General features: G+C 38.7%; 3 protein-coding genes across 3 annotated transcripts in view; 2 read left to right on the top strand and 1 right to left on the bottom strand.

The window, feature by feature from the left end:
* Positions 1 to 1647: 1647 nt before the first annotated feature.
* Positions 1648 to 6477, top strand: LOC121381064. Its single transcript, XM_041510154.1, has 3 exons — positions 1648 to 1744; positions 2980 to 3111; positions 4041 to 6477. Exons 1-3 carry the CDS (start codon positions 1687 to 1689, stop codon positions 4310 to 4312), a joined length of 462 nt encoding a protein of 153 aa, XP_041366088.1. The 5' UTR covers positions 1648 to 1686; the 3' UTR covers positions 4313 to 6477.
* Positions 6478 to 17302: 10825 nt separating this feature from the next.
* Positions 17303 to 25566, top strand: LOC121382131. The gene is made up of 3 exons (XM_041511638.1): positions 17303 to 17477; positions 22883 to 23026; positions 24790 to 25566. Exons 1-3 carry the CDS (start codon positions 17414 to 17416, stop codon positions 25002 to 25004), a joined length of 423 nt encoding a protein of 140 aa, XP_041367572.1. The 5' UTR covers positions 17303 to 17413; the 3' UTR covers positions 25005 to 25566.
* A 22453-nt stretch (positions 25567 to 48019) lies between these two features.
* Positions 48020 to 60948, bottom strand: part of LOC121382071 (L-proline trans-4-hydroxylase-like) — a 20154-nt gene continuing 7225 nt past the window's right edge. Inside the window, exons 4-10 of the mRNA XM_041511550.1 lie at positions 60301 to 60382; positions 57845 to 57955; positions 55459 to 55550; positions 54590 to 54680; positions 52771 to 52900; positions 49426 to 49577; positions 48020 to 48708 (exon numbers count right to left, since the gene is read on the bottom strand). Of these exons, the coding sequence (XP_041367484.1) occupies positions 48604 to 48708; positions 49426 to 49577; positions 52771 to 52900; positions 54590 to 54680; positions 55459 to 55550; positions 57845 to 57955; positions 60301 to 60382 (763 nt within the window). The 3' untranslated portion in view covers positions 48020 to 48603. The remainder of the gene's footprint in view (positions 48709 to 49425; positions 49578 to 52770; positions 52901 to 54589; positions 54681 to 55458; positions 55551 to 57844; positions 57956 to 60300; positions 60383 to 60948) is intronic.

Genomic DNA, 60948 nt, shown 5'->3' with positions numbered 1-60948 from the left:
AAATGCAGGTGTATCCATCTTTTTAAAAAGTTGCCTTTTGGGGGGGGGGGGGGGGGGGGGGGTGGTGGTGGTGGTGGTGGTGGTGGTGGTGTGTGTGTATGGGTGGTGTGTGTGTGGGGAGGTGGGGGTGGTGGAGGGAGCTGTCGCCAAGCTGAGTACAGCCGCATACTGTATTTGGCTTATTTTTCTTTGGTTTACACATGGGAGTAAATTTTGTGCAAGCGTTTGCGGCTTAAGGAGTTTTTTCTAATTTTTTAAAACCGATTCATATGTATTTTACTCAATTTCTTTTTTTATTGTTTCAAAATACACAGAACATTCACAATTGGCGTCACTACGACTGAAACAAATTTACAAAATCTGCAATAGACTAGTCGAAAGACGCAATCGACCGACGGTCAACTAGTCAAATTATAAATTACTTTACATTTAACTGTGTAATTTAAATAATGCAGATCACAAGAACTTAAACAAAAAAAATCAGTCACGGCGGAGCAGGGGGAGGGGGGCAGCTGGGCGGATCTAACCCCCAATAATTCTGAATCGAAAATATTACTTGTAGTAAATCTTGAAGAATGCAAGAAATTGCATTTCCGGTCATCTAGTTTTCTACATTTTACGGGAGTAATCGACGGCCCAAAGGGTCGCGCCCCCGGACCCCCCCCCCCGAATTTTTAAAAAATCTAGAATGCAGGCCGGAGATGCATTTTCCCGCATTCTGGGAAGTAAATTTGAAATGTATCTTTGCCTCAAAATGTCAATTTTGTTTTTTTTACACATCCACGGACGGACCTCGACAGACTATTGGGGGTGCGTACGCACCCCTCGCACCCCCCTTGCGTACGGGCCTGTAGACAGTTTGAAGTATACGTGAAAATAAGTGTCACGGGATGTTTCTAAAGAATTATCAAATATTCAACATCCAACAGACGATTATTACTAAATCAATGTGCCCCAACAGGCGCGTGTGCTGGGGTGGGGGCGGACGTGAGTTTCTGAGATCGAATCCACCACTACTCAAACGATTAAATTATATTATATATATTTTCTGAGTAGCATGACTCGAACCCCCTAAGAAATATCGCTCGCCACAGTCTAGTACCCTCTCCTGCATAATTCCCTGCAGTCATCTAAATAATGGAAGGAAGGATATGTTTTATTTAACGACGCACTCAACACATTTTATTTACGGTTATATGGCGTCAGAGATATATGGTTGAGGACCAAACAGATATAGAGAGAGAAAGCCCGCTGTCGCCACTTCATGGGCTATTCTTTTTTGATTAGCAGCAAGGGATTTCTGTCCCGGACCAAATCACTGACTATCCAGAGACCGGGCCCGGGACAGACATGCTTGAAACCCTAGTGGTATATAAGCATGTAAATAAAAATTGGTAATGGTGGCAGCAAGGGATCTTTTATAGGTATCATCCCACAGACAGTCCCGATAGTACATACCACGGCCTTTGTTACATCAGTTGTGGAGCACTGGCTGGAACGAGAAATAGCCCAGTGGGGCCACCGACAGGGATCGATCCCAAACCGACCGCGCATCAAGTGAGCAATTTACCACTGGGCTACGTCCCGCACCCTTCTAAATAATGGTGTCATTCACAAACTTTCAAAGTACCGTGATTATCTCCCCTTAGATTGTTTACAGGTGAGGTCACCTACCTGTTCAAAAATATGGGGACTCGATGGACGATCGCCGTTTTAGCCTTCATTATGGCCCTGATCAAACACAGTAAGTATTACGTAGTCGTGCGAGCATCCCTAACACCCGATAGACGTGATTTACAAAACACATAATTATTTTTTACTGTGCGTGAGACATTTACTGGTTTTACCTGTCGTAATTGGGACAAAATGGCGGACAGTCAAAGCAAAGGTATACGCTGACAGGTGGGAAAAACTGAATGGACCCATCGCGTTATCTCACGAATTGCTATTGCGCTAATGGCTTTCAGTTAATTAAATAACGTATTTAAATCGACATAATTGTTTTTGAATGCTTTTTTTTTTATTCCTTTCCAATTACTCTAAATAAAATGTGTTCGGAAACAAATGTCAATGAACAAAACCTCATCCCAAACACATACTTTTTTGTTTGAAATATATTAGGTAAGGTGCACTATGAATTTTACAAAGGTAGTTCATCTGGCAGATGTACAGCTTGTGTATACATGTATTAAGTCATTAAAGAGACATACCATAGTTTTTAAACACTAATGCATATTTTTGACTATTAGAGCCCTTTTTGATAATTGAAATCATACTTTAGTTAGTTTATTGTTTAGATTATCCATTTCTGTACATTCGAAGTGTTTTTGGTCATCCTGGTGTTTTTAATATCACAAAATGCATTTCTCATATTTAAAAAAAATGAACGTGCGTCTGAGAAGTAACAGTTATGGAGTAGAGTTTTAGTCTATTTTTAGAGGGTATTTCCCTGTTTCAAAGTCACAGACTCAGGTTTCACTCAGTTGTAACTTTATCCAAACATGTTACAGGTTTGTAGATGAACTAAACTTAGTGTGCATTTTCATGGGCTAAAACTAGGGTGTGTGTCTTTAAGACGTGATTTGTGTGCTAATTATTTAAAACAGGCCAATAAAAGCTTATTTTTAAGTTTAAACCATGAAATGGATTGCTTCCACTAATGTCAGGGCTTGAAATAGTGGCCTACGAAAAGCAGTCCATTGTTTTCCCCTAGCAGGAGAATTTCTGTTTTACCTGCTAAAACTACTAAAAAATCGCAGGTAATTTTTCGTGAGAAATGTACATGAATATATGATTATCTCATCTGCTATTTAGTTAAAGGGACAGACCCTAGTTTCAACCCGTGAAAATTAACAATACGTTTAGTTAATCTACAAACCTGTAACACATTTAGATAACATATTTTGAGCCTGTAACTGGCACGTTCCTGCGTTCATTTAAATACCAGTATGCTGACAATAAGGTATTTTCTGTTTGTAGCGGAGAGTATCATGTGTCATCGTTGCTACAGTGCTATGGGAGGTTGTGGAGATGAGGTAGTTTGGCGGATGTTTCCTTGGAGAGACTGTGGGCCGTCAAATTTCTGTGTCAAGGTCGTTGAAGAGATTCCAGGTTTGTACAGTATTTGTAATATTTCCTTGGAGCAGTTCCACAATTTTTGTTGAGGAACTAAAAAAAAGGGCACTTGTTAGGTTGATGGTTTTTAGTGAATTCATCATGAACTCATTATATGTTAGTATGATAAGTAGGACACTTAATGTGCACATTTCATTTCAACTTATTTTCGTGCTTATATCCAATTAAGGTTCAAGCATGCTGTCCTGGGCACACAGCTCAGCTATCTGGGCTGTCTGTCCAGGACAGTGAGTGAGTTGGTTAATAGTTAGTGAGAAAGAAGAGGCCATTTACACCTACCCATTGATCCCGTAAGAACTCGGTCTGGGTTGAAGCCGGTACCAGGCTGCGAACCCTGTACCTGCCAGCCTGTTGTCCAATGGCTTAACCACGACGCCACCGAAGCCGGTGTAATGTGCACATAGGTGATAGTGTATACAACCAGAATTCCCCTCTGGATCTGCCCCTGCATGATGATCAGTAGATAGAATTGTCACCCCATAGTTCATTCATCATAGGATAATTTAACTACAATGATACTTTGTAATGAAAATGTCCTACATACAAAGCTTGGAATTTTGGATGTTGAATGAGATATAGAATGTCATTTGATAATCAGGTGTAGGGGGCTGTAGAAAGCTCATAGGATCGAACCCCCTCATTGGACCAATTTTCTGATTTGCTTTTTCCTCTTCCCCAGCCAGTGTGCCACAACTTGTATATCAAAAACCATGGTAAGTGCTGTCCTGTCTGTGGGAAAGTGCATATACAAATTCCCATGCTGCTAATAGAAAAATATAGCATGTTTTCTTTTAAGACTTTTTATGTCACAATTACCAAGTATTTAACATTCAATAACCAAAGATAAATAATTTAATGTGCTCTAGTGGTATTTTTAAACAAGACAAAACTTTTAACTCTTTCAGGTGAACAACCTAAATACATCCGAGAGTGTGAACACATACTGCTGCAATCCACGCGCCATCGCTTACAGATGCCCAACCTTCGTCGCCATGGTTACTGTACACCGGCTCGTAAGAATGACCCCTCGAACCCTCTTCAGCTGACGAATTCTAACATAAAGTACTGTTTCTGTAACGAGTACAACGGCTGTAACACCGCACCGTCCCAAACAGTGATCACGATGCCGCTGATGATGTTCTCTGCAGTGCTGACTTTGGTGACAAAATTATTGTGATTGGAAAACAAAAAAAACAAAGGAAAAAGTACTTTTAAAATTAAGAACTTTGGTTGTAAAACCCCAAAAAAAAAAAATGAAGAGTACTTTTAAAAAAATAAAATGTTGGATTATAAAATTAAAAAGAAAAACATTAAAAGTACTTTTTAAAACTAAGGATTTTGATTTTAAAGAAATCCCAAAACAAATGAAGTTCTTTTTGAAAATTATTTATCTTAAACAAAGAAATAAGATGAAAAGTACTTTTAAAAAAATTACGGACTTTGATGATTATTTTTTAGCAAAAACCCAAAACAAAATGTAAAGTACTTTTTAAAGTTAAGAATTTTAATGACAAAACCAAAAACAAATTGAAAAGTACTTTTAAAATTAAGAACTTTGGTTTATAAAAATCCCCCAAAAATAATGGAAAATAAATTTTTAGAATTAAAAACTTTGATCCAAGAGAACTTGATTTGTAATGCCTCATTTCTGTTTGGTCATCATGAGGTAATCATTTAAGTAAGACTTCTCTTGGTGATAAACGTTCTATAAGAACTGGACAAGTAGTTTCCTGATATACTTTAAAGAAGTAATGACTTGTTTATTCCTTGTAAAGAACATTCCATTTGTTGACCCTCAAATGCTTAACTATGCTTTTAACGGGATAACTGTATGACATTTTTAGTGTATTTATTGTTTTAAAATTGTCATCTTAAAATTATATTCCCATTAAAAAATCTATTTTAAAAAAGAGGCATATAATATTTGATTATAATGGTACAGGTAACTATAAAAATACATTCCTGAAGTTTTAAAGTTTTATATGGTATATTTTAATGTTATCATCTACAGTTGCCTTAAAATGACAGACCCTAGTTTTTAAACACTAACACAAATGTTTCACTATTAGAGCCATTGGTTTTCACTAAAATCAAACATTACTTATATGTTATTGTTTAGATTATCCATTTCCATACAGCTGAAGCGTACAGCTGGTCATCCTCGTGTTTCTAATACCACAAAATGTATTTTTCATATTTTTAAAAACGCATGTGCATTATAGAGATAATAGACATGGAGTCAAGTTGTAGGATATTTCACTGTTTTAACACCACAGACTTGTCTTACTCGGTTGTAAGTTTATCTAAATGTGATACAGGTTTGTAGATCTATTAACTAAACCTAGTGTCCATTTTTATGGGTTGAAACTAGGGTCAGGGACTTTTAAGTATCATTAATAAAGAAATAGATTGAAAAAAACCCAGTGGCAGATCCAGAAAATCCATTCGGGAAGGGGTTGGGGGCTCCAATGCCATGTGGCCACATACATTCCTGAAGGGTTATATATATATATATAACTCACAAAATGTGGGGAGGGCCGTGTCCCTGGGCCCCCCCTTAGATCTGCCACTGAAAACCAACCTAAAACCCCAGTTATTATAGTTATTTGATACACACTTGATGTTTTAAAAAATACTAAAATTTAGAATGAATTTATTTTTGGTATACGTTCTTTTTATTTTTCTTTGTACAAAGAGCGAAATGTTTTAAGTCTTTGGTGAATACAGTTTTTGTAAATAGCACAGTTAGTAAACCTATTAGTTTAATTAATTTGTTTTAATATTTGTATGTAAATCCCTTTTTAAAAGTAATTTTGTATGTGATTTGAACCTGAGTATGCTTTACCATAGTTTGCAATTGACATAATTTAAAGTTATAATTAGATACACTGAGTTGAACACTTTTAAGCAGTCTGTTATTTTTTCTTCCTTTTTTAACACAATTCTTACTTTAAAAATATTTGTTGTATATTGAATTTGTTTTTATCAAGATATTTTTATAAATACAAGTGTACATCATATTTTACATTGTATATATATTATTATTATGCTGAATACATACTATATTAGTGTTAATAATAATTGTAGCTTGTAATTCCTATAAGGATAAATGATGTATAAAAAATCATTAAAAGTGTTTACATTACATGTATCCATTTACATAAAATCAGTTATGACAGATTGAGTAATTTCATCATTTGTTAACACGCTTTACCATTTAAATCAATCTTCACTAACACATATTCATTAATTCTTGTTCATCATATATGCAGTCATTTTATATACTAGTACAGTGTAGTAGTCTTGTACATTTTCTAGATTTAATAAACATTTTTTTAATTATTATGTGTTAACTTTGTCTTGTTATTAACATGGGATGGAGATGTAGCCAAGTGGTAAAGCACTCGCTTGGTGCATGGTCAGTTTAGAATCGATCCCCATTGGTGGGCTCATTGGGCTATTTTTTGTTCCAGCCAGTCCACCACTACTGGTATATCAAAAGCCATGGTATGTCCTATCCTGTGTGCATATAACATATCCATTGCTACTAGTGGAAAAATTTAGTGGGTTTCCACTCTAAGATTATATGTTAAAATGACCAAATGTTTGACATCCAATAGCCGATGATTAATAAATCAATGTGCTTTAGTGGTGTCATTAAACAAAACAATTTTTTTTTGTCATTAACATTTATATTTGATCTCAGAAACAACTGTTCACTTATGTATACACATGATGAGGGATTTTATATTTTACTGTATTTTATTATTCAGCATTTGAATGCCTTTGGTATATTATTATGTGAAGTTAGATGAAGAAACCACGAGAACTGAAGTTTGTCTTAAAGCGTCGCATGTTCTATAGTTAATTCGGTGCTAAGGGAAATAACTCTTTGATTGTGTTCGGATATAGCCACAAACCACAGTTATCTTCCCATAACGTCCGCGAAAGAAGTTTGCTGTTTGACTGATTATTTCATGGCAGACAGCTTTGAAATGTTAATTATTAGACTGAAGTTTGCAGGGGAGAGCATGTAATTAGCAAACTTGTAACTTGTTAACATTGAAGACTTTTTTTTAATGGTAATTCCAGCCCATTACGTTTTGTGTAAAACGGGTGTACTCAGGCCAGGTTTAGTAGGTGTGTTTGTTTAAACCAGTACAGTGCTGTCCGGTGTATCGGCGCACCTAAGCATTCAAGGACCATTTTCTATGTGAACACTGTGAAATACTTAATAAAATGTGCCTCTCACCAATGAAGCAGTGCATAATCTGAAATACACTACAAATTGGTTTGTGTCTATAGTAAATAAACATTTTAAAATGTTATCTTCCCATTTGGTTGTCGAAAATCCGGAAATTTGACCGCGCAAGTAGTCTGCTGTTTGACTGTGATTATTTCATGGCAGACAGCTATGAAGTGGCAACTGTTTGACTGAAGTGACAGGGGATAGCATGTAGTTTGTAAACATGTGTAACTTGTTGACATTGAAGACTTGTTTGTGGTAATTCCGGCCCATGCAAAAGTAGTGCTTTTTGTGTAAAATGGGTGTACTCCGGCCTGGTTTAGAGGGTGTGTCTGTTTAAACCAATATGCTGGGAGAAAGAGCTGGACAACAGGGGTTGTCCTTTTCAGGGTATGTGTCCCCCCCCCCATGCAGGCAAAGGTACATACAAAACTTCACGGGCCTGCTGATATTAATAAAAATGTTATAGCCACTAAGGCTATATAGAAACATATAGCGAAATTAATTGTGGTCTGAGGCCTGATATCTCTTGTATCTGAAACGATTTGCATGTCCGGTGATTCGGCGCAGTAGATGTGGATTGTTGACCCTACTATTTATAGACCGCCGATGACCTCACTTTTAGCCCTAAACGCTACACTATTGTCCCAGAATTATTTTAGTACTTATTTGTTTTGTCTTGTTAAAAATATTACTATGAAAATGAACGATCACACATGACCCATCTCATGATCAGTTTCGGAATCGTTTTCTTGAGTGGCACAGTACTGCAGATGCATACATGTTCATTGTCATGCATGGCTAAGATGCCTACATGGATTTTATTTTTCTTGGGTAGATTGTGCACACACGTGGATCTTATTTCGCTATTATTTTTTTTATAACAATGTGACAATTGTGAACTGAAATGACTGTCAATTAAGGTGTAAAACTTTCGTTTTGTTTGCATTTATCTGTGTTTTCCTTTTCAGTTTAAATAAAAATAACCGAACAAAAATAATTACATTTATACTTTAAAAATGCGGGAAAGGTGTTTTAGACTGGTTTTATCATTCTTAATATCAATAAGGCTGACCTACTTCGCGTTTATATACACGAAAACAGGTGAATGATTTATTTTGAAATTATGATATAATTATTGATAATTCTAAAAAAAATAAAAAATTAATTGCACCCTTAACAAATATGTTGATACTTGATTAACCATTGAAAAAAGGAATTGAACTTTAATTCGTTAAAAACATCGAGAACATGACAACTTCCTAAACGTACTTAAGCAAAATACCAAGTGCGCCGATACACCGGACACGGATGTATACTGGGAGAAATATCTGGTCAACTGGGTTATCCTTTTTAGGGTATGTTGCCCCCAGGCAGGTAAAGCTGCATAAAACAAAATCTATCGGCCTTCTAATAATAAAAGTGCTATAGCCACTAACGCTATAAACAAACAGGGTAAATAATTGTGATCTGTGGCCATATATCGAGAATACTACATGAGTGGCCGTTAGATACCATTTATCTTACAACGACTTGTTTTATAGGGTATCTAACGAGCGAAAGCGAGTTGAATATGTTTTTAAACAACAAGTTTTAAGATAAATGGAATGTAGTATTCTATTTCTTACATATTCTCAAGAACCATCTTTTCAGCAAATTTTTACATTTTTGGGGGACAATAAGTTATCAACAGACCTTGCGTTTGTAGCTATCTTACGCATCACAGACAAATGATTGTCAGGTTAACTATACGTCACAGTGTAATCAATTTCGATCGTGCTGTTTTTGCATCGGATCTATGGCATTGGTGACCTGGTCACCACCTAGGAGCAGCCAGTCGTATGTCTTGAAATTGTTAACACACGTACATGTGTTAACATGTATGTGCTATCAAAAATAACGAATGATGTTCTCAGCAACGGGTGTGTAAGAACATGTAAATAGTATTGTCTCCCTTCACAAACTAGGGTTGGTGAAATCACCTTGATTTAATAATGGACACGTTGACGTATAATAATGGACAAGTCTACTGGAATTTGGAGGGGGTAATAGTATAATGCACATTTTCAGTCGGTCTAAATGACCATCAAACAACTTTTAAATGCTTTATATATATATAACACACCCATTTAACTATATATATATATATATATATATATATATATATATATATATAAATAGAGGATTCGTCACGAGTATTTTTAATATGGAAAATATCAACAGTTTATATTAATCGGTATTTGTCGAGGCTCTGCCGAGAAAAATACCGATTACAGTAACTAGACGAGGTTGATATTTTATATATTAAAAAACACAAGTAGCGAATTCTGTTTATCCTATAACATTTTTAAAATAACATTCTAATTTTTTTTATATAGTAAATCACAGTACTAAAGTCGCCGCCATCGATAATAAATAAATAAAGTTTGTTTTATTTAACGACGCCACTAGAGCACATTGATTTTTTACCTTATCAGCGGCTATTGGACGTCAAACATATGGTCATTTTAGAGGAAACCCGCTGTCGCCACATAGGCTACTCTTTTACGACAGGCAGTAAGGGATCTTTTATTTGCGCTTCCCACAGGCAGAATAGCACAAACCATGGCCTTTGTTGAACCAGTTATGGACCACTGGTCGGTGCAAGTGGTTTTACACCTACCCACTGAACCTTGCGGAGCACTCACTCAGGCTTTGAAGTCAGTATCTGGATTAAAAATCCCATGCCTCGACTGGGATCCGAACCCAGTACCTACCAGCCTGTAGACCGATGGCCTAACCACAACGCCACCGAGGCCGGTCCCCATCGATAATATGACGTCACCACGATTAACACATATTAGTTTGACGTCACGCATTTTAAACAAATCTTTGAAAACGTTATGCTCAGGTACACGGGTCTTGTTGACTTGTAAGCAAATGACCCAACCACAGCAACACATTACCTAGAGACCTTGCAAATTTGCATATCATTATTAACCGGGTTAATAATATAAGTTGTAGAAGCATCACGAGGGGTATATGGCTTTTTATGTACCCTCTGTGTGTTGTTTTACCCCGAGCCGAAGGCGAGGGGGTAAAAGAGCACACAGAGGGTACATAAAAAGCCATATACCCCGAGAGATGCTTCTACAACGAATTTATCTTGCCGACATGTTAAACCATATAGCCAAATAATCAAAATAACGCCAGAAAATAATTGTTAACACTTTATTAACGGAGCCGTACCACGCGGACGCGAACGAAACCACTTGCCAGTGACGAAAAATAGTTCCGTCGATAAAGGAGTTTTTAACTTCAAATGTTTGTAATACGAAATTGTCTGAAACAGATATTAATAACAAAAATAAAAAACAGTTTTTTTTTTATTAGAAATGTATGTAGTAAAAAACAACAACAACTGTTGCTAATCGCGCATTAATACAATAACACCACGACCGTAATTAGGTGGCCGAGTTTTTAAAAGTATTGAAATAGTGTATTTTATAGTAAAAATAAAATTAATTATGTATACTTGGTTGATTATCAATGTTATTTATAATCTAATTATTGCTTTAGCATTAACTGGGGCGGCTGGATACTGTTGGAAATTACAGACGGGGTATAAGAGAATTTGGCTCCGCCCACAGGGGGATAAGGGATTTGTCCAACGGCAAACAACCAATGGGATTAAAGAATTTTACATGAAGGCGAGATAAAGTAAATTATCACATGGGTTTATGATATGGATATCATGGGTAAGTTATAGGATAAATATAAATATATACACATTGTATATATATATTGCTGTTAACAGTGGGTGTTTTCGAAATGGCTATATACGTATAATTAATTTCATAATGGTGCCAGATTCTGTGTTTTTGTAAAACCACACATACTTTTTAAAATACCGGCCTCGGTGGTGTAGTGGTTAAGCCATCGGACTTAAGGCTGGTAGGTACTGGGTTCGCATCCCAGTACCGGCTGTTACCCAGAGCGAGTTTTACAAACAAAAGGGTAGGCGTAAAGCCACTACACCGACTGTTCACTCATTAGCCACTAAACCTCTAAACAGACAGTCCATATAACTGAGGTCCCAATGTTTTTTTGCAAATGTTACGTTTATGTCCTATTCGATATTTGTTTTCTTTGCATTTACATGAAAACAAACCCAAACCCCGACAGATTTTATATACAAATCATCATATAAAATGCACGAAGTTGACTTAATTCCACTTTTTAAAAATCTCTGTGTCTTTTGAATGCACGTTATTTCTCCTATAAATAACTAAGGTCATTTGCATATCAAAACATTGGGATCTGAGGCTACGTGAAGGCCATTATAGCTTGTTTCACTAAATCAAGGTTATTATTGTTTTGCAGTGTGTAACAGCATTGTGTAATCTTTCCGTTAAACATAGATGTAAACAAACAGAACATGTAACCCTTTCTTGTAGGTGCATTATATTTAATAAATTTAGCTAATGTATTATGTATTTTTATTTTATTATATCAATTATATATTAGCATACCATACCTAACCTAACACAACTGAGGTGTAGCACAGTAATAAACACAGGTGGGCACTTTGTTACGTAATACCTCTGCGCGACGGTGGTCGAGCTGTACCCTTTAATACACACCCGGACCAGATGCGCAGGCCATGTGGCCAGTAGTTACGTAATACCTCCGCTAGTTCGGTACGATCGGGGTATATTTGGCGAACTAGGCGACAGTAAGTCTAGGCTTCTAAGAAAGATATGCCGTCTTGGTCGCTGTGGAAAATTCACATGATACGTGAGGTGCCGCGATGTACCCCCAGGCGATATTTGGTTTTATGATAAATAGCTAGGGTTTTAGAGATATCGGGGAGAAACATAGGAAGGCTGCAGGGGAAACGGACGTCGTCCACTGAACGAAATATATAAGTTCAGTCCGGACGTGGTAATTATATATTATTTCTGCTCTGTTGTATAACCTTGATGTGATTGATGTGACTTTAAATATTTTAATACTGTATTATACCAATATTATTTAGACGGTGCTGCCGGTCATCTGACGCAGTAAACTGTAGGCTCACTGTCTAAATAATTATTAAAGCTTAGCCAGTCATCCTAGAGGACCTAGGTAAACTGTAGGTTATTGTCTTTATTGTGATTAAGTCTGTATTACAAGGTTACTGAACGAGTAGTAAGGGTTAATTAAAAATTAACCAGTTAGGAATAGAGTTGTAATTCCTTTATTAATTAAGTTCCCCTGGCAGCGTTTCTCAATTATCACACGTTACTGAATGAGTAGTTAAGGGTTAATTAAAAAATAACCAGTTAGGAATAGAGTTGTAATTCCTTTATTAATTAAGTTCTCCTGCAAGCGTTTCTCAATTATCACACGTTACTGAATGAGTATTTAAGGGTTAATTAAAAATTAACCAGTTAGGAATAGAGTTGTAATTCCTTTATTAATTAAGTTCTCCTGGAAGCGTTTCTCAATTATCACACGTGTGGGTGTTGTGTCACGGTGAAGTGATTAGAATATTGTGTAAACTAGACACCTCGAGATTAACTAATTAAGTGATCAGTTCTGGGTTGTTATTATTTGTTGTTGTTAATTAACTACTGCGGCAGTACATTTGTCAGCGTAGGTTAATACAGATTCCAAAGTGTATTGTGTTTTTGTTGTGTTTTCTAGTGAACTAAACATGCTATAATAATATATACTTTATATAAGATCTTATCTCTGATCATACCTAGACGAGCCACGCGGTTATAACTTCCTGTTACAGAGAGATCTAATAGATATACAGTTAGGAGAGATATTTGGACAATCGTGTTTCATTCAGTTACGGGTATTATAGGATCCCCGTGACAATGAACTTGTGAAAAGTAACAAATGTGCAAAGCAATTTGTTACTGATGATATTGCTGAACGCCATGGGCACTTGTGTCTAAGACTGCCGCCAAGACATTCTGAACTCAATCCGATAGAACTGATCTGGAGTCAAGTCAAAGGGCACATAGCTCGTCATAATGATGGTAAAATGACCACGGTGCGGAGAGTACTTGCACATGCATTGAACTCTGTCACACCTACACACTTCTCTGACGCAGTTAAACATGTAATAAAGATCGAAGAAGATTTTAGAAAACAAAATAGTTTTATAAGAAATAAAATACCCCCTATGATAGTCCCCCTTAACGAAGATAGTGATGAAGAAATGAGTTCGTCGACTGATTAAGTTATTTCTCCATACCCATCAGGAGTATTACTTTAATGTATGCATGAACTCTTTAACACCAAAAACAATTTATTTCCATATCATTCACTATCAAACAACCTAACAACCTATAAACTAATCGACTAGAAATGCATATAGACTACACATACATACGAGAGAAATGTTTATTTAACGACACACTCAACGCATTTGATATACGTTTATGTGGCGTCAGACAAAACGGTTAAGGAGCATTATGACAGTGAGAAAGAAACTCGCTACCGCCCCATGGGCCACTGTTTCCGATAAGCAATTTTGATAAGCAATAAGGGACGTTTTATATGCACCATCTCATAGACAGGATAGCACATACCACAGCCTTTATACATCAGTTGTGGTGCACAGGCTGGAACTAGACACAACTGTGGGATCGATCAGTCGACCTACCATGAGCGAACGCTTTACCTCTGAGCTACGTCCCGCTCCATATACAAAAGAAGCCTTAAGTGGGGTTGGGGTTGTGCAGAGGGTTACACCTCCACCAATCGCATGCATACCATATTCTTCTCTCTCTCTCCCTATAACCATAGATTAAAATATGTTGAGTGCATACATAAATGACGTCTCTCTCTCTCTCTCTCTCTCTCTCTCTCTCTCTCTCTGTCTCTCTCTCCTCTCTCTCTCTCTCCATAGATCTAAAATATGTTGAGTGCGTCGTTCTCTAAATGTCTCTCTCTCTCTCTCTCTCTCTCTCTCTCTCTCTCTCTCTCTCTCTCTCTCTCTCTCTCTCTCTCTCTCTCTCTCTCTCTCCTTCAGCGCGCGCGCTTGTGTATTCCACAATATAATTATAATATTTGATACATATTTTTTTTTCAAACTGAGGTTTTGTCACTTGAACTCCCCACCTGAATCCGCGCCTGCTTCATGTTTACAGATATTTTTTTAAATATAGGTCATACTACGATTTGTGCGGATAGGACGATAGAACCGAACATTAGTTTGAAACGCACTATAGAATGATGCTTTTGATATGCAAATGACCTTAGTTATTTATAGGAGAAATAACGTGCATTCAAAAGACACAGAGATTTTTAAAAAGTGGAATTAAGTCAAATTTTATATGATGATTTGTATATAAAACCTGTCGGGGTTTGGGTTTGTTTTCATGTAAATGCAAAGAAAACAAATATCGAATAGGACATAAACTAACATTTTGCAAAAAACTTTGGGTCTAAATAATTGAACAGGATAATAATATATAAATACATGTATAAATATATTTAAAAAAACACATATCGCTGCTGCTACAATGAGGGGGTGGGGGAGATATGTCCACCCACTTTGTAGCAGCAGCGATGATTTTTATATATTTATACATCCCCTTTCAGGACAACGCCCGTGCTCACCGGAGTCAGAACATACCACAGTACCGTGGCCAGCCCTAAGACCAGACCTTTCACCCATTGAGCACATGTGGGACATCATCAGACAACCAACTTGCCTGAATTAAGTGCCGCTCTCCAAGAGGAATGGGACAGGATCTCCCAAAATGTTATTGAACGTTTAATCAGGAGCATGCCACGACGGATTCGTGCGTGCTTGGCGAACCGTGGAGTTTTTACCCGTTACTAGTGCAAATATTGAAAATGTCAAATTGACAAGCACCACCCCTGTTGCATATCTGTGTCTCCTCCGGACCTACAACATTATCCTGGCTAGAATCTTTAATGCCAATGAGTGCTTGTGTTTTACCATTAATTAATATTGCAATCAAAATTAATGCATCTCTGTTATGTTGTGTTATATTTGAATATCCCCTACTTACTTTGAACATTATATTACTATCACTAGTATCAGGTTTATAAGGCTTAAATTACATATTTATTTGATGATGCATTATGTTTGGCCTCGTGGGCTAAAGCGTTGTACTTGTTCACAATGAATGCGTTCTGTCAGTAGTGGGTTTGAATCCCTGACCTGAATGCATAAAAAGTTCAAATTGCATTGTTTCGCAGGTGTTGATTCTTGAAACATAATCTACACCTAGAACAATAGTGTGACGTCACATGTATGATTAAGTACACTGAATTAAATGTGGCAAAACATACCGCATCTGTGGTGCGAACTATGGATCTGACAACAGACGCACACAAGTTGACATGCATTGTTATTTTACATTGGCAGCTACACAATGTTTGAGCCATACGTTTTTCAATTTTGTTAATAAACACCATAATTATTGCTGCTCTTTAAAGAAGAAAATATATCTAAAGATATGGACGCAGCTAATATAATTTTGATGGCACGAAACAGTTACATATATTATACAGACATCACTGAGCCAACTTTACGTAACGGTTACATATATTATACAGACATCACTGAGCCAACTTTACGTAACAGTTACAGATATTATACAGACATCACTGAGCCAACTTTACGTAACGGTTACATATATTATACAGACATCACTGAGCCAACTTTACGTAACAGTTACATATATTATACAGACATCACTGAGCCAACTTTACGAAGCCAGTTTTTTAAGCATTGTAAGGGCCGGGACGTAGCCCAGTGGTAAAGCGCTCGCACGATGCGCGATCGATCCCTGTCGGTAGGTCCATTGGGCTATTTCTCGTTCCAGCCAGTGCTCCACAACTGGTGTAACAAAGACCGTGGTATGCACTATCCTGTCTGTGGGATGGTGCATATAAAATATCCCTTGTTCTAATCGAAAAGAGTAGCCCATGAAGTGGCGACAGCCGGTTTCCTCCCTCAATATCTGTGTGGTCCTTAACCATATAACCGTAAATGAAATGCGTTGAGTGTGTCGTTAAATAAAACATTTCCTTTTTTTTTTTTTAAAGCATTGTAAATACATGTAGACACACGTGTGCAAGTTTAAAACAGGTTTTGTATATTGGGTCCACGTCTTCGCCACACTCGTCCGATCCACACCCAGCTAACGTGTGTTTTTGGCCTTAGTTAGCAAGAGGCTGTTATAAATTAATTCCATAACTTCCAAGATGCTGTTCAATGGCCATATCTAGTAACTAAATTTTTACTTGTTTTGAGATAAACGAGAAATAATCAAGATTTGATTAAGGACTGGTTGATTAATTATTGTTTAATCTTGTATGTACGGTGGGCGGGACGACGTAGCCCAGTGGTAAAGCGCTCGCTTAATGCGCGGTCGATTTGGGATCGATCCCCTGTCTGTGGGATGGTGCATATAAAAGATCCTTTGCTACTAAAGGAAAATGTAGCGGTTTTCCTCTCAAAGACTAAGTCACAATTACGAAATGTTTCACATCCAATAGCCGATGATTAATAAATCAGTGTGCTCTAGTGGTGTCGTTAAACAAAACAAACTAATTAGTATGGATGATAATAATTTAATGCTCACACGTTACGTTCTGCTAATGACTCCTGTATTTTTTAAAATTACGAATATATGTTACTGTTTGGTGATAGGTGAATTTTGGAATGCATTCATCAGCGAACTGTTAAAGCACGCCTGTCATGGGCACAACCTTTGACTTGGCCAGAGTCCTGTCCAAGACATGTTTGTTGGTAAGGCCGCTTGTAACGGAATTTATATTACCAAGCCACACCTTTCCGGACAACGGGAAGAGCGCAACCTACTAAGTTAAGAAGTACCCCTATTAATAATCGACCAATAGGATTTAAGAAAGTGATTATCGCGTTGTGGGTCTTATGTTTCACCTGCAATGTATGAACAGCAACAAGGTGTGTAATTACGATGATGTCCACAACAGTTACTGTTAGAAGCAGCTAGAACGGTTTTTAAATGAGTTACCGGCGCAACGTCTGGTGAAATGGGTTTTATATCAGCTTTTGTCCTCGCTGTGGGATTAGCAACATGCCTACCCATTTTTACAGGTGATTTAATTATTTGTTTGTGTACTTTTTAAATATGTAAATTGTTTATGTAACCAAACAAACCATAGAAGATGACACATTTTATTTAATAATAACTTTGTTAGGTATTTCGATTTAATTAATAACATACTTACCCGGGTTTGTTTTTTTTTTTGTTTTTGTGGGGGGGGGGGGGGGGGGGGGGGTTCTTTTACAGGTGATTTAATTATTTGTTTGTGTACTTTTTAAATGTGTAAATTGTTTATAAGTAGACTGAACAAAATAAACAACAAATCATCGAAGGTAACACGCATTTTGTCTAATAGCAACTTTGTTAGGTAATTCAATTTACTTAGCAACAAGCTTACACGTTGTTTTTTACAGGTGATTTAATGATTTGTTTATGTACTTTTTCTGTCATTTTTTTTAGGACAGACTGCAAAAAACTACAAACACCTAGAAGATTAAGCATTTTTTGTCTTTTAATAAAAAAAATTAGGAAATTCGATTTAATAATGGCGCCCTCTCCTCCACTCCATGTTTCTCATTAGCTACATGAAGTACAATATATTTGTTTTTATTGACAATTTAAATAATTTATACTTCCAACACATTTATAAAATCAAATAGTCAAATAGTAGCTAGAACATAATAATCAGTTTGGTAAGTAAGTGCTTTTTCTGTTCATGTTTTACATACAATGTACCGGCCTCGGTGGCGTCGTGGCAGGCCATCGGTCTACAGGCTGGTAGGTACTGGGTTCGGATCCCAGTCGAGGCATGGGATTTTTAATCGAGATACCGACTCCAAACCCTGAGTGAGTGCTCCGCAAGGCTCAATGGGTAGGTGTAAACCACTTGCACCGACCAGTGATCCATAACTGGTTCAACAAAGGCCATGGTTTGTGCTATCCTGCCTGTGGGAAGCGCAAATAAAAGATCCCTTGCTGCCTGTCGTAAAAAGAGTAGCCTATGTGGCGACAGCGGGTTTCCTCTAAAAACAGTGTCAGAATGACCATATGTTTGACGTCCAATAGCCGATGATAAGATAAAAAATCAATGTGCTCTAGCGGCGTCGTTAAATAAAACAAACTTTACTTTACATACAATGTAAATTACGATTTGTATGAATGTGGATGGAAACCATAATAATTATTATTATAATTAATAACTTAATATATAAATCTATAACAAATCCACTATCCATCTCACTTGAACCCACCCCTCCAGTTTTCCTGCTTTTGGTGACTGACTATTGTGATACCAATAATAGGACTTGGACATTCCAAACATGGATTAGGTCTTACTCACAGGTGTAGTCATTTCTAATAGGATTTGCGAAAGTCCCCAGTTCAGGGACGGATCCAGGATTTGTCTTGGGACAGGGGCGTGTTCGAAACTAGTTACCTACCTGGGACAGGGTGAAACTTTAACAAAATGTTTTGGATTTGTTTTTCTGTTGGAAATGTATTTCCGAGTGAAATTATGTGAGAAGTGTGCTATCTTCTTCCAACACTCATAAAGCATGAAGCATAAACGGCCTTTTTTAAATTTGATTTTTCATTTTGTTTTTAAATATCCCACTTCCCCCTTTCCTTTCTATCCATTGATTTCCATTTCATTTCTTCCCGATTTTTCAGCTCCTCTTTATATTTCAACTTCTTTTGCTGTTCACCTCCTCATCCCAGTCCTTGACAGGTGCTATTTTATACGGTGGAATTTAACATCCGTTTTTAGTCGAGACACGCTTGATTAACCAAAGGTTAAGAATAGCTATGTCTATTTACAATAATTATCTTGTTTTTAGATAAATTGGTTATCAATTAGAAGTTAGCGCTTAATATAGCGGGTTATACACCCCCAGAAGCCCCTCCCACATTTGTTATTATTCATTATTATTATTTTCTCCGTGCCACCCAGTGCTCCACCATTGGTATATTAAATGCCGTCGTATGTGCTGTTCTGTCTGTGTGAAAATGTATATAAAAGATCCCTTGCTGCTAATGAAACAATGTAGCGGGTTTCCTCTGAAGACTACGTGTCAGAATTACCAAATGTCTGACATCCAATAGTCGATGATTCATGGAAGAATGTGCTCTTAAGTAGCGTATATACTTGTGCATATGCGGTGCGGATACGGACGCGAATGCGTGCACGTTTTGTGAGTGTGTTTATTTATGAAGTTATTAGTACAGTAAACATACAGCGCACATGGAAAGCCAACCCAATGAGCCGATCGCTACGGACATATTTCTAATTGATGAACATTATTAAGGGGCCGGGACGAAATCCAGTGGTAAAGCGCTCGCGTGATACGCGGTCGGTCTAGGATCGATCCCCGTCTGTGGGCCCATTTGGTTACGTCTCGTTCCAACCAAAACCGCACAACTGGTGTAATAAAGGCCATGGTATGTACTATCCTATCTGTGAAGTACTTTAAAATATTCCTTATTGTTAATCGGAAAGAGTAGAAGCGGGTTTCCTTTCTCATTATAAAAGTGGGCCCCGTTTTACGAAGCGATCTTAGCGCTAAGATCACTTTAAGTGCATAACTACTTTATGTACTTAAGGTACTCTTAGCGCTAAGATCGATTTGTGTGGTCCTTAACCATATGTCCGACGCCATATAACCATAATTAAAATGCTTTGAGTGTGTCGTTAAATAAAATCATATCTTCCTGAATAGTGCATGGCATATATCACTGGTTAGTGACATAATATAATAGTACATTTGAAATGACCACACTTCATTAATTATCCTTTTACTTACAAAATGCTAGGAAGTCACATTTTAGGCCACACAAAGATATAATTTTTGTGTGCCACATGACTTTACATATTTTGCCCCCACCCCTTCCCCTCCTCCTTTCAGATACCCTTCCTACGAGCGTGAGTAAAGCTTAAACCGTTTGTGACCTCACGTATCAAGTTACTGTGTTATATCGGGTCTGGTTTCAATCATCTACCTGTGACTAATACCAAACACGTATGCAGATGGTGGCTACACCTTTGTACTGTAACCGATCTCAAAGCCAAACCTGTAAATACTAGCACATGTTAGATAAGTCACTCGACTTTCTTGTTTTAAACAGGAAACGAAAACAAGTTAATACAATACACATTAATACAAGAGCATTTTTGTGTTAAGGAAAAAGTAAAAGGAAAGAAAGTTTAACTGAACCCAAAACATTTAAAAAAAACAAAAACAAACTACACATGTATGTCTATTATGTTGTAGGAAACAAAATAACAGGAAACATATAAACTGAAAAACAAGTATCTAAAACAACACAATAATAATGATAATAAAAAAAAGAAAAAAAAAACAAGAAAAAAAAACAAGAAGAAAAAACAATAAAGAAAAAACCCCAACAACACCCAAGCAAAAACAGTAACTGGAACAAACTAAAGAGGAACAAGTTAAATTTACACCCAGAACCCAAGCCAGCTGTGTACCACTGAGCTAGATGTTAAAATGAAACAAAATATTAAAATATAATTTATAATTTATACTACTATTCATTAATATATAAATACATATGACATAATGGCTTACTCCCATTTGGTCGAACTGTTAAAACAACAATAGATATGGTTCAATGGTCTTACTGACATGCATATGTTGTTACCTCAGTCATTATAATGAACTGATCCAGATTATTTGGAAACCCGATTATTTTTGTTTTCATGGTATAGATATCGCTTAACGCATAAAGTATGAAAATATGACAAATATCGAAATAATCCATATAATGAATGTAGTGAATGTCTGTAAATAATTTAAAAAGAAGGTCTCCATCTAAAAATGTTTATTTCATAAAAAGCTAAACATTTTTCAACATTTTAAAATATTCATTCTTTCAAGTACACATACAAGTACAAATGTCCACTTAAGCAGCAGTTTCTTTCAGAATGTTACACTCACATCGTGCATCGTGCAATCACTGCAGCGTCATGAGGTGGTCATGTTCATTACATACACAGGTAATCAGGTAGTGGTTATATAACAGACGAGTACTTATTTTTCGACCAAGTAGCATTTCGACCAATTGGGAATTCGACCAAATGGCGAGTGCGAATAATTTTTACATGCTGCTCATATACCACTAGAGTTTCGAGCATGTCCGTCCCTGGGCCTGGGGCCTGTCAGAATTCTGAAAATAGCCATTAGTAAAAAAGTTGGTGAAAAAAAAAGTTCGGAGAAATAAAAAGAATTGACTGCTCGGAGAGAGAGCGAGAGCGACAGACAGATATACAGAGACAGACAGACAGACAGACAGGGAGGAAGGATTAAAAACAAGTTGTTCAATCTGAAAAATCTGATATCAGACAATGAATGAACAATAAACCATTTTATCACCAGCGAATATGTCCCAGCTAGGTTAAGTGTTTGTGAGTGGACAGCGTAATAAATCAAAACACCAAACTGGAAGAAAGCCGGGGAAAAGAAAAGAAGAAACAATTAATATTTAACTTCGCCCTAGCATGAAAAAAAAGGAGTTTGTTTTGTTTAACGACACCACTAGAACACATTGATTTATTAATCATCGGCTATTGGATGTCAAACATTTGGTAATTTTGAAATATAGTCTTAAAAAGGAAACCCACCACATTAGTAGCAAAGGATATTTTATATGCACCATCCCACAGACAGGATAGCACATACCACGGCATTTGAAATACGAATCACGATGCACTGGCTGGAACGAGAAATAGCCCAATTTGTCCACCGACGGGAATCGATCCCAGACCGACCGCGCATCAAGCGAGTGCTTTACCACTGGGCTACGGCACGCCCTAGCATGAAAAACACATCAGGTATTAGGTGTCACACAAAGTAAAACACATCGGGTATTAGGTGTCACACAAAGGAAAGAAAAACACATCGGGTATTAGGTGTCACACAAAGGAAAGAAAAACACATCGGGTATTAGGTGTCACACAAAGGAAAGAAAAACACATCGGGTATTAGGTGTCACACAAATGAAAGTAAAACAAAAGGATGATTAATAAAAATTCAATAGTTGAGTATGTAAAGATATGTGAAAGGTACTGAACATTATTGTATATTTTATAAAATTTCGGATACAAATCCGTAACTCTTATAAACTTTAAAATCAGTTCTGCCTGACCACCATTGAATTCTATTAATGTAAATTTTAAAATTTACGGAAAAACAACATCATCATCATCATCATCATCATCATTATCAACAATATCATTAACATCATCATCAACATCATCATCAACATAATCATCAACAACAACATCATCATCAAAATTATCATCATCATTGTGAAGAACATGCGTTCCAAAACCTAATATAGCCGAAAACGAATGCTAAAAATAGTTCCAGGTTCCAGCAACTAATCTATTTAAAATGCTGTGACTATACAGAATGTCACACAATATCATTGTTTATTTCAGCTGGAATCAAGTGCCTCCAGTGTAACGTCTTTGTCCGAGGAAGCACCAACACGTGCGACAATCCCAGCACGCAAACTGGATGTTACAGCTGTCTGAAGACACTCACGAAAATCAAAATGCATGACCGCTGGGGAGTGCAGAAAAGTAAGTAACATACGTTGAAACACGAAATTTGGACTCCATGACCGCTGGGGAGAGCAGAAAAGTAAGTAACGTACGCTGAAACACGAAATTTGGACTCCATGACCGCTGGGGAGTGCAGAGTAGTAAATAACATACGTTGAAACACGAAATTCAGACTCCATGACCGCTGGGGAGAGCAGAAAAGTAAGTAACATACGTTGAAACACGAAATTCAGAATCCAATACCGCTGGGGAGAGCAGAGTAGTAAGTATCATACGTTGAAACATGAAATTCGGACTCTATGACCGCTGGGGAGAGCAGAGTAGTAAGTAACATACGTTGAAACATGAAATTCGGACTCTATGACCGCTGGGGAGAGCAGAGTAGTAAGTAACATACGTTGAAACATGAAATTCGGACTCTATGACCGCTGGGGAGAGCAGAGTAGTAAGTAACATACGTTGAAACATGAAATTCGGACTCCATGACCGCTGGGAAGAGTGTAGAGAAGTTCGTAGCATACGTTGAAACACGAAAATCAGACTCCATGACCGCCGAGGAGAGCAGAGAAGTATACAAGACAAGACAAGAAAGACAAGACAAGACAACAATGTATTACACTCGGGCCGTATTCTACGGTATATGAGGACATGTGTTCAATGGTAGGACATGGTTTACAGGAGCAAAAATAGTATAATTATAATATTGGTAGTAGTACAGATATAATACAATTGCGAAAATTAGTACCGGTAAATATGATATTTTATCAAAAGTATATAAATATAGCTTATGATGTAGTAAAAAATACGTTACTGGGAAGAGTGTATGTTTTCTACATAAACACGAAAATTTGGGGTGGGCGTGTACGACAAGACATAACATCCATGATGAACCATTTTGAGATATTATTGGTATTATACACGGCAATGGAAAAGTAACCGGTAACATACGCTTGATAGCTTAGTAGTTGTTAAAGACAAAACTCAGAATCCATGACTGCTGGGGAGAGCAGAGAAATAACCTGTGGGGAGAGTTAAAACACGAAAGTCAGAGTTCTTGAACACTGGGGAGAACAGCGGAGTAAATAACATACGTTAAAACAGACTTCACTACAGCTGGTGAGTAAGCAACAGTAGACGTTGAAACAGACTTCATTACAGCCGAGAAGAGAAGAGAAGTAACATATTGAAGTAGATTTCAATATAGCCGTGGAGAGTTAAGAAGTAAGTAACATAGCAGAGAAGTAACATTAAACGTTGAAACAGCTGTGGCGAGTAGAGAAGTAACATGTTGAAATAGACTTAGGGGGGAAAGCAGAGACGTACATGTAAGTAACATTAGACGTTGAAACAGCTGTGGCGAGTAGAGACGTAACATGTTGAAATAGACTTCACATGTTGAAATTAGACTTCACTAGTAGCTAACAGTTGAAAGACTTCACTATAGCTGGGGAAAGCAGAGACGTACATGTAAGTAACATTAAACGTTGAAACAAGACTTCATTACAATCGAATAGAGCACAGTAAACAGTGTAGATGATACATGTAATATCCAGTTATTTTTATACGTGTTAGTGTTGTTTCCTAAACATTGAGCCGTGATTTTACAGTTTCTTTTGACATTTTCTTTCTTTTACATTTTGTTTTGTGTCTTTGCATTCTATTTTGTTTTCTCCCGTTTACATGTGCTTTTGTATGTTTACAGTTCCTGATGTTTATAAAAATATGTATGTCTTTTGAAGGCTTATTTACAGTGCTTTTTTGTGGGGTTTTTGTATTTTCAGTTTCCGCCGTGATTTCTAGATACTGTATCAGAGAGGTATCGTCTGCTCTTTACAGGGATGAAGGGTGTTACAAACACCCCAACAACGGCGGCTACACGGAGCGATGCTACTGCTACAGCAACAACTGCAACTCGGGGATGACGCTGAGGCCGCAGTGGATGTCACTGTGTATCGTACTGTCGACCGCAATGTTCTTTGGAGGAGTGTTTCGTTAAAACTGGTGCTATACGACTTGTTGGGGAACAGGCTACAAGGAACAGCCACGAAGCTAATGGGGTGGGGATAATTAGGGATCTCCAGACCCCTTTAAGCCTCCAGAAGTGTTTGGGTCAAACACTGCCTTGCCAGTGTCAAGTTTGACGAAATATGGAATATGGCGGGTCTCTGTAATATGACAACAAACTATTGCTAAGTCAGTCTATAAATGTAAGAAGACGCTGTTAATAGGGACTACTACATATACGGTTTGTGATATAATTATGATATAATATGTCACAACATTCTACATAACATTTTAAAACTAAATCTGTTGATTAACACTGCCTCCCCATCCCGGGATTCTCGATTGAGGAATACAAATTAAGTGTTCAAAGTGTGCAGTTTTGAGATAATCAAAATGATCAAACCAAAACCAAATAGTCAGTCGTTTGATTGGCTGGAATGGGAGTGACGTGTATCGGGGCTGAGTCAGTCCAGCCAAACAGAACAATCCAACGTTTGCTATAAGTATAAATATTTATGTTATTCGCGTTAAACTGAATAACCATATCGCCTGCGTTCGCATATATATATATATATATATATATATATATATATATATATATATATATATATATATTTTACAGTACATTATTAGACTAATCATATAAGTATCCAGAGAAAATGTAGAGAACAGGGTCCGCTAGGTTCATATTCGACCCCTCTCCCCCAAAGGTCCACATCACGCTAAGGTCCTGATAAACCAGTCTAGGAAACATGTTTCTGCTTGGTCTGGCTGAACGCAACTCTAGAATCGATCAAATCGTTCGCGAACGTTAGTGTGGATTACTGTCACTTAACGCAGCGACCACTCGTCTGACTTGTGTGCAAACCGATGATCCCACACAGTCAGCTCAGGTCAGGTCATAGGATTTTACGTGCACATTCAGAACCAGCTGTTGTAGCGCATGCCTGTCGTGGGCACAAGAGCCGGCCTTGGCCGGCTCCTCCGTCCATGACAGGAAAGGTGGGGGGAGGGGATAGGAGGGACCGCCTACACTGGCAGGTGCAAGGGAGCACCAGCAGCCCGATCAAATCGGTAGCAGGCGGGTGGGGGTGGTGGTGGTGCTATGGAATTTGAATGGAGCAGTTAAATGCCAAAGAGAAAAGGGTGCGCAATTTTGATTGAGGAAATTTGGCGCAATTTTGAACGGTCGGTCGAAAGGTAAATGGCCGAGCTAATATAGGTTTTGATATTAGTGAATAAAGAGTAGCTCGTTAATTTTAGACCTCTACGATGCTGTGGTGTCTCACTAGGTTGCCCATAGGGCCCTTATAAAGAGCCTGACCGCTTCTGGTTGTGGCATTACCAAGTTATTACCAGCAGCAAGTATTGGGGGTTTGGGTGGGAGAGGCCGATAATTTTGTTCAGCTCCCCCCGGGTGCATTGCAATTGTGTACTCGGAACCGGTATTCTTTTGTCCGGTTTCTTATTAGAGTACGTGCTGGGCCATTAAATGGGGGCGGGTGCATTGTTATCATTAGTCAATGCACCCTGTGTACTGATGCAGTGAGCGTGTAGTCTGTGTGTGAATCCTAGTTTTGTGTTAAGGTTGTACCTATTGTCTAAGTCCCTATTCTAGTGAGTTCAGCGGTCATCCCCCCCCCCCCCCCGGTCCTTGTATAGCATTGAATACGGAGGAGGAGTTAAACTAGCCTAGCTATCTAATTTGAAGGGTTAAACCCTTATAGTGTAGGTATTGGTTTAAAAAGCCTAGTGCTTGGCATACTTAACTTTATTACCAATGCAATGAAACGAAACTAACGGTGGCAAGTAGCAATTGTATACATATATGCACCAATCTAGGTACTTAGGTTGAAGAATTTTGATTCCCGCCCCCTAAATATAGGATTTTAGTAGGCTTACTTGATTTGTCTTCAGTCTATCTGGATAGTTGGGTATCGGTTTTCCTGCATGTCTTTGCTTCTGGAACCCTAGTTGACTTACCTTAGTTAGCTAGATGGAATGCATCAGTAATAAAAAAAACATGGTGCGGGTGCAAAGACAAATTCGTGCAGTTTATTTACAGTTATGTGTAGTGGGGTTCTTGATCCGTGATTGGCTGGATTGGACCAATGAGAGTGCTGCAAAAAATAGGCGATAATTAGTGGTGTCCTATCTTGGTTGATTATCTACCAAGTTTGATTGGCTGGTTAATTAGCCAATTGGGTTACTACGACTTCGATCCTGTCTTAGTGAGAAAGAAAGAAAAAAAGCGCTACTGTTTCGCTAATGGAAGTGATATATACCAATTGCCAATCACGAGTTTCAGAACATGAATATTATATTTACAGTAAAATAATATGGTTATCGTGGTTAGGTCTGCTGGTACCCCCACTGTCGTCCCCCCCCCCCCCCCCCCGGCGTGGAATGTCTATTGGGTCGCGATGCTTAGGGTCGCTATTCCATTTGGGGGTCCGTCCATATGGGGGATTGTTCCAGCTATTTTGTTAGGTATAAGCCCACTTTAGTCATATCACCGTTCTCTCCCCGGGTTGGAATACGTGGTCTGTTCGAGTGCGTAAGGTCGATGTTCCACCAAGGGAGTCACAGGTGTAACGATTTAAGTAGCATATTGATTACTTATCTTAGTTATAGATCGCCACCTTCCCTCCGTTGGTCCCCCGGATTGGAGTGCATGTCGGTCGAGTGCATACGGTCGCTCTTCCCTCCAGGATACGTACAGGCGGGTGGTTTGTGATCGTTTTCTAGTTTTTGTTTTTAAATTTATGTCTATCAGGAGCCCAGTGAGTGTGCTACGGTTTCCCATCCTGCCTGCGAATAGTCGGGTTGGGGGTCCACGTCGATTGAACGCTGGCATGGCGGTCAGTACGTGGCACTTATAGTTTTGATTTGGTGGACTGGACGAATTGATATACTGCTTTGAAGGTTTTATGTTTTAGATATTTATCAGGATTAAGTAGAAGGTTAGGCGTAATTGGTTTGTTATGGTTGTCTTCGGCTATTGATTCTATCATTAGTTTTTCTCTGACTGTTGTGTAACGTGCAATCCAGGAGATAGTATTTCATGTCTTCCCGGGTGCCACACTCACAGTGAGAGTTTTTACTGGTGAAAGAGCAGCTGTTGAGCTGCGATGATTTACCTATGCGCAATTTAGTTGACTAGTGGTTTGATGTTATAGTGCCATGTATTAGTTGTTAGGTCCCAGTTGGCCTGCCATTGATTAATGTAGTGTTTTCTTGCTTTTGACATTAGTTCTGATATTCCTAAAGGTAGTGCTGTAATTTTACTAGTGATTGAAAGTGCAGCTTTGGCTCCATAGTCAGCTATTTCATTGCCAATTATACCTACGTGAGCTGGGACCCATTCGAATACTACTGTTAAATTAAGATGGTTTAGTTCATGAAGTTTATTGTGGATGGCTGCGAGGATATCTGGCCTGGTAGATTTATTAGTTTGAAGTGATTGGATAGAGCTAAGACTATCTGAAAAAATAACGCTTTTAGAGTATTGTTTAGTTTTAATCCAGATTAGGGCTTCATAGATGGCTGTCAGTTCTGCTGTATAGACTGATAGGTTATCTGACAGCCTGGTGTATTTAACTAATTTAGAGTGTTTAGATATTGTTTCTTCAACTACTGCGAAGCCAATCCTGGATTTTTTTTTTAGCCATCCGTGTAGATATGGATGTGCTCAGGTTAATTTTCGTTGGCTACGGCTTCGAACAGGATTTTCTTAAATGGTGGAAATGGGGTTGAATCCGTAGCTTGTTTAATTAGATATGGTGTGTGGCACTCGACTGGCTGATTGATATGGTATAGTGCCACTGGCGTGTTATCTATACCTACTTCTATTTCTATTTTACTAGCTTTAGTGGCGAAAGAATGATTAAGATTTTGATTGGTTTTGAATACTAGTCCTGGTTTAGCTATGATAGGAGTGAGTTCCTGAACTGGGTGATCTAGTTTAAGAGAGTGGATTTTTAGATGATAATTAAGATGTTGAAGATTGCGACGATATTTCAGTGGCATAATGTTAAACTCAACTTCTAAGCTCTGTCCGCTGGTATTTGATGGAACTTTAGCTATGATTCTAAGAGCTTGGTTTTGAATAACATCTAATTTATGTAACAGTTTGGGGGCGGCACAACTGTAGGCTTGGGCTCCATAATCTATTCTGGAGAGTATGCATGCTTTGTAAACCATAAGCATTTCCTCTGTTTGCGCTCCCCAGCTGGTACCTGAGATGGATCTTAACAAGTTTAGAGTATTTTTTGAGTTCCTGACTTTGTCATTGATATGGCCACTAAAGGTTAGTTTTGAGTCAAACGATACACCTAGAAATTAAAAAAATTTGACTCTTGGAATTATTTTATCACCTGATTTAAGTTGGTGATTATCTGATTTATTGGCTTTATTAAAAAGCATATAGACAGTTTTAGTTTCTGATAGTTTAATGCCCCAGTCCAGGGCCCATTTGTTAAGTCTATTCATATCAGCTTGCATTAGGTGAAATAAATTAGTGGTTGTGTTGCCTGTGCTCCAGATGGCGCAATCATCGGCAAATAGTGCTGTGTTTAATGGCGTGGTCGTTTTTGTTTTTCCTTTATCATTAAGTGCTTTAGTTATGTCATTAATAAAAATGTTGAATAAGGTTGGTGAAAGGACCGAACCTTGTGGTATGCCATTGATTATTTCGGTTCTGTCTGAATAGTGACCGTTCACTCTAACTGACATTGATCTATTATGGATGAAATTGTTGATAAATTAAACATATTACCTTTAATACCGTTACTCTGTAGTTTATTTAGTAGGCCTTGACGCCATACCATATAAAAAGCTTTTTCAATATCTATGAATATTGTTAAAACCTTTTTCGAAATGCATCATTAATACTATTTTGTAATCTAACTATTTGATCTATTGTTGAATGTTTAGTTCTAAATCCGCTCTGTACATTAGTTATTAGGTTATTTTCGAGTAGGTAATTGATAATAGTTTCTAAGGTTTTGCACATGTGGGACATGAGTGTTATCGGTCTATAACTCCCTGGGAGGGAATGGTCTTTTCCCGCTTTAGGGAGACTAAAGCATTCTGCATGTTTCCACGCAGTGGGCATTTGACCCTCCCTCCAGATTCGGCTAAAGAGCGATAACACTACCTTTAGGGCTACGTCCGGCATGTGCTTGAGTAATGTGTAACGTATTTGATCAGGCCCGGTGGCAGTACTGTTTTTTTTTAGCTTTAAGAGCTGTTTTTAATTCTAACATTGTTATAGGTTTATTAAATTCAAAATTATCAGTATTTGGGTGATTTGCTGTTTTAGTATCATTGGTTGGTAGAGAGTTATCTTTCTTAAGTTTCTCAATAAATTGTTTAGGAAAATTTTCGTTGCTACTGTTTTTACTGAAAGTTTTACTGAGAAGGTCGGCCTTTTGTTTATTAGTAGTTGCTGTTTTATGTTTCTGAAGGACTGTGGAATTAGCGCGTTGTCCTTGAATAGCCTTAATTTTTTTCCACATTTCTCTAATAGATGTTCTATTGTTAATTTGGCTTGTTTAGCATTGATGATAAACTTACCTACTTCGTTTTTGGTTATTTTATATTTAATGTGATAGTTTTGTTTCCCTGTTTTGTTTATAAAGTTTACACATCCTGTTCCTAAAGCCGCATTTGGATTTAATTTCTTTCGTCCACCAGTTAACTGGTCTATTTTTATTGAAGGGTTTAGTTTTGGGAATATTCTTTTCAGCTATTTCTATTATTTTGTTAGTTACGTTTATTAGTGGCGTCGTCAATGTTTAGGCTATTTTCTAACTTAATTTTGCTACAGTCGCTTGTAAAGCCAGCCCAGTTAGCTTTATTAAATTTATATTTAGGTATAAATTTTTCTTCTTCTGTATAAGTAGTATTACATTTATAGCTGGTTAGAATGGGGAGGTGGTCGCTATTGAGAGCTTCTAACACCTCCCATTGGGCGTTTGCACCTTTATTGTTAGAGGTGATAGTTAGGTCGATGGCAGATGTGCCCAGATAGTCATGTATAAAAGTAGTACTGCCATCGTTGAGACATACTAGATTGTGTGTATTGATGAATTCCTCTAGTATGTCTCCCTGTGCGTCGGAGTGCAGACCTCCCCACAGAGTGCTATGACAATTAAAATCTACAGTTTAAAGTTATTGTTTGAGTTTATGAGTTTATTGTAATCTCTTAACGTTAGTTGATTATGGGCTGTTCCCGGTGGGCTATAAACATTGATGATATCAATGGGCATTTTATTGTTTTGCATAGTAAGTCCTAGGACTTCTAAGTTTTTATTAATAGAATCATATTTAATTTCAGTATGCGGTATGGTATTTTTAATTAGAGTGGCTATTCCACCTCTTGTACTATTTTCTCTATTTTTATAATAACTTGTATATCCTGGAATTTTAAATACTTTTTTTTTTTTTTTTTTTATCTTTAGTGCCGATTCCTAGACAAGTTTCTTGCAGGCAAATTATATCTGGCTTGATGTTGCTAGTGCTAATGAGTTGAATGAGTTCGGCACCATGTCCCATCGAATGGAGGCCTTTAGCGTTCCATTGGAGAACGCTAAGGCCCTTATTTCCTATGTTTGAATTATTAGCGGGGGCGTATGGAGACTTGACATGGGATGACGCTGGCCCGATGTGTTTTACGTTTTTAGTAATTTTTAGATTTAATTAGGTTAATTGTTTTTGTTAATTAGGCTAGCTTTAAATGTTGATATCTCTTGTACTAGAGTTTGAATGATGGATTTGAGTTCACTAACTTCTGACGGTGAGTTGGTTTTTAGTTTTTCTGCATAGCAGTAGTTTTGATTAACTGTAAGAACTGACTTAACGCTAAAAGTGTTTTGGTTGGCTGGTTTATTTGTTTGTTCGCTAGTTGGGCCCACCGAAGGGGATCAATCCCAAACCGACTGTGCATCAAGCGAGCGCTTTATCACTGAGCTACTTCCCGCCCTTTTTTGTATTACTATGCAATCCACACAAAGCCATGCATCAACGAATTCTTGGGTTTTATAGCGTTATCACGAACCACCAGAACAATGGGAATTAGCATATGTGTTACAAACATATAATCTTCACGAGGACAGAAAATGGAGAAATAAAACCGAAAACGGTTTGAAAGACATCACAAAAAATAAATCTCCATTCCAGATGAAACGAATCACTTTGGGGATCTGTCTCTTCAGATTTCCTCTCTAAGACAATGTTAAAATTACCAAATGTTCGACATTCAACAACCGATGATTAATACATCAATGTGCTCCAGTGGTGTCGTTAAACAAAAACAAACTTTAACTGTCCCTTCTGATTATAATAGAATTTATACATGTATAGCGGTCAAGAGGATGCTATTTGAAAAAAATCTGTCCAACCAGTCCCCCGCGATGGGTACATCAAAGACATTGGTATGTGCTGTTCTGTCTGTTTCAAAGTGCCCCGCGATTGGTACATCAAAGAATTTGGTATGTGCTGTTCTGTCTGTTTCAAAGTGCCTCGCGATTGGTACATCAAAAACTTTGGTATGTGCTGTTCTGTCCGTTTCACAGTTCCCCGCGATTGGTACTGTTCTTTCTGTTTCAAAATTATTTTCTCTCATTTGATACACGTTGGTAAAAGTAGTGGTATCAAGGCTTCAAGTAAACTACAACGACTCTGAACAGAATTAGCATATGTAGAAGTCATATGATGCAGTGACCAAAATATTTGGTTTTTGTTTGTTCATTATTTTATTAGTTTATTTGTATTGTTTAACATTACTACCATTGTACATACAAACTGGTTATATATCCTTCACTGATCATTCCATAATAGATCTTATTGATATTTAATCACAATTTTGTCCTATCAAAAAAATCCCCCAAATCAACAAACCGATCCCTCTAAACAACACCACCCTATGACCCCCACCCCCCAAAATAACCCACGAATAATCCCCCCATAATACGCTCCCCAAAAAACCCAAACAAACCAAAAAAAAAAAAAAACAGCAACAAAAAACCCTGCAATAAAACAATAACTATACACAGTCAAACATTGTCATTCAAAACCATGCTGCTTTGTTGTCCGGATGCCAGGGAATCGCGTCTGATGCTATCCCAAATGACAACTTGGCAGAAGTGCACATCATCTCTCCACACTTTCAGATAGCTCGTGCCCTCTACTTCAGATTTCTGCACCACATGTCTTTAAACAAACAAACAAACAAACAAACAAATGAAATTAAATGAATGAATGAATTAATGAATGAATGAATGCATGAATAAATTTAAAAAAAAGAAATATAATAAAGATTCCACATGTTAAAGGCCAAGCTAAAGATTGTAGACCAAGATGTTGAACGGTTTAATCCACACCCAACGCTTTTTGGAAAATCATTGTTCCGCCTATATTTTATCGAGAAATATTAGACATTTCTAGTGTTTTAACTGCAAGAATATAAACTACAAAAGTCAGTTAGATTTATCGCTTTATAAGCACTTAACACACTAACCCAACTAAAGCAGCAATCAAGCCATAAACTGGCATAACTAATAATGCTTGACTTCTGTTAGGTCTCTACTTAACCGTACACCCACACTACACCAGCGGAACTCTATCTCCGCACATCATAAATAACATAAAATATGATTTTGGTCCGCCCAACGGTACTTCACCAATAAGCGTTATATATTTGTTTTATTTGTCCCAGAAGATCAAATTTAATATACCAGTAGCCTATAAACATTATGGAATCAATGATTGCCTGGTACTGTTGGTGACGGCAATCTCAGTTGCTAAAAGCACTGGAATGTGACAGGTGCGAGACGTAGCCCAGTGGTACGTAGCTCGATGCGCGGTCGGTCTGGGATCTATCCCCGTCGGTGGGCCCATTGGGCTATTTCTCTTTCCAGCCAGTGCACTACGACTGGTATACCAAAGGCCGTGGTATGTGATATCCTGTCTGTTGGATGGTGAATATAAAAGATCCCTTGCTATTAATGGAAAAATGTAGCGGGTTTTCTCTCTACGACTACAGGTTCACATTACCAAATGTTTGACATCCAACAACCGATAGGTAATAAATCAATGTGCTCTAGAGACGTCGTGAAACAAAACAAACTGTTTAACTTTTGGAATGTGACACTGGAACTGTTCACAGATTTTACGACATCGCAATGGATCAATTGTCCACATATGCATACAACCAATTCGGGTCTTACGTGCTTTACAGCACACTACACATGCGTACGGGCTCCTCCAAGTTTTGTAGTGGGGGTGGGGGGTGGTGGGGGTGGGGGTGGGGGGGGGGGGGGGGGGGGGGGGGGGGTGGATTACAGGTTGATATTTTGGTTCTAATTAAACGAAAATGCCCGAATCTGGATAACAACAGTTATTCATATTTGAATTAGTACCAAATAGCTATATAGATTACAACTTAGATTGTGAGTAGACTGATGGAAATTCATGGTGAAAATGTTTCAGGCCAGTTATTTTCCCGAATGGCTCCATCTTTATTGCCCAAATGCGTAGATTTGCTACAGAATTGGGGGGTGGGAGGGGGAGAGTGACAGTTGACCACCTGACCCCCCCCCCTCCCCCCGCTGTGTATGCTTATACTTTGCATCTGTGTCGTCAGCACATTTATGTATTACTGAACATTTTTTATATAAAAGTACTACTATCACACGTGTCTGTTACAAAGTATCAAAGAGATTTTAAAGCTGCAATCTCGCCTTTTTATCACATGATATTGTTTACTAACGGAAAACACAAACACAACTACAGTACTGGTATTTGACTCTTGTGTTTTTGCTCTCAACAAATCTCATGAGTTGTTTTCATGCAACATAAGACGTCGTGCCTCCATTTGTACCGAATTATATTGATCAAAAAGCTGTGAAGTGTTGTAAACGCCCGCATCATAAGCGTCATAGCGGGCCAATACTGGATTTTGTAGCATGATTGATGGGCGATATATTTTTTCTATTGGGTCACTTTAGACAGACTGCAATAGCTTCGTTACGAAACACAAAATTCACTTGCTTCTGTGGCCTCGGGTCAATACAGCCAGCCATGGGCCAATATAATTGTCCTCGAACCTCTAACAAGGTCAATATGAAAACACCCATTTATTAACATAATATTTAGGATGCAGGAGTTCAGTGTTGCCTCGTGCCAATACAACCAACCATGGACCAATACAATTGACCTCGGATCTGTATCAAGGTCAATATGAAAGCACCATTTATTGACATAATAATAGTATTTAAGAAACGTCCCGCCTTTTCAGTGAATACTGCTTCTCAACGTGACCTAGTTTTTAAATAATTATCAGTTCAAACGTAGACATCATAACCATTGTGACTATACTCGGCAAGATCGGCCCTAAAATGTTTGTTAATTTTACCTTTAACATCTATTCAATATGTTTTTTTGTACGCACACATACAAACCCAAAGACATGACACAGTTTCAAACCTGGCACTGGCTAGTATGCATTAATGTATAAATATCTATATATTGTATGTATGTCGTATTTGACTACTACATACATAGGAATTAACCCACTGGCGCAGGGGATAATTAACTCCTTTCTGGCCTCACAAATTGTCTCATGCCGTTGCTGGGACATAAACCTGTGGCACTGAATCGCCTGCAACTAGCAGACTTGCCACGATACGTTATGGCAAAGCTAAACCTTATCAAATTTGATATAATGTTTATTTCCTAAAATGCCCGATGTATTTTAACGCAAGGACGTTTTTAAAAATAATTTTCACTTCAGAGTTTTTTTTAGCCGTAAACGTAAAAAAAAATATTTTCAAAAATGAGACAGCACTATGTTTTGGCGTGTTTGTTTCGCGAAAATATTCTATTAATCTTATAATGAATATCATAAATCGTATTAAAGGTCCCTGTCATGTGGTTTAATTAAAACAAGCTATGACGTTAGCCTTGAACTAGATAAACACGTAATTGTTTTTGCTATAAATAAATTACAGCATACACTTAACTGAAGGCAAACTATAAAGGCTTTCTAGTCTAAGGAAGTACATCTCATTCTTGTTACTTGATTTCAGGTGTACAAACACACTGAAACTAAAAACTGTTTTAAAACAAAAAACGATAACGTAAGCAATTTAAATATTTGTGACATAATACTTGAAGTGTCAGACTGAAGTGTTTTATTAAATGACCTACTCGTGATGGTGACACGATACACTTATAGCTGTAAACATGCCAAACATTTATTATCGTTGTAAATATAGCAAAGTATCAAGGAAACAACTTTGTACCGTGACATATAATAAATTACCTTAACTGTATTAGGTCGTGGAATGAATTAGATTTCTAATATTTATATTTCTTAAATTAAAAGTTTGTTTTGCTCCAACATTTACACATGAAAATTAATGGTAAAAGTTAAAATTTGTTTTGTTTAACGACACCACTAGAGTATTTTGATTTATGAGTCATCAGCTATAGGATGTTAAACATAATTTTAGACAGGAAACCCATTACATTTTCCCATTAATATATAGCAAAGGATACTTTATATGCACCATCCCACAAACAGGATAGCACATACCACGGCCTTTGATATACCAGTCGTGGTGCCCTGGCTGCAACGAGAAATAGCCCAAAGGGCCACCAACGACCGACCGCGCATCAGGCGAATGCTTTACCACTGGGCTATGTCCCACCACGGAAATTAATCAAGCATCACCAGAACTGTATTGCAGTCAAAAAGTCATCTAGATGCAATCGTCCGTGTCGACGTAGTTTGACCATTACATGGAAAGTTTTAGGTAGTACTAAACCAAATAACTTCCGGCTGGGTCAAAATTCGAGGTGCAACCAACTTTTGATAGAGAAGTTAACACCACACGTCCTGTGACTGGTGATAAATGTAAGTGTGTTGGTTGCAAAAAAATACTAGTTTCACAGTGGAACATTATTTCTGTCAATTGTTTATTCTGTTGATCATACAGTTGTTATTGTTTTGTTTTCAGTCTTTTTTTTTGGTTTGAATTTGCGATTTACTGATAAAAAACCCGTCAACTTTCAAATTTCACTTCTGACCCCAATCGTCCTTCAAGATCTTTGGTGGTCATAAAACCTACTGCAATACTGAACTACCGGTTGTAATGTTTGCCCAATTAATTCACTATTATCATATAACCATTCTCCACAGCTAATATACTTTACAATTTTGGCAATTATAAATTCTTATTAGAGTTCCCCTACTGTTTTGAAGAGTATATATTATGAAGGAGAGTGATGCTAGTATTGAGACTTGTGGCACACCATGAATAATGGGCTCATGTTTTCAGGATGCTAGTTGCATTATGTTACGTAATATGCTTGAAGCAATAATATATTGTATAATGTTTTAGCCCAAACTGAATGGTCCTCAGCTAATAAGGTTTCATCTAGATTTCATTAGTTAATTTCATGTAACTGTACACTGAGACATTGTTAAACAGCCATTCATTTCATTTCATTTCATTTCAACTTCGTGCTTATATCCAATTAAGGTTCAACAACGTTTTCCTGGGCACACACCTCAGCTATTTGGGCTGTCTGTCCAGGACAGTGTGTTAGTGGTTAATTGGTTAGTGGTTAGTGAGAGAGAGAGAAGAGGTTGTAGTGGCCATATACCTATTAGAATTGCGAACCCTGTACCTACCAGCCTTTTGGCCGATGGCTTAACCACGAAACCACCGAGGCCGGTAACAACCCTTTCCTTCCTATGCTGATAACCGCTGATTATATTGTTAAAGTTTGTTTTGTTTTACGACACCACTAGCGCACATTGATGTATTAATCATTGGCTATTGTATGTCACACATTTGATAATTCTGACATATAGTCTCAGACAAAAAACCCGCTTCATTTTTTTTCCATTAGTAGCAAGGGATCTTTTATATGCACAATCCCATAGACAGGATGACACATACCACGGCATTTGATATACCAGTCACGGTGCACTGGCTGGAACGAGAAATAGCCCCATGGGCCCACCGACGGGGATCGATCTAGACCGATCGCGCATCAAGCGAGCTTTTTACCACTGGGCTACATCCCATTGTATGAATATATTGTTCAAATCAAGTTCTCGTTTAATAGTAACAGGATAAAGTATTTGAAGAAAAAGGAATTACATGTCACAGCGTAACACACACAACTCATATTATATACACACAACTCATATTATATACATGTCACAGCGTAACACACACAACTCATGGATATGCATGTCAACAACAATAACAACAAGAACAAAAACAACACCACCACCACCACCACCACCACCACCACCAACAACAACCAACAATAACCAACAATAATAATAATAATAATCTACACAAATTCACAAAATTTCAAAACGAATGAATACTTATCTAAAGAGGATGAAGGAAAATATGAAACCACATGTCAAAGTCGAAATGCATGATCATTTCATTATTTACAATGATTATTCTACGAAGAAATAACGAACTCTCTGAATCGCGTCCAAGTAATGAAGTAGAAGAGCTTTTATCAATGAAATAACACCTCATTGAATGTAAAACATAATCGACTTTACATAGCTTAATTACTCTTTCCAATTATTACCATTATATTTAATAACAGTTATTCTACACTTAAACACACCCTTCAAAACAAAATAATAAAACAATTGGCGAACTTAACTAAACATGCCGAATGAATACATACGACAAGACGTCAAAGTCAAAATGAATGGACAATTAATTATTTACAATATTTATTCTATACTTAAAAAATAGTGAACTCTGTGAATCGCGTTCCACTTATAAACATGGCAAATATACCACACAAAAAATGCTTATTAATAATAAAAAATACCTCTGAATGTTTTATAATGTATTTACAGACAATGTATCATTCTTACCAATTATTTGTCTGAATGTTTACACATTAATTCATATATCTGAATAGAAGCAAACACTGATAATTAAATCGTCAGTACAAATCGTTACAGCATTTGGTATGTGTGTGTGTGGGGGGGGGGGGGGGGGGGGGTGAGACAGTAAACTATGTATAAATGCCAATAGCTAAATTAGAGTTTACGATTCAACAGAATGACGTAGACACCTCTGAAAGAAACTGTGGACGAAAACCATTTCTGAAGTGTCTAAGCAAGTTTCGTGCATATTGCTCAAGATGAACGGAGACAGAAAACATTTAAATTTGTTTGCTCTGTGCATTCTTTCTCTGTTGCCTGGTGTCGAAACGGGGATTCAGATTGCCAATAAGCCACTTGTGCAGGGCTACGATTGCGTCCGCGCTCCGATAGCGAAAGCCAGTTTCGATTCCTTTTTTGAGCGAACTGTCAAAGTGCCGACCGGCGTGGTTACTCGACCAAACCCGAAGCAGACTTCGGTAACTCCCGGAGAGACTTCGGAGGGCAATACTTCGTGTGCTGCAACTCCGGATATCGACGGGAGTAAGTCCCAGTACTTTACAAAAGCGTACGGCTTCTGGGATGGTTGTGTCGCCTAGATACAAGCCCGGGACCCCCACGGTGGCGGGTTCAAGGAAGTTATCCACAATAAGAGAAAGCGCCGGTATGCAAATTCTTTCGACTCTAATATTGCTGAATCTCCCACCGTGGGGGATTTTCTAAAACTAAAACCGTCACTCCACCCCCCGCCGCTAAACGTGTTAGAGCCAAACGGAGGGTGGAATTAGCTTCCACTAAAGGCAACACGAGTTTGCCTACAAAATTAGATTCTGTAGAGATGGAGGTGGACTCGTCCTCCCCCCCCCTCCCCCCTTGGGTCGAGTGCCCCGGGACCCCGGGGAAAGGTGGGGGAGGTGTCTGATTTTTACAGAAAAGTCAAGCCGACGAGAGAGGGTGGGGAAGCGAGCCAGGTGCGGCCACCTTCCACACCCACTACAAATGATGTCCCCTATCAAACTGTAACTAGAGGAGGGTTGACTCAACAGGGTAGAGCCAAGCCTCCCCCCTCTTCTCTTAGGAGGATAGTAAAAACTGATATGAGGGGAGTTCAGGGCATTGCACTGCTCCAATCTATCAGAACGGCCAACCCCAACATGTCCATCACCAATGCCACGGTATGGAACAATGGCTACTTGGACATCCTCTTCGCCCGCCCCCCCCCCCACCCACTCCCGGGACCGGGGTTATTCAGGTAAAGGGGGTGGAACATGTACTCCACCTCTATCAGGCAAAACCTGTTAAGTGCGCCAAATGCCACAGGTGGGGCCATACCCAGAAAAAATGTAGGTCCACACGGGAGCACCCCATTTGCTTTAGGGTGTGGGGCCGCCCACCCTAAAAGAACCCCCGATAGTCCGTGCACTAGACCAGTCTCTTGCGCTAACTGTAGGGGAGATCACTGCACTCACTTTAGGAGTGCCCTGATTACAGGAGAGCGGTCCGCCTTATGGCAAGAGTGGTTGCTCCGGTGTCTACTATGGGCAGTCAGGCCGGTGTCCCTCACCGTCCTGCCTTGGTAACTGGCGCATGGCAGACTACAACGACTGAGCCGCTGAATGTGGCTAATGCCACCCAGTCTACCAAATCTAAAACTTACGCCGGCGCTGCCTGTGGGGCAACAAAATCAAATTTCGAACAACCGATTACTGTGCTCGATTTGGTTAGGATTATTTCTGGCATTTTTCTGACCCGAGACATTCCAAAAGCCCCAATTAAAAAATTCTTTCTAGATGACATTGTAGTGGCGTCTAGAGATGCGTGCAGGGTCCTGAATGATCACCTGGACATTAAGATTAACTCAGCTGCCATTGAAACACGTAGTGTTTCATGGTATAAGGCCAGGGATCTTGTTGTTCTGGAGACGCGAGCTAACACTAGTGTGGATTAACTTTTTATAGTTTTCTCCAACTAGTACTGTTCCGTCCCCCATTATGTCGTTACATATTAATACTAAGTATAATATTGATATTAATAATAGTGGTGTTAACGGTGTTAACACCAATAATAATAAGAAGGTTGACCATCTAGGGCTTACCATTTTACAATGGAATGCCAGGAGCCTGCGCGCAAATGGACCCGAGCTTAAAAAATATTTACAATTTAATAAAGACAGATATTATTGCCATTCAGGAGTCATGGATTGCTAATGTTACAGATAAAATTAAACGTACTAAATTGTTCGTTGAATAAAAAATTTCAGGTTACACCGGACTCTTTTTTACGAATGACAATAGTACTGGGGGGGGGGGGGGGGGGCTACCTTTGTCAAAGATAGTATCTCCCACTCTCAAATTAAGATAACCAGGGGTCATACAGGAATCGAGGCGGTAGGAGTAACCATACATGCTAAATCTGGGGATATTAATATATTTAATTATTATGTACATCCTACTACTTCAGGTACTAAGTATAAATTAAATGATTTTCTGGCACCGATTGGTAACTATGATAAAAATTTTATTATTTTAGGGGATTTTAATTGTAAAAATAAATTATGGGGTTCTAAAGTTACCAATCTTCAAGGCCGTACTGTTGATACCTTTATTGAAAAATTAGGGTTAGTCTGTTTAAACGATGGAAGTAGTACCTTTCTTTCGGCCTCCTATCATACTTGGTCCTGTCTTGACATTACCTTGGTGTCGAGCACTCTGGCTGCAGGTTGTGAGTGGGAGGTCCGTGATGACCTGGGTAGTGACCACCTCCAATTAAAACCAAATACAATATCTCAGATTTATGGATTAATAAAACTAAATATAAATCTAAATGGAATTTTAGTAAAGCAAATTGGTCCCAGTTTGGGCGACTGTGTATCGAATTAGATCATGAGCAGATTAGAGATTTAAATATTGATAAATTTAATAATAATTTAACTAAAGCTATTATTAATATTGCCAAGCAATCTGTTCCGGTCTTTTCCTTTAAAAATAACCATAACCCAGTCCCTTGGTGGACTGAGGAACTTACTAAACTAAAGAAATCCAGAAATAAATGTAGAAACATTTTGCGGAAAGCTAATACTGAGGAAAATATTAATAATTTTAAGGACAGTAAATATAAACTTAAACTCAGTATTAGTAAAACTAGACAAGCCTCATGGACTCAGTTTTGTGGTTCGCTTAACAGGAACTCTAATGTTAAAGAGGTGTGGTCAAAGATCAAAAGGGTGAAAGGGAAGCCATCTAATATTAAAACAATTCTTAAAAATAATGTTAATTGTAAAACTAACCAGGATAAAGCTAATATCTTAGGAGCTGCTTTTAGAAATAATTCTTCCACTAATAATTATAATAAAGAATTTCAAGATAGGAAAATTACTATTGAAAAGAATAGTCCGATCCCTTATGAACCCTGCTCCTTGAAGGATGACCTACCGTATAATGCACCATTTAGATTCCAAGAACTTCTTAGTGCTTTTGGTGGCCGAAAGGCCACGGCTCCTGGTTCTGATAATTTTAGTTATATTTTTCTGAAAAATATGCCCACCAAAACTCTATAATTATTCTTGGAATTGTTTAATTTAATATGGAGTGAGGGATACCTGCCACTTGAGTGGAAACACGCAGAAGTGTTTGCACTCCCCAAGGTGGGTAAGGATCTCTCCCTCCCTACTAATTATAGACCAATTTCATTAACATCAAGCGTCTGCAAGACCATGGAATCTATGGTAAACACTCGCCTTATCCACTTTCTGGAGGTAAATAGTTTGTTGTCTACCTTCCAGAGTGGTTTTAGGAAACATCACTCCACCACCGACCATATTGTACGTCTTCAAACCGAGGTAAAGGATGCCATTCGGAATGGACACAAAGTTGGTGGAGTGTTTGTGGATATAGAAAAAGCTTATGACATGGTCTGGCGAAGCGGTTTGTTAATGAAAGCGTATAAAATGGGGGTAAAAGGTGCAATGTTCACTTTTATTTCACAATTTTTAATGCAGAGAACATTTGCAGTTAATGTTAATGGTTTTTTCTCCCCAATCTTTACATTGGAAAACGGTATCCCACAAGGCTCAGTGATAGCACCCACCCTGTTTGCGATTTTTATTAATGACTTGGCCGAGGTGCTTATCACAAAAAAACAAAAGTATTACATCTAAGGTAAGTATCGGTCTCTTTGCAGACGATACAGCCTTCTGGAGAATCTCAAATAATTATGAGGACCTTCAAAAAGATCTCCAGGTAGATGTTAATAACATAGCCCTATGGTCCAGAGCTTGGGGTGTTACCATTTCCATAGCAAAAACTAAAAGTATCATCTTTCATAAGAAAAGGCAGTTTAAATCGATTTGTGACCTTAAACTAAAATTTAACGAAGTGATCATTAATCATGTGCAATCAGTCAAATTTCTTGGAATAATCTTTTATCACAATCTTAGTTTTGGGGAGCACATTACTGAGGTGACTGGTAACTGTACTATATACCTTAATTTATTAAGGGTACTATCAGGCACACCATGGGGCGCAGATCGAAAAACTCTGCTTATGATCTTTGAAGCAGTCATTGTGTCGAGACTGCAATATGGCGCACAGGCCTTTGGCTGTGCTAGCCAGACCCAGCTCAGGAAACTTGATAGCGTATATGGTAGGGCTCTCAAAATTATAGTTGGGGGTGCTATCTGTACGCCATATGATAGTGTTCTTGTTGAGCTGGGAGTAATGCCATTAGCCCTTAGGAGGATCAGGCAAGGTTTAAAATATATCAACAAAATACGTAGTCTGGTGCCTGATTCTCCTTCAACCAACTTAAACCTGTACTAATTAAAAATATTAACAGAGATAGGGACATATCTGTTATTTCATATCTTAATAAGTTTGCTAATGACTTTGGGATAGTCGGCCTTCCATTGGTTAGTTTGGGGATTAACCCGACTTTCCCGTGGCAGGCGGGCTGCCCCAGGGTTCATTACCACGTCAGGGAAAATATTATTAAAACAGAAAATCTCAATTTCAAGAAAATAATTTTTCAGGCAGTGGTTGGGGAATTCTACCCGGATGTGGTTCAGATATACACAGACGGGTCGAAGGACCCAATCACTGGTAAAACAGGGATGGCCTTTATTGTTAAAAATAGCAATAAAAACCCGATAGTTATTAGGGCTAGGCTGTCGGATAATATATCAGTTTATACCACCGAACTCATGGCCATACTGTATTCCCTGAAGTGGGTTGAAAGATATCATAATTATAATGGCCCTAGCAGATATGTTCTTTTCTCTGACAGTCTCAGTTCCTTGCAGGCAATCAATGGCGCCCATAGTGTCAGACCCGAAATTATTTCTAAAATTGTCAAAAGCTATAATAAATTGTTGGATAAAGGAATTGAGCTAGCCATGGAATGGGTCCCAGCTCATATTGGAATAACTGGTAATGAGTTGGCCGATGCGACGGCTAAAAGGGGTTTGCTGGACCCAGTAGTCAGTGTACCAGTGGAACATAACTTTAATGAAATAAACTCAATAGCTGACCCACACTTTGGTAACCTGTGGCAGACCGAATGGAACCACAGAGCCAGAGTGTGGCATTCTTATATTAAACCAAGGGCGACCACCCCTGGACCAGTTTCATTTAATGTCAAGGCAACTAAAATTATTGCAAGATTACGTATGGGTGTCTCTTCGGGATTAAACGATATCAGATTTAAAATTAAGAAAATTAATTCACCCAACTGTGTTAATTGTAAAGTTGTTGATAGTGTTAACCACTATCTTCTTGAATGCACTAAATATACTAAATTCAGAAGTAAATTGGTAAATTTCTTTAATGTAAACAATATAAAGTTTAATGCATTTAATGTATTAAACCCATCTAAAGAACATAAAATGACAATCGACAGGTTAGTGGTCGCCTTTGTTTATCAAACTAAAATATATATATAAATGTTTAATATAGATTGGGCAGCGCCTATCGCTGGTAGGGGTGGGGGGCGGCCGCCGCTAAGGCATTGTTAGATTGGTGCAAAGACGGCCGCCTGCCGCCATGCTGGACGTGTATGATGCTGCTCTTTTCCTTGCGATGGTTGCTCTTGGGCGTGTCAGTACTGCTCTTTAAACTTTAGTTGCCTCTTCTCCCTTAGGGATTTGGAAGGACGTTGACCGCCCCTTCGCTCCACTTTTCAGAATCCTCCGTGTCTTTGTCGCGCCTGGCAGGCTTTGGAGTAGGCGTTTCATTTTATTTTAAACATGTACCGAATTTTAAACTGTATATACTTTTATATATAATTATTTTTATAATGTCTATATTATTATGTATGGTTGGTGATGGATGAATGTTTTATTACTCCGAGCTGATAGTTGGGGGTGCGTTATCTGGCAGTAACTACCCCCCTTCTCGCCGGTCAAATATTGCATAAATCGTTTCAATTTTTAGTTTGGTGTTTATTTTTAAAAATTAAATAGGTTACTAACGTGCTCTTTTAAATATGTGTTTTTTATGATAAGTTATTTATGTTTTTAACCTCTTTTTATAATAGGAAATAGGAATTTAATAGGGCGATGCAACATGGTTCTATACCATACTTGTATGCGCTAGGTTTCTAAATTAAAGTGGTGCCAGCGTCTGATGAATGGCATAACGTTCTGTTTCTCCAGGATTATAGAGAGGCGCCCCTGGACTTGGAATCGCCAGGATACGTTTTTATATTGCCAGACTCACCAGACGCTTAACTTTCCCTGTTTAAATACTTTTTTTTATTTTTTATTTTTTATTTTTTTTAATTATTATTATTATTATGTTTTTTTCTTCTCTGGTAGAATCGTTGGCCCTTGGGCCTAATTTTTGATGGGGGCACCGAGACTGGAGGGCACGACGGTTGGGTTGGCTGGGTGGGGGGGTGCTGGGTGGGTGGGAGATACTCCACCGGAAGATGGTTAGAGCGGTAGGCGTAGGCGGTTTTGGTCGTAAGAGTTGTTAGGTTTGTTCGGGGGACTGCCCCCCCCCCCCCCCCCCCGGAACCTTCCCCGGTTTCGGCCACACCGAAGTCCCCAATACGATGGGTGCCCCTAAGGATGGGGGCACCGAGACTGGAGGGCACGACGGTTGGGTTGACCGGGGGGGGGGGGGTGCTGGGGGGGATACTCCACCGGAAGATGGTTAGAGCGGTAGGCGTAGGCGGTTTTGGCCGTAAGGGGTGTTAGATTTGTCCGGGGGACTGCTCCTCTCCCCCCCCCCCCCCCCGGAGCCTTCCCCGGTTTCGGCCACACCAAAGTCCCCAATACGATGGGTGCCCCTAAGTAAAACATATTTCCCTATTAAAAAGGGCTAATTAATATATATAAAAAAAACATTTTAAAATATATTTATATTTAGGACTGCCCGATCTAAATTTGCGTTACAAATTGTTAGTTGTTTGCTGTATATTAAATATTGTTTGGGAAAATAACGCACAAAATTATTTATTGTAAAGTCCTTTTTCCCTGTTTGTTTAAATATCAAAATTGCCCCAGTAATTGTTCTGTCCCAGGTTGGACTACTGGCATCCGGTGGCCGAACCTGGGATAGACATGCTCGAAACCTTCGTGGTATAGGAGCATGTAAATATTTTATTGATTGACAGGCTGTTTCCAAGACACGTGGGTGACGCCATCACTTTCCATGACTAAAGAGCCTATAAGATGCCCATTAACAGATGGATCCGTCAATGAAATCACTGGAGTGCCAATAACTCTCTCTTCTGTTTCGAACTACGTGACGAGGTTATGACAGTTGTGTTTTGTGTAGGAGTCGATTTTTGTGATAATACTGTTATAATTAACAGCCACACACCAGATCCAAATGGTCGTTGGGGGAAACGGTTGAAAGTCGAATCTTTTCCATTTCAATTGGGAAAGCAGTTTAACATCACCATCGCCGTCAACCCAATAGGGAACGAAACTGAAGTGGATGGAAAAGAACTCCCATCGTTCGCTCATCGGTATTCACCAAATGATATTCGTTATTTCAGCTTCAAATATGGCGGTATTGACCTCGTTAGCGTCAAATTCTTTCACAACACTAGTAAGTAGGTGGTTATGCTGTTCATAAATAAAATCCAAGGTTTCATTTACAATGAGCGAAAGTGTTGACTTGGATCTTCCAAATACTGGCTCGAGGTCGGCCAGTCTATTGGGGTATACCAGTCTACGCAAAAGAGTACACAGTGCGTCTGCCCCGTCGCAAACACAACGATTCTGGTACACCATCTTTTCTGGCAAATTCAAGGCTGCTGTCAGTCGATGAATACTGTCCTTATCGAATCTAAACAAGTTACGTGATTGTTCATCTGTAATATTGTCAAATCGGAATCTCGAAAACCAGATTTTGCGAGTAAGCTAAAAAAACATTAGATCGTCATCGTTGTTTTCTAACGCCATCTCGAACACGTCTGACAATGCCGCCATCTTTAAGTCACTGACAGTACCGATCTGCGAAACTAGCTAAACGGTTACTACTAACTGTTACGGATACGATTAGCTAACCGTATCCGTAACAATAACGGTTTGTTGCGAAACCTCTGTTGTGAAAGAATTTGACAGCAGTTGAGACCTTTCAATGTATTCCTTAGCTGTTCCGGAACTGCAAGAAAAACCATAGATTATAGACGGCACCATATCGATTTGTAGTATCACCGATTTTACTTAATTCATATTAATAATTAGATTCAACAAAATTACTAAATAGGGAATATAATTATTAACCTGTAACGGACATGAAGTGGATCGAAACATTGAATCCCCTCGACGGACCTATTCTCTTGTTGGTTCCCCCACCCCGTCCCAACCAATCAAAGGCCGTGGTATGTGCCGTCCTGTCTGTGAGAAGGAAGGACATGTTTTATTTAATGACGCACTCATCACATTTTATTTACGGTTATATGGCGTCGGATATATGGTTAAAGACCACACAGATATTGAGAGAGGAAACACGCTATCGCCACTTCATGGGCTACTCTTTTCGATTAGCAGCAAGGGATATTTTATATGCACCATCCCACAGACAGGATAACACATACCACGGCCTTTGATATACATCGTGGTGTACTGGCTGGAGCGAGAAATATGTTTGTGGGAAAGTACATATGAAAGATACCTTGCTGATAATGGAAAGCTGTGGCGAAATTTCTCTGAAGAGTAAGAGGCAAAATGACCAAATGTTTGACATCCAGTAACCGATTATTAATAGATCATTGTACTCTAGTGGTGTTGTTAAACGAAGCAATCATTATTTAAACTCTTTTGCAAAATAGTTTCTGGTAATTGTCATATTTTTTATTTTTTTTAGTAGATCAACAAAAACATGTTTGACGGTTATTTTGTGATATTTTGTATCACAAGTGGGTATAATTTTCATTTCATGTTTGTGTTTCAAATGCAGTTAATGACCTGCTTGTGTAAGATATCACACTAATAACCATTCACATATGTTTAACAGTTAAAATGGGATATGTAGTATTCCAAGTGGATGTAATTTTCATTTCATCTTTCTATATCAAATGCCTTTAATGGTCTGCTTGAATCACAGATAATCACAGACAATCACAGACATGTGAAGTAACATCCGATTAATAACTGGGTGCCACGGTTTCTTTGACTCGGTCATACAGACGTCGTACGAAACGCTTATTCTCTGACAGGAATAATTCCCCGATTCTTCGTCGGTTCTTGAAATCTCTTTCCAGTCATGTCTGTGAAATTAGTGCAAGACAAAATGGCCGAATCATCGACCTGAAAAGAAACAGAAAGTGAAATTCTATGATAATTTTCATAACTTTTGTGCGTGAATTTACAAACAAAATGCTACAAAAGAATATTACACGAATCAGTGTCCATTGTAGACTAATCTTTAATTAAGAATAGGTCTAAGTTGGCTCATCAAAATTAACAAAATCAGGGTCGTACCGTGGTCTGAACCTGGGGTGAGGATTTCGATTATGAAACTAGCGAACCCTTTTCTTTACATTTCCCCTAGACCTACGCCCCTGAAGACACCCCATTCTACATTACAGGCTGGTCTAGGTGGTATATTGGTTAGACCATTGGACGTATTGCTGGTAGGTATTGAGTTAGCACTCCGATACAAGCTCCCACCCACAGTGAGTTTTAACGACGCATTGGACTCATTTATTCTTTCGTTTATAGTTATTTTTGTGCTTATATCCAATTAGGTTGCAGTACGCTATCCTGGACACACACACCTCAGCTATCTGTACTGTCTGTCCAGCACTATATATTAGTCGTTAGTGAAAGGTCAGGTTAGTTGCCTCACACCTACCAACTGAGTCGTTAAACTCTGGGTGGGAACCGGTACCTAGATGCGAACCCAGTACCTACCAGCCTTGCCGGTATACATTTGCATTATTTGTTATCCCTTTTTTATATTGCTCAATTTAACTCGGTTACTCCGGCTCCCTTTAAGACTGACCCCGAAGCGGAAGTACTGACCACGTGCACCCTGGTTCCGGTGGGGTGGTGGTGCTGTATGAGGGAGTTGTTGGAGAGGAGGTTGAAGGCGCTGATCAGAACCCACCTCCTCTTGTCGCTTGTGTTGGCGCTGCTCGTGTGCAGAACGTTGCTGTGGAAGAACACCGCGTCGCCTGTACAAATAGCAACAACTTTCGTAACTTACATAAACAGAATCAATCCTAGACAGACTCATCTATAGGCGCACGGGCTCCCATTTGTGCGGGGGGAGCAGGCTGGCTTTTGCCCGTATTAAACGATAATGCCTGAATCTGGATAACAACATTTATTCATATTTGGATTACTACCAAACAATTACATAGCGTTGCAAACGAATCACTACGCATTTTTACATGGATTACAACTCGTTTTGAGGGTAGAGTGATTGAAATACTTGGTAAAAAGGTCTCAGATTAGCACATTTTGCACGAATATCTGCATCATTTTTGCACGAAGTTGAGGTTTTGCTCCCGTCTCGTACGCTTCTGGACAGACCTCGCCCTTTAAGGCGAGCTACATATTACCCTGGCTCACCATCACACTAGTTCAAGGAGAGTAATTGTTAGCTCCCCTTAGCAAGTGAATTTTAAAATAAATAGTCCTAACTTATACTTATAAATATCTGACATGTCTAGATATCCAATTAAGGTCCAATGTGGTAAATTTGGCTCTATAGTTATATACAGTAATTGTGTGGAGTTGTGTGGAATTGTTTGGTTTGTTTAACGAGAGCACATTGATTTATTAATCATCAGCTATTAGATGTCAAACATTTGGTAATTTTGACATATAGTCTTAGAGAAGAAACCCGCTTCTTTTTTCCATTAGTAACAAGGGATATTTCATATGCACCATCCCACAGACAGAATAGCACATACCACGGCATTTGATATACCAGTCGTGGAGCGCTGGCTGGAATGAGAAATAGCCCAATGGGTCCACCGACAGGGGTCGATCCCAAATCTACCACGCATCAAGCGAGCACTTTACCACTGAGCCCCCCCCCCCCCCCCCCCCGTGTATGAAATGTATAGACACTGTTCCTAAAAATATGTGTCACGGTGACCCACCAACAGGTGATAGTGGGACGTAACCTAGTGGTGAAAGCGCTCGCTTGATGCACGGTCGGTTTGGGATCGATCCCCATCAGTGGGCCCATTGGGCTATTTCTTGTTCCAGCTAGTGCACCACGACTGGTATATCAAAGACCATGGTATGTGATATTATCCTTGTCTGTGGTAAGATGCATATAAAAGATCTCTTACTGCATTTGGAAAAATGTAGCGGGTTTCCTCTGATGACTACGTGTCAGAATTACCAAATGTTTGACATCCATGATTACTTAATCAATGTTCTCCAGTGGAGTCGTTAAATAAAACAAACGTAAACTTACCACTGAGCTACGTACCGCCCCCTTTGTACAGAATAGATTGACAATGTTCCTACAAATATTGTACATGGTGAGCTGTAGGATGTATACACGAAGAAATAGGAAGAAGAAGAAGGAAATGTTTTATTTAACGATGCACTCAACACATTTTATTTACGGTTATATGGCGTCATACATATGGTTAAAGACCACACAGATATTGAGAGAGGAACCCCGCTGTCGCCACTTCATGGGCTACTTTTTTCGATTAGCAGCAAGGGATCCTTTATATGCACCATCCCACAGGGTAGTACATACCACGGCCTTTGATATACCAGTCGTGGTGCACTGACTGGAACGAGAAATAGCCCAATGGGCCCACCGACAGGGATCGATCCCAGACCGACCGCGCATCGAGCGAGCGCTTTACCACTGGACTACGTCTCGCCCCTACGAAGAAATAAGCTACCCGCACGTCTCAGCCAGTAATGTGGGTGCAGTTTTGTACTACCACTAGGCCTACAGGGCACCATCCCCCGCACCCCCCCCACCCCCGACTAGCCACTAGTTACAACAATCTTCATTCATTTCTAATTATTTTCGTGTTTATATTCAATTAATGTTCAAGTACGCTGTCCTGGCACACACCTTAGCGATCTGGGCTGTCTGTCTAGGACAGTGGGAAAGTTGTTAGTGGTTTGTGGTTAGTGAGAGAGAAGTGAGTGTAGTGGTCTTACATCTACCCATTGAGTTGTTAAAATTCGCTCTGGGTGGGAGCCAGTACCGGGCTGCGAACGCTGTACCTACCAGCCTTAATAAACATCGATCTATTGTAGTCTGTTGTTGGCAATAAAATGTGCTTTATTAATGGGAAACAACTCCGGTGTAACAAAGCATCTGTCTAACTGTTCGTGTATTATGCTTAGATACATTTTATTTTGCAAAAAACTTATACAATTTGTGGGCATACATATTTATAAAAAAAATTATATGCTGTGCACATTGCTAGGAATGGTAAGTAGCAACGGATTACAATCGATAAAAGTCAATAATAAATGGGTAATACATGCATAGTAATAATATACAATATACTAACACGTCATGTATCAACGTTGTCTGGTATATGCGTGGTAGCAGTTGTCAGGTACTTACACAGTTTAATTAGCTGTTGTGAATTGTCGCTAGACAGTAGTTGCGTTAATTTAAATGTTGATGGTTTATTGTAATAATAAGGTTTAATATATTTATGTTTTATGTTACTGTAGAAAGGACACACTGGAACAAAGTGATATTCGTCTTCTACTACATTCATATTGCATAGTGTACACATTATATTATTCCTGTCAATATTGTGGTATCTGCCCGTTTCTATAAAGAGATTATGGGAAGATATTCTATATTTACTCAAAATATGTTCGTATTTCAGGGCAATAGGTTTCTGAAGGTAAGGTTATAGGCAATAATTATTAACAACGAATTTGTATAACAGACATTTTGGAAAATTGCTAAATACAGCAAACCGGCCTCGGTGGTGTCATGGTTAAGCCATCGGACATAAGGCTGGTAGGTACAGGGTTCGCAGCCTGGTACCGGCTCACATCGAGAGCGAGTTTTAACGACTCAATGGGTAGGCGTAACACCACTACACCCTCTTCTATCTCACTAACCACTAACCCACTGTCCTGGACAGACAGCCCAGATAACTGAGGTGTGTGCCCAGGACAGCGTGCTTGAACCTTAATTGGATATAAGCACAAAAATAAATTGAAAAGAAATGAGAAATTAATACAGCAAACATGAATAAATTGATCTGTCATTCTCTGTTTGAATAGTGATATAAAAGTATTGCAATTTTCTACACTTTGATAATACCATATGTGACCAAAAGTATTGCAATTTTCTACACTTTGATAATACCATATGTGACCAAAACCATGTCTAAAGATATCGAAACTCACCAGGATCAAGCTCTACATAGATAAGTGGACATTTCAGTTTAATAAGCTCCACCCTCTCAAGGTCAGCTCCCGTTTGACCACCCACCATCATGTGGTCCACACGGCCACATTTATGTGAACCCACCAGTACCTGGAATAATACGGTATTGACTGATTAAAGTCAGAACACGCGTAAACAAACTGGAGAAACTATTTTGGTCAAGAGTGCAGTAGCAGGAAGTTTAAAATAAAAGGAAAGACGTTTATAAATAGTATAGCAATAATATATTTAAACTGAAAATAGAATTCGTGTTTTGAAACAGACATAATAACAAACTTTTGTCAGAAAACGATCCTGGGTTTACGTATATATACATATAAAAACACAATCCCCCACAAAACAAACAAACAAACAAACACGGTCTGTGTGCGTGTGTATTTATGTCGGTGTGGCATATAGATGCAGACATGATGATCATGTGTATTAAATCTCTAATGATATTATTAGTTGTTATGTTTGTTTTTAATGAGAAAACATACCCCTAATCAGTGTATCACTGTTGCAATAAAGGCTGTATTGTATAGCATTGTATTCAGTGCGATCTCTCTCTCTCTCTCTCTCTCTCTCTCTCTCTCTCTCTCTCTCTCTCTCTCTCCCTCACTCACTCACTCTCCCACTCTCCTCCCTCTCTCTGTCTCTCCCCTCTCCTCCCTCCCCTCCCTCCTCGTGCTCTCTCTCTCTCTCCTCTCCTCTCTCTCCTCTCTCCCTCTCTCCTCTCTCTCTCTCCCCCCTCCACTCTCTCTCTCTCTCCTCCCTCTCTCTCCTCCCTCCCTCTCCTCCCTGCCTCTCCCTCCCTCCCTCTCTCTCTCTCTCTCTCTCTCTCTCTCTCTCTCTCTCTCTCTCTCTCTCTCTCTCTCTCTCTCTCTCTCTCTCTCTCTCTCTCTCTCTCTCTCTGTCTCTGTCTGTGTGTGTGTGTCTGTCGATATGATTGGCCCATCCTCGCCAAAACGTGTATTAGCTATCATGTTTTTATCTCGGTTGAGTCGATACGTTTGAGTCGATATTACGTTTTGTAGATATAGTTTTGGGTCCCAACGTAGACTGTTATATGGGAAAATGTCTCTATTTGTCGATATTAATATTATGTTAAAACAAATAAAATATTTAAAAAGGTAGACATGATTTGAGCGATCTGAAATCAATACCGTACTGGTATTGTGGGCATGTAACCAACTATCAAATACAATATGGGTTGCCCCCCCCCCCCCCCGCCCCAATATAAAATATAAAATCCTGGCTACGCCAGTGGGGGAGACTGACAGTTGTGTTCTCTTGGACACTATGCATTCTGTCTCTTTCTTCAGTATTTGTCACCCCCTCTGCCTCTGTGGCTCATTCTTTGACTCCATCTGTGTCTGTCCTCAGTCTCTGTCCGTCTCTGTGTCTATCTCTCTCTCCTAAAAGGGGTGGACTAGCCCAGATGCGCGATCGGTTTTGGATCGATCCCCGTCGGTGGGTGCATATGGTTACTTCTCGTTCCAGACAGTGCACTACGAATGGTATATCAAAGGCCGTGGTATGTGCTATCCTGTCTGCGGGATGGTGCATATAAAATATCCCTTGCTACTAATGGATTTCCTCTCTAAGCCTATGTCGAAATTACCAAATGTTTGACATCCAATAGCCATTGATTAATAAATCAATGTGCTCTAGTGGTGTCGTTAAACTCTCCCCTAAAATAGAGTTATTACACATTCAACAGTAATACTTGCTGGCTGTACCTGTGAGTCGATTAAAGGAAACCCTACACGGTTACATTGTGTAAGACACTTCTCGTACCTCCAGACAGCCGTTATCCTTGAGGCACGGGTCGATCGCGATCAGCACGGATAACATGTCGGGTTTCACAAAACCGTTCTTGTACCAGTATCTGTGGAAACACAATCATTACTTCAAGTAGTTTACAGCAGCATGTAACATGCGGGCTTCTGTTAATCTAATGTGCATACAGATGTAACACAGATGCACTTTTAAGGAGCTTATGAGCAATAAATTTAAGCCACAATTTAGGTGAACCTAGAACAAATTGCAACAGAAAGGGTTTTTATTTTGTTTATTTTATATTGTTAACATGACCTCACTGAACATTATGTCCAAAAACTACCCAAATCTTAAAACGGGAAAGGTGCTAATTAGCATAAATCCAATATGCCCGCCAACACCAACTTTGATACCCATGGGTTGCTTTTAGATCCTATAAATCTGTTATGAATAGATAGAAATATGATACCAAAGAATCAAAATATCTTGTTAAAAATATAGTATGACGCCTCTATGAAGACATGACTCAAATATGACGCCATATTGTGTCAACGACTCAAAATGGCTCATATTTAAGATAAAAACGTATAGTTTTCAACAGATAGAGAGATAGAGAGATCCGACCCCTAAAATCCTCAACCCTGCACAATTTACTGCAAACGCGCCTCCTTTCCCATTGGAACACAAATGCCACGGTAATTGATATACCAGTTACCGGTTGGAACAAGATAAAAACATGACAGTAAACTACAGGCGATCGCTCTGCCAATAAACTATTTCTCTACCGGAAAACGAGCTACTTGATAGTTATACAATAATAGAATCATAATGGGAAGATAACTGACAAATCATGTAAAAGTACTGGTTATCAACAGAACAGCACTTACCCATAATCTTGGTGCCAGACAAACTTGCCTCCAGTTTTGGCTTCCTTCATGATGAGTTTCGAGTGATAATGGGCCACATCGCCACTCAGTAACTGAAACAAATTTCAGATTTAGTTTTTATTAAAGTTGTAAGCTCAGTATATTTTGTTTTTATTAGAGTTGTACCCTCAGTATATTTTGCTAATACAAAATACAAACACAACAACCGTTTTAATACACTCGCAAATCTTCACATTCAATAGGGCTGCCTTGGAATAATAGCACAAAACTCTATCCACCATTACCCATATACGTCTATACCGTAGTGGTTTAATGCGTTGCTATTTAAAACTGTAACATAGATGGTAATAATGTATTTACACGTTACACCGTGGAATAATATAATGTCTTGAAAATTATATGACTGGTGTTATAATTATACTTTCAACATTAGCGTCTTGCATTGTCTGCAGTTGCTAAACTGACCTCGATATACACAGAAACTTTTAATTGTAAAAATTAATTTGGCTCTGACTGACGTTTTACCGATCTTTCTTGAACACAATTCTAGTTTCATTTTAACTACAGAAAATATTTACTGAACCAAAACTAGGAATGATCAAGTTGGGATAATTTTGGACTTGGACTTCAAGATGATTTACTGTGCACGTTCAGAGCATGCTGTGGTAGAACACGCCTGTCGTGGACCCATGCTCTGACGTGAGCCACTTCTTCCGTCCAGAACGGGGAATAACATGGGTTTTTTCCTTTCCACCTCGACATTTTATTTTATTTTATTTTTATTATTTGACATTGACTTGGTAAGTATAAGAAAATCATCCCCTGACCTGTCTATTCAGTGCACGTGTCCTCACAATGTTTGTAGATTTCAGGGCCGTAGCTAGGATTTTTTGTTGGGGGTGGGGGGCAACTGAGTAGTTAATAGTCTAAAACTCCTTAAACAGTTAAGAAGAGAATTTTCTTTAAGTTTCTATAATGCTTTCCGGATTTTTTCGGAGGGGTGGGGGGCAAGTGTCCCCCCCTTGCCCCCCCCCCCCCCCAAGTTACGGCCCTGGATTTACCATCCAAACTAGGCCTGTGTGGGCGAAGAGGGAGGAAGAAGTAAATGTTTTATTTAACGACGCACTCGACACATTTTAATTTCAATTAAATAACGTCAGAACCTGTGTAGGCGAATTTACAAAGTTCGTCTGTCATTAGGATAATATACTGAAACACAATGAAAACGCAAAACAGATATTTTTCAATATTTTGTTGTGATTAATGAAAAATATATTTATTGGACTTAAAATAACAATTTATGAGAGGAAGCCATTGATTGGTACTTTTGTCTGGGTTTTAATCCTGGTTTTGTTCTCGTTACACATACAATAGCAGAAACACACAAAATGGTGTGAAATGCGTTCATTACATGCTCAATCATGCTGCATGCAATGCACGTGAAATGCCAGTATGTGGACACATAAAAGTCACGTAACAGTGTCATATTCCTCGTCACATTAAGAATGCCACGAGCGAGCGTTGGGCATGGTTCAAGGGGGTTCAAGGGTTGAACGTCATCAACAGACCGGAAGTGTCCGTGATCGACCTCGACCATGTGGGATGAGTTAGGACGTCGTGTACGTCACCGCCAGCCACCACCGCGTAACGTCGCTGAGCTTGCACAGGCGTTGCAGGAGGAGTGGAGGAACATTCCTGTGGCTTATTTGAGATGTTTGTGCCAATCCTTTCCCCGTCGTCTTCACGCATACTCACGGGCCAATATTGGACACACCAGATACTGACCTTGATATGGGGGGGGGGGGGGATATATGGGGGGTTGAACTTTTCGATTACGAATGCAACTCGATTACTGATGATAACTGGCCATGTTTCCATGTGAATGTATCTCATGAATACCAGTCATTAATGTCAAATTACATTATCCATCAATTCATTAATAGTTTGTCGTTATTTGCAATGAAAAGTAGTTTTCTGCGTTTTCATTGTGTGTCAGTATATATGCATGTACAATATTATGATGCTCCGCTTGTTTGGCAAAAGGGATCTAGCTCAGTCGGTAGAGCGCTCACACGAGATTCTTGAATTGTTTAACTCGAGCCCCTCAACGGGCACATTGTGTTTTCTCCATCCCAACCACTGCTCTATGAATGGTACATGAAAGACAGTGGTATGTGCTGTCCATGTTTTTAAAGTATGCATATAAAAGATCGCTTACTAGTAATGCAACAAATGTGGCGGGTTCGAACTTTCTCTTAAAAATTACCTGTCAGAATTACAACATTTTTAACACCCAACAGTCGAAGATTAATTAATCACTGTTCACTAGTGGTGTCGTTAAACAAGGCAAGCTTGTTTTAAGTTTTTAATACTGAGAGACAAATACCTTTTCCACTGTTCTCACAACTCTGGTGCTTCTGGCAACCATACCAGTGATATCGTTACCAGGGAGACTCCATATGCATTGACGACTTATTTTATCTTCCCCGTCGGAGAGCTGAAAATGCATTAAACACAATATGTTTTATACATTAAATGCTCGGAGAAAATTACTGGAAATAGCTGTAGCACTTTACAAAAGCCACGACGTCATTCATAATAGTCGAAAACTTCAAATAGCAATATCAAGTACATTTGCATTTAAAGTAATGAATCTTTAATTAGGTTAGTGTGTAATATGCAACAACTGTTGTACATACAATATTCGTTCATTTTGTAATAAAACTATCAGGGGCGTAGGCTAGGGGGGTTCGGGGGTTTCGGACGAACCCACCCCGCTGAAGCAAATGGTCCGCTTTCAGAACTAAAGCATACAGGTTTATACATATGGAGTTTCTGGTGGTGCAAAAACAAAATAGAAAAAGGTCCACTTGGTTCATATTCGAACCCCCCAGGTCCAGATCACGCTACGCCCCTGACTATCTTATTTTATCTTTTGTGATTTGTTTTGTGTGCCTTACGACTTGTATATCAAAGTCCGTAGTATGTGTTTTTCTGCCTGTGAGAAAGTGCTTATAACAGACCTCTAACTTCTAATGGAGAAATGTAGCGGGTTTCCTTAAAGATTTTATGTCAAATTTACCAAATGTCTAACATCCAATAGCTAATGATTAATAAATCAATGTGCTCTAGTAGTGTCGCTAATCAAAAACAAATTTTTATTTGATTGAAACGAGACGTTTAACTTCCGAGACGTTTAGCATTTGGAGACGTTTTATACTTGGGACGTGAATTGCTGTATACTGCGAATTTCGCAATAAAAACGATAGTTTCATGATGCAACATGTGTATCAACACAACAAATCCAGAGCATACAGTCACGGTTCTAACACTTTTTATTGTTAGCCGTAAAAAAAAAAAAAAACCATTTGTTGGGTGTGGTGGTTAAGCCATTAGAATTAAGGCTGGTAGGTTCCTGGTTCACATCCCGGCATCAACTTTTACCCAGTGTCAGCTTTATCAAGTCATTGGGTTGGTGCAAACCTACCACTACATCGTCTCTCTCAGCGGCTTTCACACACAACGTAAATAACTGAAGATGTGTGCCCAGGGCATCGTACTTGAATCGTAAATGAACACAAGCACGGAAATAAGTCAAACTGAAATAAAATTGTAAGAATATTAATTAATAAATGTAAACTTAGCATGTCACGGGGATCCTATAATACCCGTAACTGAATAAAACACGATTATCCAAATATCTCTCCTAACTGTATATCTATTAGATCTCTCTGTATCGGGCAGTCCAATACCCGAGTGGCTCGTCTCTAGGTAATCAGAGATAAGATCTTATATAAATATATATAGCACGTTTAGTGCACTAGAAAACACAACAAAACACAATACACCTTGGAATCTGTATTAACCTTACGCTGACAAATATATAGCCGCAGTTAATTACTTACAACAACAATAATAATAACAACCCGGAACTAATCACTTAATTAGTTAATCACTAGGTGTCTAGTTTACACAATATTCTAATCACTTCACCGTGAAACAACACACACACGTGTGATAATTGAGAAACGCTTCCAGGGGAACTTAATTAATAAAGGAATTACAACTCTATTCCTAACTGGTTAATTTTTAATTAACCCTTAACTACTCATTCAGTAACCTTGTAATACAGAATTAATACTGGTACCTATCACAATAAAGACAATAACCTACAGTTTACCTAGGTCCTCTAGGATGACTGGTTAAGCTTTAATAATTTTAGAACAGTGAAGCCTACAATTTACTTCGTCAGATTACCGGAAACACTGTCTAAATAATATTGGTATAATACAGTATTAAAATATTTAAAGTCACATCAATCACATCAAGGTTATACAACAGAGCAGAAATAATATATTTACCAGTCCGGACGGACAACGTTCCCCTGGAGCCTTCCTTTTGTTTCTCCCCCAATATATCTAAAATCCTAGCTATTTATTATAAAACCGAATATCGCCTGGGGGCACATCGCGGTACTTCCCCTATCATGTGATATTTCCACAGCGACCAAGACGGCATTTGTTCTTAGATGGTAGACTAGCTGTCGCCATTCCGCTAGGAATACAAGGTCGTAAAACAGAACTCGCGGAGGTATTACGTAACTACTGGCCACATGGCCTCCGCACCTGGTCTAAGTGTGTATTAGGGGGTACGGTCACGCGGAGGTATTACGTAACCAAGTGCCCAACTGGTCTAAGTGCATATTGGGAACAGCTCGACCACCGTCGCGCGGGGGTATTACGTAACCAATCCGCACACGGCCCTCTTAAACAATTAACATCGCCACAGGCGAAAGATAAGAGCATGTTCCGTCACATAGCATAAAAATATATTAGCCAATACCCCAAAAGCATGTTTGTGTATTTCCGAGTTTTCTTCCAATGCTTGAGTAACTTTTTGCAGTTCCGCCGGTTGAAGCAAACCCCTGAAAGTAAACAGTGTTCTAAAGAATAATAAATTAAGAATTAAATAACTGGGTTAAGTGCGCTAATCAGTCTCTTAGCAAAGGCGAATCCAATTTGTTTTTATTGCTTTAAGCTACAAGTTTATCCGCACAATCTCAATGGTATCCAGTGCTCTAACATTAGTATGTTAAAGTCAGTGGTGTTTGATACCTTGTCCTAAATGTAGAGACGTACACGTAAAAGATCTTTGTTGATAGAAAAATCAGCTATGATATGACAACACCTTAGCTACTATGTGTGAAAATAACTACCCATTGCTTTAATACTACATAATGTGCTGTTCAAAGTGCAGTCAAAGATACAGTCTTTTCCACTTGATAGAACTATGCTTATCAAATATGACATTTTCCATAATACCAGGATTTTGTTACCATTGATTACTATTTTTGTTATAATGCTTTGCTTTAATGTTAAATTACTTTGATTATCATATACATTTGATTGCTTTCATATTATTATGATTACCATCGCAGAGATGTCATTTTTAGCAGTTAATGAAAAGCATATTTGCAACTGATAAAAGGGT

This window comes from Gigantopelta aegis, chromosome 9, assembly GCF_016097555.1.
Source record: "Gigantopelta aegis isolate Gae_Host chromosome 9, Gae_host_genome, whole genome shotgun sequence".
Taxonomy (NCBI): Eukaryota; Metazoa; Mollusca; class Gastropoda; order Neomphalida; family Peltospiridae; genus Gigantopelta; species Gigantopelta aegis.
Note: the sequence above shows the minus strand (reverse complement) of the source record. Positions and strands in the feature narration are given on the sequence as shown.

What these genes read in the sequence shown, in the direction of transcription:
- LOC121381064 (XM_041510154.1), top strand. Translation starts at nt 1,687, where the DNA reads ATGGGGACTCGATGGACGATCGCCGTTTTAGCCTTCATTATGGCCCTG. An exon ending in TATGGCCCTGATCAAACACA is followed by an intron (nt 1,745 to 2,979) that starts GTAAGTATTACG and finishes TTCTGTTTGTAG; the next exon opens with CGGAGAGTATCATGTGTCAT. An exon ending in GGTCGTTGAAGAGATTCCAG is followed by an intron (nt 3,112 to 4,040) that starts GTTTGTACAGTA and finishes TAACTCTTTCAG; the next exon opens with GTGAACAACCTAAATACATC.
- LOC121382131 (XM_041511638.1), top strand. Translation starts at nt 17,414, where the DNA reads ATGGGTTTTATATCAGCTTTTGTCCTCGCTGTGGGATTAGCAACATGC. An exon ending in ATGCCTACCCATTTTTACAG is followed by an intron (nt 17,478 to 22,882) that starts GTGATTTAATTA and finishes TGTTTATTTCAG; the next exon opens with CTGGAATCAAGTGCCTCCAG. An exon ending in CCGCTGGGGAGTGCAGAAAA is followed by an intron (nt 23,027 to 24,789) that starts GTAAGTAACATA and finishes TTGTATTTTCAG; the next exon opens with TTTCCGCCGTGATTTCTAGA.